Below are 72089 nucleotides of genomic sequence, written 5' to 3'. Positions count from 1 at the left end.
CGAGTACTGATACACAACCATGCACTGCTAGGCCCCATGCAAAACTGACTCAGACATCACTTCGTTAAAAGTTTAATAACTTCTTTTAACATAGCCGGATTTACTAGCAGTATGCGACAAAGTTGTAGATAATTAAAATATCTTTCTTATTTTCACTTACAGTGATAATACGTTGTATACAGTGCCACCTAGCGGCGAAAATACGAGCTAGTGAGTTTTCTCCATGTAAATTGTTGAAAAATCCAATATAAACTTCAGGCACGTTGGTCCGGTAGTTAGACTTGTCCGATTTGCTTCAAATTTGGTACAAGTACTCCTGGTGGGACTAGGAATCTACTCAGGGGTGGGCCGATTGAGTTTTCAAAAATTCATCATTTTTCTGGGCAGTCTAGTGTACACCGGAAGAATTGGGTCTTGATAGAAAAAGAAAATTATTGGTTTGTTAATATGTTAATGTTAATTTGATCAAAACCTTATTCTATCGTTACTGTAACAGCTATATTCCAATCCTATCAGCACTTTTCATTTGCGATAATAATAATAATAATCAATTTTAAAATTGACATGATGATTTTAAAATTAATTGGAATTCATCCGAATTCGTTGATATTTATCTATATTTTTTAATCAATTTATTTGTTGATATTAGTGATTAGATATTAGTTCGCTAGAAAAATTATAGCAGCACATATAACAGACGTTTAGGCTCATATTAAACACATTTGTGAGCACCTATAACTAGAAGTGTGCGTCGTAGGTCTCTTTTGTGCTGCGCCGCCGATCATATTTAAACTCGCCGCATAACCATCAAACAATAAATATTCTATCTTTTTTGAGGTTTATTTATTGACAAACAATTTTTTGCGGTTACTAAAAGAAGTATTGATCAGTTTGATTAAAGAGATTTTTTCATGTTTCTATGTTCATGGGATTATTTCAATTAATCGCAAATATGCAGATAAATTGTACTACATGAATAATGGTTCATACCGAAAGCTATATTAATATTAGGGGAGCCTGGGGCTAGTGAGCAGTAGGGGTATGATAGCGGTGTGCCTTTTCTCCGTTTGTATTGGACAAAAGCGCTGTCTCTCGTTTTTTACCCCAAGTAGTGTGAAACACATTCTCCAATGTTGAATTACTTTTTGTAAACTTACAAGCACTTTGTTGAAGTGGTAAACGATACTGTGTTTTCGAACGTAATTAATAATAATTTTGTATAATTTATAGTGACTGTAATCTATTACATGAATGGTTATATTTTTCGATAGTGCATGTGAGGGTTTGAAAGAGCTCTTATTTCTCAGTGTATATCGAACCGTACATTCAGCTGGTGACCCTGTAAACTGGCACTCAACGTGAGAGCTACGGCTGGCATCACTGCGACAAATAGATCAAAAACGAAAACATCGCCAACTAGCCCTGGGTTCTCCTACTGTTTTGGGTCAAATACGGTTGAATGTCCTCGTTGAAAATCGGATTCGGGTCGGGTACGGGTTTTAATTTGTATTTATGCGGGAATGGGTTCGAAAAAGTGAGTGCCGAATCGAGCATAACTCCACGCTCATGGCCTACCCGTTCTAATTTCTGATCCGAAATACTGTAATAGTTTCATTTCTTGATGAAACGAGATAATATTGCGCTTGATGTTACTTAGGGTTAGCATATGTTCAGAGCATAATACAGTGAAATCGTTCACCAAGCGTTGAAATCCAATGCTTTAATAAACTTTTATGTCATCAACGTAAAACACCCGACATCCTGTAGACAAAATGCGAGACAAATCATTGATGAACAGTGCGAGTAACAAGGGATCGAGTTTATTTTTGTGTGACAAACCTAAAGTATTTGTGAACGAATCCGAAAATTAAGATCCAATCTTTACGCAGAGTCTACCATCCTATAAATACCAAACTTCTCGAGTCTTTTCTGTAATATTATATGATCTACACTATCGAAAACAGATTTAAAATCTCACAGTGTCTGTCTGTTATACATCTACCATGTTACGTATACAGTGCAACATTCAAAGTGTACAAGGTTTGTGGCAACAATTCTTTTTGGATAGAAACTATATTATTCTGTTGAAATATAGTATTTACATGACGCTGCTAGTATATCGTAGACGACAATCTCAAATGACTAACTGGTATACAAAAATGTGATACCTCGATAATGTGTGATATTCCCATTATCGCCTTTTTGTGTACAGTATCGCACAAAACCATCGACCAAAGTGGACTTTCGAAAGCACATACCGCGATTCTATCGCAAAAGATAATTAGCCAACCAAAAAGATTTGGTCATTTTTTACCGAATCAGCATGTTAAAACCTGTCGATCTCAATATTGACACCATCCGGTGTAACCTGAGTTCGCAATTTTCGTGCACAAAAACTTTTTAGGAGAATTGATTCGCTTTCGGCGACGAATCGACGAACTCTGAAGTTCCCACTGTGACCTTCCACTACAGACGACGTGACACCCCTCGCTGAAACAACGCCGCACATACTTCATCTGGTCGGAACGATTGACCAACGGAACGGGTATCGTAACTATCAACGGAATCACTAGCTACAGAGCCACTTCCCGGCTGTTGAAACAACGCCCCCCTCGCAGTACATCAATGAGCTCCATCGTTCAATCTACAGTGCTGTCACGATAATCCGGAATCGGAAAAAAAACTACAAGGAGCAGCCCTATGGGGTTGCACGAGCGGTAGACGTAGGACTATACTACTTAATGTAAAATATTTATTTTCTTAGTACATTTATAGTAATAATCAAATATATTTCTTACGTATGGTTTAATCACAACCAATCAACATCGAATATTACATATTGAACCAAAACTTCTTGGTTACCAGGTCATTTCATTTGTAGTAGGTGATCGAATCCGATTAAACTTATTTAAGAAGATCTGAAGAAAGTACAGAAAACTGTGACCGGACTAATATCTGGAACTAAATCTTTATAGAATAAGATTAGCTTGTAAAGCCTTTTCGATTGTGTGTGGTAAAAAACCCGGACCAGTGAAGAAAAATCAAATTTTAGACAATATAATCACATTTCATGTATAGACCAAGCATTCTAGTTATATTGTGCCATTATTATAACTTTCCTAAAATACGCATACAAATATAGCGAATGCAGTGGTCTTAATCATATATCGAAACTATAAATATATAAGAATCGAAAACAATTTTATATATGCACAAGATGCGTTTTTGCAACGGTTTTTCAAGTGGCAGTGTATACATTCATAAATAGGCTTTGTAGTATGTACCTATTAGTAGAATCAAAGTTGTATAGGCAGAGTGGAAATGAATCACGTGATGGGGAAATGAATCAATGAATTGATCGAACGTAAATAATAAACTTTCGTTGTGCAATTTAGTAACAAATTAGATCTACCTACCGTTCCTCAAACAATAAACCCAAGCGCACAAAGCAAAATGAATCAACGCTGATAATGATGGGTAGAGCGAAAGAGACAACTAATACCACGACACTGTTAACCGAGTTTGCAAATGGAGCTCGCATGTACAAACTATTTTATGTACGAATAATTATACATAAAAGTGTGCTGGAAACGAGCACAACACAAAAGATAGCATAGTGTTTGAACGGCAAGCACAGTCGCATTCACTGCGTAGCGTACCTCCACAGGCAGTGTAACGGACTTCTAATTTAGCTACACTGGCTGTAAAAGCACACAGCGCAGTGATCTGCTTCGCCTGTCGCTCAACAGGCGACTGAGCTGCTTCGGCGAAATCCGTCCGTAGCGTAGCGCGCTAGGTACACAAATCTGTCGTGCTGGACTAGGGAAGCGCTATCTTCTGTGTGTAAATGCGCGATATTTTGACTAGGTTGTTCATTATTTAAATTTTTAATGCCATGATATCAAAAATCTTTGGGTTTATCTATTGGAATCTATTCTTAGAAGTATTTCGGGGCGACATGCGCAAAAAATTTGAAAATTCATCGTGAGATAGCTGAATTATATGCGTTTAAAATTGGACCACTTTTCGTTACATACCATTTTTGTAGAATTTGCAACGTGCACCCCTATATCGAAAACAAAGACGTAGTCCTACGTCAAAAACCTGTTTTGTAAAGTTTTTTTTCATTCACAGCCCGTGCTCTTTTCGTAGTTGCCTCTCAGTAAGACACGATATGTTACGGGTAGACTGAGTCCTCCCTCAGATAGATGCTGACTCTGAATGAAAATATTAAGCTGGTTAGGTTGAGTGTGTTGTGCAACACTTGCTTATTGGCTCAAGTGCATATCCAAAATAACTTTCAATTGCAACACCTGCTTTTCAATAAAAAAAGCACTCTTTCACGAAAAGTTTAAAAACCCACGTTGCTGGATCTACATGACAATTCAAATCTCCAAAACTATTGATTTTTAACTGTCCATAACTGCCAATTCTATGTCGAAAAGTTGAAAATGTTTACCGCTTTTACACATTGGAGGAGCCATTAAAAATCCAAAACTTTAACAAATTTGTTTATTATAAAAAAAATCTTTTGTGTGGCTTCTGCAAATAACACGGAATTTTTTAAGAGGTTCGTCAAAATAACACGGATTTTTTGCGTGAGACGTATCTGTGTGCAAAAAAAGAATTCGCTATAAACTGATAACAATTCCCGAATTAATATTTCTGAAAATAAGTAATTTCTTACTCAAGCACATATCATCTCGAGCTGTTGATAATGACGAAGGAGTGTAAAAACGTGAAAAAAAATAATTTCGCAATTATCATCCTGCCATTTGATCCAATGCGTTGAACAAAGATGGCAGACGTTGCTTTAACCAACGGATTCACATTAGTACGGTGATAATAGCAACAGGGTGAAAATAGTCTCATTAACCGAATTGGCATTCCTCTCGTGTGCGCTCATTCAAATTGTTCTTTTCCTATGCGCTCCTGGTGCGAAAAATTTAATTTTTGGACGCCAAGCAACGCTCAAGTTAAATCAAAAAATTGTTTTTAGTCGTTTCGTTGTCGCTACCGATCTACCCCTTTTAGAATCTGATTCTGTTGTATTATTTCATTCAAGTGTTTAAGAGTATGCAGCATAACCTTATGAAAACAGAATAGGACATTTTTATATTTAGCGTCACAGGGGAAGACTTTGGAATAAAACTTTTCTCCGTTGGAATGCCCTTGATTATATAGTCTACTTTGCCGAAGACTTTATTCCGTCAAGTGTTTCCACTCACGAGATAAGGACAGGTATGCCATACCCAGGGATGCCAACGGTACCGGGAAACTACATTTTTTTCGGTATATTTACATTTGCACAAGCCGTACAGCCCGCTACAGCGACGCATCACTACAGCTCTTGCCAGAACGGTAGCCAAACCGAGTACATTCTCCCGTACAGCGGTAGAATACATTTTTGTTTTGCTACTGTACTCCGACTGCTCGGTGAGAGTGTGGCGTAGTAAAGTTTGTTCTCTCGCTTTGTACACTTTTCTCTGCATAGTCAAAGGGAGAGGCCCGCATACGATAGCGTTAATGCCGGTCGTGGCGTAAACGAACCGCATTCATTGTCGTCGTTTGTGATTAAAAATATTGAATAGATTAAAAATATTAAAAAGTGTAAAATAAGGAAAGAGAAGCTGTACTGCTCACGTCTGGTGGCTGTACTGGGGGCAGTATTTTTTGTCATGTTACTGCTTTGCTTACAGACCGCCGTACAGCGCTGGGCGTCCTGCACTAGCGAACGACAGCAGCGCCGAAAGAGAAATGAGAATGTTGGCAGACAAATTACAGCTGCAGAAAAGGTAGGCATTTTGCATACCTCGTGGCGTCACAAGATGCCTTCCGAACTCTTGCTCCCTTCAAAGAAATAATACTGCACAATGGTAAAGAATATGTTCCGAGCTCTCGGGCTCGTAGTTACAGAATCGACAAATATCTTCTTGACTTTTGCCAATTTTTATCAGACGATACTTAGCAGGACAATGTCCCGTAAATAAACCTGTGGTTATATGTAAATCTTTTCGTTTTAGATCCATTAGCTTTTTGGTTTTCGTTGTATCTGGATGTATGAATTTCTTATGTAATCGAGCACCTTCTTCGTTACGCCAGTCGTTTAGTAGTTGGTCTGTTGCCCAGGCCGAAAGTTTTAGCTTGATTGCATAGGTAGATATACCTAGAAATATTTCTGGTCCAACAAACATGTTTGATGAACCACGCCTGGCTAATTTGTCGGCCACTTCGTTACCATCGATTCCTTGGTGGCCAGGTACCCAGAATATCATTACTTTATTCCGAGTTCACAGTTGTTGTAAAGATGTGATGCACACAGTGCGCTTGGCTGTCCGAGAAGATTGCGATTTTTGCATGCCTGTAGTTTCGTTTCCTATACACCTCCGAGCAGGTGTATATTGCATATACCTCTGCCTGGAAACAGTAGGCCGCTTTCTCATTGCTATCGCTTCTTTAATTCTTGGTCCGTAGACTCCCAAGCCAGTCAGCTCACCTATTTTAGAATAATCCGTATATAATGATATTGTACCTTTAGGAAGTATGGGATCCCTACATCCCATATCTGACGATCCACTATGTGAACCTCATATTAGATATCCAAGCCTCCATTTTATCGTGAACTGTAGTAAAGACAGGGTTTAGTTTAAATCCTCATAAAATAGTGATTTACCCTTTTTGCACTCTCAGAGAGCCAAGTCTCGCCTTCTTCATAGTTTGTGAAATAAAGGTAGATGCAGCATGGCGTCCATAGCTGCAGTGTGTGTAGATTTCATAGCGCCTGTGGTAGAGAGGCAGGCTAGCCTCTGAACTTTAGTTAGTTTAGCTTGGGCGGTCTTTTGCTTAACCCTCCGGAAGTCGCGCTTATGGCCCACTGAACGAGCAGCCGCTGATGCTCTAAGACGATTTCGCTAGATTTTCAGAGCAGCGTGCACTCAGTTCACTAGCGCGACTTCCGGAAGGTTAACTTTGGGCTACCATACAATGGAGGAATAAGTTAACCGTGGTCTGGCGACGGATCATGTAGGTAAGCCAACCTCGGTTTGAGACCCTAAGTTTTCCCGAAGAGTTTACTGCACGCCCACAGTGTTGTTGTTACTTTATTACGGGGTATGTCAGGTGCGAGTTCCAGTTTTTTGTCAAGGATAACACCTAGGTGTTTCGCTTCTTCTGCGTAGTTGATTGTAGTTCCACTGAGCGTTGGGGGAACCAACTTCAGTTTTCCCTATTGGAAAACGGTACAATGGCCGTTTTTGCAGGGTTTACGTTGAGTCCCTTTTTGAAACATCATGTCACGATGAAGTTCAGGGCTAATTGAATCCGATCGCTTAGCACAGATTAATGTTTTAACTAACTAAGATATTCAATATTATTGGTATCAAAACACGTAAATATAGTACCGTCATCGGGGGTTACTTTACGTCAAAAATAGAACGTTTTGTACATAACACTCAAGAACTACGATCACGAAGCACCTACAAAGTCAGTGAAAAGAACTTTTGGAAAATCAAGATTGAACATGGGATATAAAGAACTCAAAATTGGTGTAAAGTCGCCCCCACAGGGGGGCTACCTTACGCCAAAATTTTTTTTCCTCGAATTCATGTTAAATTCTTGATTTATTGTTATAGATTATGATCGTCATTTAGGTGTGAATTCAAATGAATGTCGTGCTCGTAGAAATAAAAAAAGGTATGTTCAAGAACTGCGTACCACGCATCCAATAATCTTGTTTTGGAGAGTCAATGAGTCCTACAATTAAAAACAACAAGCCGAGAAAAAACACTCTTCATAATATAACTACTTTTTCATTTAGCCTTATGAATTAGACAACCTTGTTTTAGTATTTTTCTAAAAATAGTTTTAATTGTATTCCGGAGTGCAAAGGCTTTTTTGGTACTGTTATATTTAATGGTCAAGTCAGTTCATCCATCTTTATAGAGATATTCATTTCCAATATATTGAGGACCTTTTTGTTTAGTAAGGTTTTAACCATAAGTTCATTCGCCTATATTGCAGAACTATTTCCTGCTGCTTTCTCTGTCATTCCACGACAAAATGCTTCAATACACATAGTTTAAATACTTCTAGAAACGATGGCGTTTTTTATGTTTGCCTCCATTGCAACTACACTACTCAACTTGCAAATTATCGATTGCTGTTATTTTTCAAAACAGTCACACTAGTACGCTAATAAAAATCTGCTTTCAATTAAAATCAAATCCCAAAATAAGAGTAAATTGTAGATCAAATATTCAGATTGTGCAATATAGACTTAAGTAAAGCTTGGCGTAAAGTAGCCCCAATTTTAGATAAAACGGACATTTGATCACCAATTACCAAACAAATCAAAAATACGGCCAAAAAGTACAAACAAGAATAATTGTTTTACATTGCCAGGTTAATTTCACGTAATCTATATCCTCTTATTTAATAATTTGACTAGTATACCACATTTTCCCAAGAGAATTTAAGTTACAATGCTTTTTGCGTATGTTTTATATTTCAGTTTCATCGCCTACTACGATCAGGCCCGACGAGAGGGGGGGTCAGGGGGGGCAACTACCCTGGGGCCCGGGTCTGGTTTGGGGGCCCGCATTTTTAACTGAATTTAATTTATTTTAATTTAATTGTTGAAGTTTATTGTTTCTGTTGGCACTGCAAATATACCATAATCAACTACGTTCCAATCGTTCCAGTGGTTTTTTGAAGTACGTGAACGTAACCGTATTAGATTCATTTAACAGTGCAATTGAACCATTCTTGTTTCATTTATCGCAAGTGTTTTTAAAAGTGTTCGTAAAAAAGGTTGAATACGCACAGTACAGTATGAAGTTGTATACAATTTAACATATTCGTAGCTAACTGTTACTGATTAAAGTTGGGTATTTTCGGAATGGGATTGACGAGTAGATGACGAAAATCAATGTATGAAGCCATTTTGAAAACTAATATGGCGAATTCTAGTTAAGATAGGGTAACCAACTAATTTTGGACCCCTAGAGAAAGTGAAATCACGTGAACGTCAAAAAATATTTGCTTGCCTATGTTTTTAAATGCAATACATGCACGAGTCTGCTCCAAAATTACTTCTTGAAAGAAAACTGTCAATGGATGTTTTATACATTGACATAAACTCGAAAATGACATTTCTTCACAGCATGAATTTTTCACATTTCGGACCCTTCCACACTAATTTGGACAGTGTTCCAAGCATACTTTGGACACACTGAATGTGACTGAATATATTTTGGAAACAGTTTTCTACTAAACTGACCTACTGACTCGTTCTCTTTGCAGTATATTTAATGCATGAAAGAAGAACATAAGCAAATCTGTGACTGCCAATCAAAAATGGTACATTAATCTTTATATGGAAGGCTGACTGCATGAAGTATTTTTTAGTTCTATCATTTTGAGAAATAGAAAAACTTTCGGTACAATTAGGTTACTGCAAACTTAACAAAGCAGCAATAAATGTTATACAATAGAGTTAACAATAATATATTTCGTGTAACAATTCATCTGTAGCAGTATTATGGAGTAACATCCTCAAGTGAATGATAAATCAAGGTTCAAAGTTCGTCTGGAATCTTCTTGTACAATATATTATTATTTTTAATTCGTTTGTTTACGAGGTGGTTTCTTGTTATTCTTTCTAAGCTCAGTTTTTCTTTGTTTCTCTTCCTTTACTTTCCCTTTTTCTTCAGTTTTCGCCTTGTGGTATTCAACTGTTCGGCGCAATGTTAAAACAGCAGGACTACGTCGCTTGAATCGTGATGTTCCTGTTCGTGTGAGTGTTTCAGGCGATTCTAGGAATTTAGCAAGCACACTCTTATTATCATTATTTAGCTGTAATATGTCTCTTAGATTTGTCAACCTATAGCTCGTCGAATTCAACAAATTCGAACTACAAATTTTCTTCAACATGGATTTCAGAAGTCCCCTCTTTGGTCATATTATAGTCTTCAATGAAATGTTCCTCAATCGTTTGATTTTCGACATCCTTTGGTTTGAACATTTCTAAATAATTTGACCAAAAAGAGCAGGCGACCTACCGTTACGAAATTTTTCACTTTGATTATTCTAACTCGATAAACAAATAGCTATCAAGAAAGAAAATCGAGAAGCGTCCAAAATAAGTTGATATAAATTTTTTAAGACATATTGTGGACACCATTTATTTAAGATGTTTTAGATAAAACATTGCGAAAAAACCTTTTCAAACACGTAACATGAATAATACCAAATCAGACAAACTAATTAAATCGATAAAAAATATTATAATTGTACATTTAAATCCAATTTGAAAATGAATCATTTCCACCGGTTCCTCTTGGTTATCGTTGAAACATGAAACGTTTTTGGTGATACTTTTGAAAACTGTGGATTCTGTTTAATTTTAAACAATTAGAGATGAACTAATGATATTGAAACTTAATAGACAACCCAAGGAATGTAATTGCTGCATCAAACCAAACAAATGCAGAGAAACTTGGCAGTGTAGGAGGCAAATACATTAACAGGGTCCAAAATATGTAGGGGTACAAATTAGGTTGGTTACCCTATCTGTATAACCTAAAATATTGACATTTTCGAAATAAAATAATCATAGCATAGACATAGATATAGTGATTTGGGATGCGGATGATATGATTATAGAAAACTTTTCTCAACCAGAAGGAACTATCTTGGCCTCCAAAAGGGCATCGCTCATTTATTCGTCAAACCCGCTTGAAAATACCTCATAGTTTATACAGAAATTGTTCGGAATAGCTCCAAGCTACCATTTCTATCATCTACTCGTCAAGCCCGTTTCAAAAATTCCCAAATTATTAGGGTTATCGAGATTATTGTTCAATCGGAAGTCTCCATCCTGGATTTCAAAAATGTACCAAATATCTATTTTCATCATATACTTGTCAAGCCCGTTTCGGAAATACCAATATTGTTGGGGCTATCGATAATGTCGCTCAACCAATGAATTTTAGTAAGAATGTAAAGCGAACTTTTTTTTGCGATCTAAATCCCAAAAAAACGAACACTTCCTTACGAACTAATTCAATTTACGAACCCTTGGCTTGGTTCGTAAATGGAGGTTCCAGTGCACACATTTGATGAAGAAAAATATGGAAATTTAACTAGATACTTATTCTACCCATTAGTATTCACCAAAAGTTGAAACTCTTTCTCTCACAACTCTCTGCCTCAGTCTTTTTAACAGCAGACTTCGCTGTTGGATCCCAGTCATCGCCTTCGTAATGTTTTTTCTCTGAATGTTAGTGCAAGTGTATCAACTGATTCCAAAACCGATTTTACCATGTTCAGAAACCGATAAAGAAAATTCGTTCAGGTCATAGTGACAACTGCAATAGCTGAATCCAGTACCTCAAAATCAACAGTATGTACCAATAACAAGAAACAAGGCAGCATCAGTGGTGCGAAATTTCACATTTAGTTGCTTATTTCTGATAAATTTGCCGAAACAATATTCAGTTTTAACGCTTCTCTCATTCATTCACTTCCAAACCAACTGAAATTTTATGAAGAATCGAATGGTTGAGTGCAGAGAAAATATAAATCCATTCACCAACCAAAGCATTTATTTTTTATTATATGGACAGTTTGAAGGCAGAAGTTTTTTTACATTTTCGAGCATAACTGAACTGCGAGCTAGCATAGAAACAAGATTCAGTTTGCTCCTGAAACCGAACATATGCAAACATGAATGCGTTGTACCGAAAAATCGAAGGACAAGGGAAACAAACCAAACATTCGATTCATTGCGGCGGGCATGAATTGAATTTTGTTTCTCTTTCAAGCTCACGCAGGGATGTCAATTTCTCTAAGCTCTGATTCTGGGCAGCATTAACGATGGTGGCATTAACGTGTGTCAAGGGAGCATGAACGATGGCGATATGGACTGTATGGCAACGCCGCAAAAAAGGATTCCAATTGCAATGGCAAGTTGGACGTAAGCCATTCTGATGGCCAGCCACAAATATTACTTTATTAATTTTTATTTTTTCCATTTATTACATGTTTATAATGTTAAGCCAACGTATTGAATCGTGTCAAATAAACAATTTTCATAATAAAAAAGTTTAATTGAAACGGTTGCATCCGTATAATTTCTTTAATCGATATTGAAATAAGAAGTCATATATGGTAGGGCCCGTCAGTACTTCAAACCCTGGGGCCCGGCGCGGCTGTCGACGGCCCTGACTACGATTATTTGCAAGCATTTTTTAAACCTATTTACATTTTTTATAATTGCGTATTTAATATGCAACTTTCCAGTTTTGTATAAATGATTTGACTGATCATTGGCACTGATTGTATAGCTCTCTTTATGACAACGGAAAAAACGATATTAGAAAATACATAATTTGCTTCAACTTTAAATCGAACCCCAAAACGTTACTTTTCACCCCGAATTGAACATATATATTAAGGAGAACCACAAACTATCCAAAACATCCGTTAGAAACAGTAAATTTTAATATTTTGTATTGTGATCATCCTTTCGGCGACATGTCCGTCTTACCCCCACCATATGTCCGTTTCACCCGCAGTCTGGAAAAAGTGCAGATATTTCTTTGTTTTCTATTTCTTTCAAAAAAGATACTTGTTGATTTTTGTAACATAATCCCTCTGGGCACTCGAAAGCCAACATATGGAGCTACAACATAGAGTATTTCATGTTGACAAAAACATACTTTTACAATGTTTTATTTGAGTATATCCTTAAAATGTCCGTCTTACCCCCAGTTCCCCTACTATGTTTTGTTTTTGTCAAAATATGACGTTAAATTTGAACTAGAAGCGCAAGTATCATTCTTTAATTTTGGCGTAAAATAGCCCCCATGGCGTGAAGTAACCCCTGATTACGGTACACACCGTCAGTAAAATTAACCATTTTCATAAATTCGAAATAAGCGCAATCCAGCTACACTCGAAGATTATTGATTTTTAAAGATGTAAGCAAAATGCGACGGTTTGAGCTGTTTGTTTATGCCAACAACACCATCTGCATAACAATAGGGGAACCCTGGCATATTCGGGCCTACCAAAGCAAATCGCCCTTTTAAGTGCATAGATGTGAAAAAAATTATCGATCAAAGGTCCTAATTGCTAGTTTAAAGCCTTAGCTACTGTTAAAACCGCTGTGAACAAACTATCCGTAACGTGAGTTCCGAACGCTCCCCATCGAGAACTGTCATCGAACCGATAAACGGAAGAACAGAAGAGAGAAAAGTGTAAACAAAAAAGCGCGGCAGCAAGCAGACCTGTTCGGAGCTACAGAAGTTTCCCGCTAAAATAAGAGACGATACAGCGATTCATGGCAGTAAGGTGAACGAGCTGTTCGAGTGCACCAGTTCTGAGGAAAAGCCTGATTACATTAGCTCCGGCAGGTGAATCGACTGTGTTCCGGATTAGCAGCGATAGCGAGAAACAACAGTAAAATAGCAGCTCGTGAAATCGTGAGTTGGGCACACTTTATTTGTAAATTTAAATCTAAAATTCTGATTTGCCTTCATGCTTCTAAATTTAAAAACCTTTTGTGAATTCCTAAAATTTAATATGCTATACTCTGAAATGGTAAAACCTAAATTATGTATCCTAAATTGTATAACCTGAATTAAGATATGAAATTGAATAACCTAAAATTGTAACCTAACCTAACTTCATGCAAATTAATGTAACCATGCCTATTGAAATAACTAGAATTACATGCTTGTTTTGTAATAGGATATGCTACCGAGTACAGTGCAGTTCAACTATTTTGTTCTATCGCGGAAATAGGAGATAGTACTAAATGTAAGTCGGTAAAATTATACATATATATAAATCTCCTCTAATCATGAAAATAAATTTCAGCTTTAAAGCTGTCCCTACTGAGACTGCTGTGAGGAAGTATTTTATTCTTCCGGGAACCCCGCGATCCGAACAAACTTTAAAGATTTAATGTGAATCTGTTCGATCTCTAAAGTGGAGAACCTGCGTAGTAAGCAGCACCGTTTATCTTCTGTGCAGTAAGCAGAAGAGGAATCCCAGAGAATCAGCAAGATGCAATCTGCTCGAACGTGTGGAAAATGTGAGTCCGGAGGGGCGACAGAACAGATGGTCGGATGCGATCTGTGTGATACGTGGTTCCATCCCGACTGCGTTGGAAAAACCCAGCACGATTTTAACCCTGATAAGAGCTGGAGGTGCAGTCGTTGTGTTGATGATGAAGCCACGGAATTAGCCAGTCAACACACTCATAAGTCAGTGAGAAGTGCAGCGAGCAGTAAAGCGCGAAAGGAGTTGCTGCTGAAACAGCTCGAAGAGCAGCGCGCATTGCAGCTGAAGCAGCGTGCTGAGGAGGATGAGATTCGACGAAAACGAGCTGAAGAGGACGATGCTTTTCTCCAGCAAAAGATGAATATCATCCTGGAGGACGACAACGAGAGTAGCAGAAGCAAATTGAGCAGTAGGGTGAGTCGAGAAAAGGTTGCGACGTGGCTTAACGGCGGACAAAGCGGTGAAACAGTACCAACAAAAAAATCGCCGCCTCTCGGAGCAATCCCACGACCGCAAGTGCTGGGAATTATTGCATCGGTCCCAGATGCAACACAAGATGCACCCGAACTGCAACCGAAAATTCCGACGTCGACATCTACGCCGAATTCAAGAATCGGTGCGACTCCCCTTCAAGCAACGGTCCTACAGTCAAATGCGCCAATTCAAGTTGGTGCTATTCCTTCGTTTTCAAACCAGGCAGGATCGGGTTATGTAACAAACGCCCGTCAGAAGTCTGCAATTCCAACGTTCTATGGGGGTGGTCAATCACTATTTGGCTCGTCACAAATACCACAAGTTAGCAGTTTTACTGGAAATTTTGGAATCCAACCTGGAATTGCTTCGTTCGGAAATGTACCAAACGGTCAAATGCAACCGGTTACTTTATCAAATTTGCAAATCCCGGTGGCATCAACACTAGGTAACCCGGCTATGGCGCCCGGACAGCAAAAATCTGTTACATTTTTGTCTTCGGAAACCACGGGTCAACAAGCACCAATGTTAGTAGCACCTGTGGAAACAAGTCCGCCAGATCCCCAGGGACTGGGAGTACCGCGCCCTAGCCAGTTGGGCCAACAAGTTCCTATCATTCTGCCACAACTAGGACCACAAGCAAGTGCCTGGGGCAATCCGCTGACGGCAAATGCGAGCGGATGGGTACCACAACACACATTAGATGCATCTCAGCCAATATTGCACGGTGTTGCGGTTTCGAACCAAATCGCCCCCACTGGGGCGCAACTAGCGGCACGACAAGTAATGCCGCGAGAATTACCCATCTTTTCCGGGGATCCACAGGACTGGCCGTTGTTTTCCAGTTCATTTTACAATACCACGGTGGCCTGCGGGTTTACAGATGCGGAGAACCTGGCAAGACTTCAGCGTTGTTTAAAAGGTCACGCATTGGGTTCGGTGAAGAGCCGTTTGCTTATGCCACAATCAGTGCCACACGTCATGGAAACCTTACGGAATCTGTACGGAAGGCCGGAAATATTAATCCACAGCTTGTTAAACGGACTGCGGAACGTGTCACCGCCGAGAACGGAGAATCTGCAGTCGATAATATCCTTCGGCATGGCGGTACGCAACTTGGTTGACCACATGTATGTGGCGCAACTCATGGATCACCTTCGAAACCCGATATTACTTCACGAACTGGTGGAGAAACTACCGTCACAGATGAAGATGCAGTGGTCATGGTACAAGCGGTCACAGATGGATGTCAACCTGGCGACATTCGGAGATTTCATGACCGAGCTAGTCAATACAGCGTCGGACGTGACTCTATTAGTGGACACTCCGAGCCAGCAGTCAAGACCAAGCAAATCGGGACGGGATAAACAGAAACTGTACGTGCATGCAGAAACAGAAGATAATCACGCAATGACGATAAGCAATGTTGAAAAGTCGAAGTCGTTAACAGCACTGGACATAGGCAAGAAATGCTGTTCGTACTGTACAAACGAGAAACACGAAATAGCAGGATGTGCACAGTTTAATGCATTGGATCTGGATGGAAGGTGGAAGGCAATTCGTTCCAAGGGTTTATGCAGGACGTGCTTGATCTTGCACCGAAAGTGGCCGTGCCGTTCCGGAAGGGAATGCGGAGTCGATGGCTGCCGCCTGCGCCATCATGCACTATTACATTCACGGGCTGCTTCGGCGGGCGCAACTGTACGGAACAGGTCAATAAACAAATCGACCGGTGAAAATGTCGCCCAACAGAATCACCACTCGACGCGAAATTTTTGTCTCTTTCGCTATTTGCCGGTGACACTCGAAAGAAACGGCAAGGAAATCGAGACGTTTGCTTTTCTAGACGACAGATGTCAAACTACTCTTATGGAGATCGGGCTGGCAGCGGATTTAGGCATCGAAGGTCCAGCTGAATCTCTCTGGCTTGGGTGGACAGGAAATATTACTCGGGAAGAGAAAGGATCACAACGTATATCGGTCGAAATATCAGGTAGTGGGCTTAGGAGCCAGTTCAAGTTGAACAATGTGCGGACGGTGCAGAAGCTCAACCTTCAAGGACAGTCGTTCCAGTACGACGAATTGCAGAAGTTGTATCCCCATTTGCGGGGACTTCCGCTGCGCAGCTATGTGAATGCAGTCCCCAGAATTATAATAGGAATCGAACATGCACAACTCTTAACGAGTTTGAAGGTACGGGAAGGCAGAACAAATGAACCAGTGGCCATGAAAACACGATTAGGTTGGTGCGTGTACGGGAAACAAGCTGGAGATTCCGCAGCGGTCGAACAACTACACGTTCACACGGAGGAGCAGATGGGGAACCGTGAGCTGCACGAGTTGATGAAGCAGTATTTCAAAATCGAAGAAGCCGTAGTATCAACTCCAATCGAGTCCGCAGATGACACTCGAGCACGCGCGATTCTAGAGCATACGACACGCAGAACAACTGACGGCTTCGAGACTGGTTTACTTTGGAAATATGATCAACAGTCCTTCCCGAACAGCTACCCGCTTGCTCTGCGTAGGTTACAGTCGCTGGAGAAACGACTTGACAAAGATCCGGATCTGCGAGGGCGAGTGATGCAGCTAATCAAGGAGTATGAGGTGAAAGGGTATATGCACCAGATCACACAGGAGGAGCTTGAGTCGTCCGATACTAACCGGGTATGGTACCTACCGCTGGGTGTAGTGCGGAATCCAAAGAAGCCGGAAAAAGTTCGTCTTATCTGGGACGCTGCGGCACGAGTGCATGGTATGTCCCTCAACGACATGCTTCTGAAAGGGCCAGATATGCTGACGTCATTGTTTGCTGTTCTGTTACGTTTCCGGCAAAGAACTGTCGCAGTATGTGGAGACATTCGCGAGATGTTTCACCAAATCCGCATCATCGCGAAGGACAAACAATCCCAAAGATTCCTGTTCCGCGAGCATCGAGACGCATCGCCACAGATCTACGTGATGGATGTGGCCACTTTCGGTGCCACATGCTCTCCATGTTCATCCCAGTTCATTAAGAACAAGAACGCACGAGAATTCGAGCAGCAGTATCCCAGAGCGGTCGCAGCCATCATCAACGCTCATTACGTGGACGATTTCCTCGACAGTGTGGATACTGTTAAAGAAGCGGTGGAGTTGGTGACGGAAGTCAAACACGTGCACGCACAGGCTGGTTTCGAGATCAGAAACTTCTTGTCGAATTCGCAGGAAGTCTTACAGCAACTTGGTGAAACTCAGAATATCCAGGACAAGTCTCTAAATCTGGACGTTTCCATATATGCCGAGCGCGTATTGGGAATGGTATGGAAACCCACCGTAGATCTGTTTACGTTCGACACGTCTCTAAAGGTGGATCTGGAGATGCTCTTAGCACAGAACAGCACGCCAACAAAACGGCAAGTACTACGGCTGGTGATGTCATTGTTCGACCCGTACGGATTTATCGCCCATTTCGTCGTTCACGGAAAAATCCTGATGCAGCATATTTGGAGAACTGGCACAGATTGGGACGATGAAATTACGACAGAATTACACGAAATGTGGAATAATTGGACTTGTCTACTAAATCGGCTGGGCGAGGTCGAAGTTCCTCGTTGTTTCTTCGGCGAAGCAAGCAGTAAGCTGCCCGCTAGCATTCAGTTACATCTCTTCGTCGACGCGAGTGAGCTTGCGTATGCGTGTGTGGCTTACCTTCGAATCGTTCAAGCTGGGTTAGTTCGCTGTGTTTTGGTAGCTGCAAAAACCAAGGTAGCGCCATTGAAGCCGCTCTCTATTCCGCGGCTCGAATTACAGGCTGGCGTGATAGGTTGTCGCTTGATCGAAGGAATATGTGCAGCGTTGAATCTCCCAATCGAAGGGCGATATATATGGACAGATTCTACAACTGTGCTAGCCTGGATCAGATCCGACAGCCGCCGTTATCATCCGTATGTGGCGTTCCGGGTCGGCGAAATCCTGAATAGCACCAACGTCGACGAATGGTATCACGTACCCTCCAAACAGAACGTGGCTGATGTAGCCACAAAGTGGGGAAATGGACCGGACTTCAATCCAAGTAGCATATGGTACACCTCGACAGCGTTTCTGTACCGGCCGATGGTGGAGTGGCCGAAGCAAGCCGAGAGACAGTGGACTACGAATGAAGAACTTCGAGCAGTATTTCACCACCACAGAGAACTACCATTGTCTCTGATTGATGTTAGCAGGTTTTCAAATTGGGATCGATTGCTGCGAGCGGCAGCATACGTACAACGAGCAGTGCAGAAGTTTCGTGGACAAGAGTTCTCGACGAAGTTGACCAGCGATGATCTGCTGCGGGCCGAGAACTTCCTTTGGCGACAAGTGCAGCGCCAATCCTATGCCGACGAATATTGTACGCTGCTATACAACAAGCAACACCCCGAAGTAACACCGAAGCAGCTCGATAAGTGTAGCGCTCTGTACAAGGAATCACCATTCTTGGACGATGCAGGGGTAATCAGGATGAACAGCCGAATTGGGGCTGCACCTACCACCCCATTTGAAGCTAAGTATCCAATCATCTTGCCGAAAGATCACCGTTTAACGCACCTCCTTGTTGACAGCTACCATCGACGTTTCATGCACATCAACAACGATACGGTATTCAACGAGATTCGACAGCGGTTCAGAATTCCGCAACTGCGCCCAGTCATCAAGCGTGTCGTCAAAAATTGCCGGCGTTGTATGGTTAAGAAGGCAATACCCCAGCCGCCGATGATGGCGCCACTTCCAGAAGTTCGACTTACACCACACATTCGTGCATTCAGCTACACCGGCGTAGACTACTTCGGTCCAATTATGGTTAAGCAGAATCGCAGCTTGGTGAAACGCTGGGTGGCACTTTTCACCTGCCTCACTATACGTGCGGTCCACCTGGAGGTTGTCCACAGTCTATCGACACAGTCATGCGTGATGGCGATTCGTCGATTCGTGAGCCGGAGGGGCGCCCCAGCAGCATTCTACTCCGACAATGGTACGTGCTTCAAGGGGTCCAGTAACCTCCTATCAGAACAGATACAGAGCATCCATGCAAACTGCGCAGAGACGTTCACAAACGCTAGAACCAGCTGGCACTTCAACCCACCATCAGCACCACATATGGGTGGATCCTGGGAGCGGATGGTGCGCTCCGTTAAAGCAGCCATGGCAGCCGTCGCAGAACATCATCGTCATCCTACCGATGAGGTGCTAGAAACTGTTGTGTTGGACGCGGAAGCGATGGTTAATTCGCGACCGCTAACTTACGTTCCGCTAGACAACGTCGATCAAGAGGACCTCACGCCCAACCACTTCTTGCTTTACGGTGCTCAAGGTGTCATCCAACCAAGAACAGTATTCGTAACTGAAGGCACAACACTTCGGGACAGCTGGAAGCTCACTCAGTACTTGGTGGACCAATGCTGGAGAAGATGGGTCCGAGAGTATCTACCGACATTGACCAGGCGCACCAAGTGGTTCCAACCGACTAAACCTCTGGAACCCGGAGATATTGTGTATGTAGTCGATGAGAATAAACGCAACGGATGGCTAAGAGGACGGATAATCGAGGTGCTAGCAGGAAAAGATGGACAAGTTCGGAGAGCGGTGGTGCAGACTAGCGACGGTGTCCTCACTCGGCCGACTGTGAAACTAGCACTGTTGGATGTTCGGTCAAACCAAGAGGAGAACGTGGAAGAGGGATCTCCGGAACTACACGGGCAGGGGGATGTTAAAACCGCTGTGAACAAACTATCCGTAACGTGAGTTCCGAACGCTCCCCATCGAGAACTGTCATCGAACCGATAAACGGAAGAACAGAAGAGAGAAAAGTGTAAACAAAAAAGCGCGACAGCAAGCAGACCTGTTCGGAGCTACAGAAGTTTCCCGCTAAAATAAGAGACGATACAGCGATTCATGGCAGTAAGGTGAACGAGCTGTTCGAGTGCACCAGTTCTGAGGAAAAGCCTGATTACATTAGCTCCGGCAGGTGAATCGACTGTGTTCCGGATTAGCAGCGATAGCGAGAAACAACAGTAAAATAGCAGCTCGTGAAATCGTGAGTTGGGCACACTTTATTTGTAAATTTAAATCTAAAATTCTGATTTGCCTTCATGCTTCTAAATTTAAAAACCTTTTGTGAATTCCTAAAATTTAATATGCTATACTCTGAAATGGTAAAACCTAAATTATGTATCCTAAATTGTATAACCTGAATTAAGATATGAAATTGAATAACCTAAAATTGTAACCTAACCTAACTTCATGCAAATTAATGTAACCATGCCTATTGAAATAACTAGAATTACATGCTTGTTTTGTAATAGGATATGCTACCGAGTACAGTGCAGTTCAACTATTTTGTTCTATCGCGGAAATAGGAGATAGTACTAAATGTAAGTCGGTAAAATTATACATATATATAAATCTCCTCTAATCATGAAAATAAATTTCAGCTTTAAAGCTGTCCCTACTGAGACTGCTGTGAGGAAGTATTTTATTCTTCCGGGAACCCCGCGATCCGAACAGCTACATTTTAATGTCATAAAAGCAAGTTTGCACCACTCCATGGCAGCGTTAGGCGACGATTTACAAAACTTTGCATTTTACAGCCTTTTATAATGTAGGGGTAATTCGGACCTCCCTATTGGGCAATTCAGCCCGTCATTTCTTTTTTTTTGTGTAATGGAATTATGTTTACCTATGAAATTTTTATTGGAGAAACTCCTTAAGAAGCAAAAAATAAATAAACTGTATATTGGAACACACAGTTCTACCATACAGTTTTCGTCTGTTGGCCAGGCTTGCTACGGAATTCTGCTTATGTAATCTGATAAAAATCCTGCTCAGAATTTTTAAGGAATCCTGCTCATCATAAGGAAGATGAATCATAAGGTGGATTTCCAGAATCTTGAACAAGATTTTGTAGTACGAAGAACAATTCCATCAGAATCCTGTAAAGGTTGCTTGAGAATTTGAGATAGCCATTCCAACGGCTATCTGGATAACCTTGAAATGTCTTCTAGCAAGATAATTCATGATGACAAATCTTGTTATGACCTTAACTATTACAAAATCCAAACGATTTTCGATTTAGAAAAAAACACCAAAATTGCGGGGTTCTCGTCAGGGGATCGGATGATCTCATTAGTTTCGTTCAGCCTATAAAAAAACTAGAACATAAATAACATGCGGTGACCCATCTATGTCGAACCGTACCTCTATCTAGACATTAAAATTAACTCGAAAACGTAAAAAGTTTTTTAATCACTATATTATTGAAACGGTTTTCCACCCACTAGCTGCTTGATTGTATAACCGATTTCACATCCATAAATGAGGTCACCATATCAGATTGCTACTTTATTAAAACGGGTAATTAATGAATGTCATGGAGTTTTTCATAAAGGATACCACCCATCGTGGGTTGCCCTAATGATGTCATAAAACCAAACTGTCAATACGGGACATGGACATTCAATGAAAGTATGTACATTACTCCAAAAAGCAGAGATAATATTACAAACCATGTATACAACAAGCTATACGTAAAGATATTTCGAGCGATTCGGTACGGGACAGTCCTCCGGTTTCCAGCCATCGCATCGTTTTACTGCTGTTAAGATCATGATAACGAGGATGTCTTTTGAAAATTAGAAATTCCACATAGAAATTACAACATCTAATAAAAACCCCATACACACAATACAACATCAACGGCAGCACCAGACAGCAAGACATCTACTGCCAACATAAGAGTACCCAACAGAAGCGATAAGAAAAGGAGGGAAGACGGCATCCACATCATCAAGGAGAACCGATGATGGGGAAGTAAGCGCAGACCTCACCATCAGCCATGGGTAGTCTGTGGACGGTAATGGTATTCATCGTAGTCTAGTATAAATAAGCGGATCCCACCCCCGTGCCCTTCAAAACGCTGATAATTACCAGGAATTTTAGACGAACGATAATACGACAGCGAGAGGAATGTGGCTGAATACAAATTAATCGACCGCATGTTTCGTGGCAAGGGGCTAGAATAAACGGCAAGCGAGAACCAGAAGATAAGGAGGAAAAAGGCAACGGAGCAACCGGAAGGTTGATATTGGCAAACCCACTGGTTTCAGCGTTAAATGCCACTGACTGCTGACTGTGAACATTATGATGACGGTGATGATGAAACACTGTGCCTCTCGTCGCAAAACAGTTATGCGATGTTGCAACGCTTATCGTCGTAGGCGAGCGGGGAACAGTCCGCGCATGTATGGTTTTTATATGGAAATTGAGCAGAGTTAGAGACCGTTTTTGTGTGAATGTTTTTAGTGCATCCTCGCTGTTTTTGTGTGGGCAAAAGGTCAGTCTGTCAGCTGCTGGAAATAAGATAGGAGAAGCTGAATGGAAAGCGTAAACAGGTAAATACACACGAAGAGCACAATCACACACATAGCTGTATTGGACTGAAAAGGCTTGCCCAAATTCAAAATTTCAAAAATCGTTATCAGGAACATTATACTATATCCTTATATTCTTTAGTTATTTTTGTATAAGATTGCAGTCAAATATATTTATTAATATTTGGCAACATTGCTAACTGTCGAAAATACAGGTTTGTTAATTCTACTTAGTTAATTAAAAATCGCGTGAGGTAACAACATCTGCCAAATATTAATGAAGATAATTCGCTTCATTAATATTTGGCAGATGTTGTTACCTGACTCAAATTTTCTATGTTTTTTTTTCTTAATCCATAATCAGGGTTGGTGTAGATAGGCTCCTCTACACTAAAAGTATCAACTCTATTCTATTTGGACCCAATGAAAAAAATAATCCGTGATTTCCTCACTTTTAAAAACTGAAAAGGTAATGCTCCCAACCCGTTCCAGTGCAACCTCAATAGCTCGATTCTGCAGCAAAGGAAATCGATTCATAACTGCATATAGAGAATGGATTCTAAGAACCATTCAATTCGCCAGGTGAACAATTACATCACACGCGCACCTATTAAAATTTTTGGAGACAGTGGCGTAGTAGCGGGGGGGGGGGGGTTTGGGGACGATACCTCCCCCCGTATTATTTTGGAGAAATTTGAAAAAAAAATATGTTAAACAAAAATATGCCTAATATTTTAAATGAAATTCTCGACACCTACCTGTCGGCACGTTGTGGAGGCTAGCTCAACCTCCGAGGAATATAACAAGTAGATCGCGGCGAAGCGAGGAGCTAGGAGCTTAATGGTTCACAAAACGGATATCGGTACCGAGAGAACTTTCGCCACATTCTGTAGTCCTTGACTGACGGCGAACATGGACTGGAGAGTGTGAGAGAAGTATCCCCATAGAGACCACCGGGCGATTCGCTACCGCATCGGCCAATGGAACCCTGCTGCAGCACGAAGAAGGACGGGCGGCAAGCTAAAGTGGAAGACGAAAGCCTTTAACGAAAACCTCTTTGTTGAGTTACTTCGGCGAACAACGGAATCAAGTACGTTGATACGGCTGATCTAACAAGAAGGATTGTGATGGCTTGTGATGTTACAATGTCACGAAAACTAGGGCCAAGCAGTAGACGGCGTGCAGCTTACTGGTTAAATGAGTAACTCAGTACGCTACACGCTGCTTGTCTTAGAGCCAGAAGGCGGGCTCAGAGCGCAAAATCGGAGAGTGAGAAAGGAGCGCAAGCGACGTATCTAGAAAGTAGAGATTCTTTAAAACGGGAGATCAAGCTTAGCAAGCCAATTGCCATAAGTAGCTGTGCTGCGAAATAAACGCCAATCCCTGGGGGACGCGTACTGAGTCGTCATGACGAAGACGAGGGTCCGTCGACACCAGCTAAAATATGGCCGGGTAAGCTAAAGATAATCGTTGAGGGTCTCTTCCCGAATCACAATTCAACTACCTGGTCACCGACACCGTACGGCCAAGAAGAAGCAGGTAACACTGTCGAGTGGCAAGTGACTAACGACGAGCTTAAAGACGCGTCGATGTGACTAAAATCAAAGTAAACCCCCGGCCCGGATGGAATACCAACCGTGGCGCTGAAAGCTGCGATCCTGGCATATCCGGACATGTTCAGGATGCTACTGCTGAAGTCTTTAGACGATGGTAATCCCCGAAATGAGGAAGGTGCAGAAACTGATGTTGCTGCCAAAGTCAGGGAAGTCACCGGGCCATCCAGCTCCGAATAGACCAATGCCGCAGCGTGGCATAAAAGAATGAGCCAGATCCTGAAGAGCTACTTCCAGAGTAGAGCACTGCTGTACCAGATGAACAAAAGGGCAGAAGGCAATGCGAGTCGCAGCGGGCGTTACTCAGGGCTCCATTATCTGTCTAACACTTTGGAATGGGATGTACGATGCACTGATAATATAAATTCGTAAATATAATGAAATCGATCATGCAATGCACGAATTCATTCGTCGTTTTCTGCAACGAAGTATTTTCGTGCATTGTAAATAGTAAGTTTCGTTCATTTCATGAACAAGAATGGCCGTATGGTGAACAAAAGCTTTCGTAAATTTCACACATTTAATGAACACTGCACGAATGTTATCGTTGATAACGACATTATTTTCCGTGAATGAAATGAAATGTTTTGTTTATTTTAATAAACGTTTGTGTATATTATGAACGATTTCGTTGGTCGCACGAAATCTTTTCGTTTATCTTAGAAAAGTTTTCGTATTTATTAGCCTCTTATTGTTTTCATTCGATCTTTTGGGATCGATGTTTGACAACATCATTTTTTTTATTTTAAAAAAAATGTGGCCAAATCGATTTTATTGTGGTACGAAGAAATAGCCGCTTGATGAACGAAAGTTTTCGTAAATTTTACTTATTTAGTTTACATTGCACGAAAGTTATCGACATTATTTTTCGTGAAAGAAACGAAATGTTTCGTTTATTTTAATAAACGTTTATGTATTACAAACGATTTCGTTGGTCGCATTCGATCTTTTAGGATCGATGTTTGACAGCACCGATATTGCTCCGGCAGAGAAAAACTCAAAATTATTCATACAAAATCAACGAGCAGTTCGCGACTGCTCAACTGATTCTATACTGCTCCAGATTCTGAATCAACTGGAAGCGAAAGAGGTTCAGGAAATCTTCCTGCAACCGGCGGACACGGATACGACTACTAAATAGTCAGACAATAACAATTATCTGACGTATAGCAACAATTGCTTCATATTGCTCTTTTGACGTGGACGGTTGGACGAATGGTGCTCGTAAATATTATAAAGATATTCGTATATAACAGCGAACGAATCGTTTGCTGAATGAAGCTGTAATAAGCCAACGAAAGTCATTTCGTGGTTTTCACGAAAAACTCGCAATAAAAAATAAAAGTGTTTCGATAGAACTACGAACGATTCATCATATGTACGAAAAAATTCGTATATTTTATGAAAGTTGTTTGTACGAAATTAATTCCTAGCGATTTACGAATATATTCTATCAGTGTGGGGTCTTAACACTGTGGCTGCCCAGGAAAGTGAAAATCGTTGGTTTCGTGGACGATGTGTCACTAACGGTGAGACACTTGAAGAATTGGAGGTGTCGGTGACGGAGACAATCGATGCGATCGAGAGCTGGATGAACGGGTCAAGCTGCAAATAGCTCACTACAAGACGGATTTGTTGTTGGACAGCAAATGCAAAGCGGTTCAGCGGATACAGATCACCATCGAAGGGCATGTGAATGCGTCGAAGCGTGCACTGAAGTAATTGGGAGTGATAATCGACGACTGATTGAGCTTAAACAACCACGTTGATTACACATGCGAAATGTAGGGTCTTTCGTCATCAATACTGCGATATGGGGCTCCTGCTTGGGGTACGGCGCTGAAAACCAAGTAAAACAGCGAAAAGCTGAAAAGGACGCTGCGACTGCTGGTCGTACGAGTTGCGATTGTGTACTGGAGGCAGTATGCCTTGACGCCGAGATGATCCCCTCTGCATTACCCTGACGGAAGATATCAAGTGCTACAATCAATGAAATGTCAGAAACGTGAGGAAGATAATGAGAATCGATTCGATGGTGACGTAGCAGCAGGAATGGGATAATACGGAGAAAGGAAAGTGGACCTACCGGCTCATCCAAACCTGTCGACGTGGGTCAATAGAAAGCACGGAGAGATGACCTTCCACCTGAAACAGCTCCTACGGAACCACGGCTGCTTAAGGAGTATCTTCGTCGGTGTAGGTACGCAACGTCAACACTGTGCCTGGAGTGTGAGAACGTCGAGGAGACACCGGAGCGTCTTTGAATATCTGAGGTTTGAAGTCTTTGAATGTCCGAGTAGAGTTTTTGAATGTCCGAGGGAACTAAGCTAGATCCACCGCCGAGGAATATTCGAGTAGACTGCAACAGAGAAGCGAGTATGAGTCGTCGAAACGCCAGCGAACCGGACGTCACGCTCCATGCAAATTCGTCAGACCGACCACGGCACCCCACCTGTTGTTCCGATAGAAAAATAGCGAAAACCAAAGAAGAATCGATATTGGGAAAACTTTTTTGCCAGGGAACTCTCCGTTAGCTTAAGCTAGATTAACCGCTAGGGACTAGATTGAGTAGACAGCGACGAAACACCACTAGTCGCGGGTCATCGGCGCACCAGTGCACCAGATACCCTGCTTCACCAGAATCGCCGAACTGACCTCGGCACCTATCTGATTAGCTCGACCTCGGGAGAACTTCTCTCGCGAACAAGTCGAGGACTGAATGGACCATCAAGGAAGTAGTGATAAATGGCCCAAGAAGAGAACTAAATGGCTTAAAGGAGTTGCGGTGCTAAATGGCACCGGTTACGGAGCCAAAGGGCTCAAGAAGTTGTAGTACTGAAACCAAATAAGAATCGGTATCGGGAGAACTTCTTTCGTCTGTGACCTGTTCATCAGCTTACAGTCAGATTCACCGCCGGGAACGAGACCGCGTAGACCGCGACGATACACCATCAGTCGCGCCGGGTCTGCAGCAAACCGGATGCCCTACTCTACCGGAATCGCCCAACTGACAGCACCTGGCTGGTTGGCTCGAACTTCTCTCGCCGGGGAACTTTTCGTCGGAGTAGGCTAGATCTATCGTCGGCGACTAGACCGAGCAGTTCGCGAACCAGTCGGAAGCTCAACGAGGAAGTGGTACTGAATGGCACAAGGGAACTGAAGGGCTCAGTAAATTAGACAGTCTAAAGTTTGCCGCCCAGATTGTCCTCGTAGGGGAAGAGCATTAATTCTACACCAACAGCCAGCTTTCCTACCTTGACTATCCAAACCCGTTCCCTGAGTTGGTTTTTGAACATTTTTTTCCTGCTCAGAATATTTTTGAACATTTTTTCATATCTATACAAAAAAAATTCACATCCCTCCCGGAAAAATTTTCTTACTACGCCACTGTTTGGAGATGCGGTAAAGCGTCGATTAGTACATTGTATTTACGTCCCTGGTGTGCTCAAAATCTTATTGATATTCGGGCCATAATTAACTCGCTCATAGAGAAAAAAACTGCGCTCTGCCAGCCATAAGAGAAGGCAAGCATGAGACACTTGTGGACTTGTACGACGGTGTACGCCTGCGGTCTGGAAGATTATCTGTACGACGTTCAGCTACTGCTTCAGCTTGTCCACAAACTGCTGCCCACAATGAAGCTGAACTAGGTGCGGCATTCTCTTGCGGCCGTCAACTTGGCGGCTTTTAGCAGTTGGATCTACACCCTATCAGAAGCGGCAAGTACTTGGCCCGATCAGAATGAAATAACAAGATTATAACAGAACACAATTTTTGTAACATATTGTGCTATAAATTAGGTCTCGTTAATAGTTAAAATAACAGAAATTTATAACAAGTAACAATCCGAGATATAGTTTTGAAATATTTCTGTTATGTGTTTCTGATCGGGGGTGTTCCCAGGAATCATTTCCTACAAGCAAATCCAGCAACACTACGAAAACAGGGGATAGCTTCTTGAACGTACATTCTGAGAACAGCTCTCCCGAACCGCGTACGGTAAACTCCAACGCAAATGAATCGGACGATGCGTGCTCGGTTTGTAAAGTTGGTTTTACGACCGTCAATAAGTATAATCGTTTCCTGGGGCTTTCTCGGGATTCTGGGTGGCATTATACGGGAGCTTTTGCTCTGTCGACGGTGCCTTTGTCGCCATGACGGTATGTTACAAGCAAAAGTCTGTGGAAAAGTCGGATGTCAATAGAAGCACAATGCATTGCTTCATAACGACTAGACGTGACATTCATTGGCTACAGGAACAACGTCCAAGAGCACGACCTCAACATCTACTGAAAACCCCATCGAATTTCCAGACACGAATTTGGCGGTGATGCATGGATGCGAAACGCACCTGAAAAAAAATCCAGCAACACCCTTTTCCACTACCTATCTCTACTACTGTATGGGGAACGTAGAACTGTGCGAACTTATGCGTTCCTCGACGATGGATCAGCCAATATAGTGTTAGATAAAGAACTGGAAGACAAACTTGAGCTGAAAGGAGACATAAAGCCGCTGTATCTGCACTAGACCGGTAGAACAGGGCCAAGAAACGAAGTCATGCAACGTTGGACTATAGATTCCTGATATTCATGCTCATATTTCAGTCAATAGCTATTGCGGAACTCTCACGAATCTACTCTTCCCTGAAAGGAGTACCAATCGCATCACTCGTCTAGGCTGGACGATGTGCAGAGCTGAGGGCTCAGATATAGCAGCAAGTGCTGTACACTCTGTCTACCACATTGGTAATTGCGATTCGTATAAGACAGATGAAGATCTACACAAAAACATGAAAAGTGGGATACTCTTATCCGTGGAAGATAAGCAAGCCTAGTCTCTTCAACGTTCTATGGCCAGATTTACGGGACAACGCTATTAAATTGGCTTTCTATACCACCTTAAGAAACACATGTAGAAAGGCAAACGCTGAAATCCTGATGCAGAAGATAGCTGATTACTTAAGAAAAAGCTACATTCGAAAACTATCAGAGGACAACTTACGGCATTAACGCCAGCGTATATGGTATCTTCCAGGTTTCCCAGGAAAAATGAGAATGGCACACCAATAGAGCTTCCATCCCGGGAATTTATTTCCCGGGAATCCCGGGATTTTTGGATTTCCCGGGATTCCCAATTCCCGGGAAATTGTGTTTTCTCATTCCCGGGATTCGGGAATACCGGGAAAAAAGATTTTTAATTTATTTCAAAAGGCTTAGGTTCTGCGAAAGAACTTCTGTAGGAAATATCTTTATCGGCAAACATTTGGAGTGAGCAGTGAATGCAGATGCTTTTCCAACTGATTTGCAGATCTTTGGACTATATATTTTAGGCTCGTTGATATGTTCTCATGATTTTTTAGGTATATAGTCCAAGCCTTTCTCAAAATACTACAAAAAATGTTGATATTTTCATGCAAAAATGGATTAATTTGCCGGCCGTTGTACCGAAGCATTTCCTTACAGTAGCGTTAGTGATGCGCACGATATCTCTACAACCGATGAGCCGATTGATCAGATTTTTTAACAGTTCTTTTAATAGTTAGATCTTGAATGAATGCAATCAAATTAGTAATTGAAATGGCCGCAATTTCTTAAAAAATCGATGAGAGTTTGTTTCAAAACTTGGGATGGTTTGTAGTGATATCATGCCTAACGCAAACACTATTTAAAATAAAGAATGTTTCTAGAACGTCCGCAGAAATATTTGATCGGTTCACCGAATGCATATTTCGTCAAATCGCTATACCGTAACTGTAATATCTGTAAATTTTTGGATGTATGAAAAGAAAGACATAACGCTGTAGCTGTCCAATAGCATGCGCATCTAACCTATTTGAATGTCGCTTTCAAGGATGCAGGCAGGATTTTTGAAGGGATAAGATCAAGCAATCCAGATACTCGCCCGTAACAGGAAATTGATGGTAGGCTTCATCCATCGCTGCACAGTTCGTCCATTATCTGCTTGATTTTGATTCACACTTAATTCGGAATGATGCTGATCCTACAGCGACAGAAATGGATTCCATATACCACATTTTCTCATTTGATCGGAAATAACTGCACAATACGAACAACGAATTCCAATTTTGGGCAGTAACTCCAGCAGCTGCGTTTAGTGTATCGTCCCAATCGTATCCGTGATTACCAAAATTTAGGTTATACATATAGTCAAGAAAAATCAAAAGAAGTTGATGTTGCGTAAACATATTGACGGGTTAGGGACCATCCATAAATGACGTAGCATTATATGGGGGAGGGGGGAGTTTTGTATTTTGTGATGATGTGTGACGACAGGGGTAGGGGGTCCTGTCATGCTACGTAACTTTTTTAAAGGGGAATAACTATCATCGTTTTTTATTTTTTTTAAAGATTTTACGGGGACAAGGGGGGTAGAGTTACCGTCACGTTGAGGTGCGATATAGAACAAGTTTTGTTGTCAATATATTCTCATGCAGTCACAATATACTCGATTAAACACTTGCCCAGGATGTTTGACAAGCAGTATTGTTTACAATCCAAAAATTGCGGAATAGAACATGTTAACACGGCAATGGCAGAAAGTTTACTACAAAAACAAATTGAACACGATTTCATAGAAACATGTTCTAGCTAAGTTTATTTTCAAATGATAGTCGAATTTAAAAAAAAAAGATTAATCCGGCCATCGAATCCATATTGAATATAACTCAAGAAAATATATTTCATATTAGGGACCATTCATATATTACGTAACACTTTTAGGGGGGGAGGGGGTACAACAAGTTGTGACAAGTTGTGACATAGGGGGAAGGGGGAGTTAGCTAGATCGTTACGTAACATGTTTTCACCGAAGAAAAAAAAAAATCTGGGAATTTGTTACGTAACAGGGGAGGGGGGGGGGTTTGAAGAAATTTGTGACAATTTGTTACATGGGGGGAGGGAGGAGTCAATTTTGGGCAATTTTTGCGTTACGTAATTTATGAATGGTCCCTTATGCAATCAACATGGTTTCAGTAGAGGGAAAATACTAAACGAAGTTTATATTTACTGTGAAACATGGAAATTTACTTCCAATATTTAAACGCGCCTCTGAAAATAGCAGTTTTTGTAGAATTATAAAATTTATTCCAATAATTTTATTTTTACTACGCACCCGTGAATGCACCATAATGTAAAAAACATAATTAAATTTCATAAGTAAGATGGGATGTTTTCGACTGGTGATTAAATAATCTAAGGTGAGTTTCGGCAGTTCAGTCAAATATCTTTGTGTCGATTATTCCATTATCTTTGCCAACGTTTCGACCCGCGGTTTGGGCCATCTTCAGGGCCTGTTTATTAAAGGAACCATTTAAACCTCAAACATAAATAACAAAATTGTAAATAAAATTGTATCCCTAGTCTGTGAAATTTGTCATAAAAATTTGTTCTTCCTTTTGTGTACTAAACTATATTGTTAGTTTTAAGATAACTGTAAAATATTACATTCGTTATCGAGCACTCAGTCGAGATAGAAGTCTTTTGTCATAGGTCCGTACACTCTATAGCGACAAATAGTGTTAATCCGCGTTCAAGGTTATTTGCACACTCTACGCCTAGTTGAGGTTTCAGTATTTTTTCCCTTCTTTTGTGTTTCTGTTTCTGAGTACCGTTAGCCGGTCAGTGAAGTGAAGCAGTGTTCTTCTAGTAAGCCGTCTGGATACCGTTACCTACACAAGCTAAGTATTAGTTTTCGTTTCCCCTTTTTCGTTGTCTTAATAACGTGCACTGGGCAATAGGCCCGTGCAAAAATGACTTCCCATGACGGCGGTTCATCTCAAGGTGAGATGGACGTCGAAATAAAATCGGCTCCCCGGCTCAAGGTATATCCGAGCTCGGCCACCGGGCCATTTGTGATCTTCTTTCGGATCAAAGAAAAAAAGTGTTTGAATCTGTTGCAGATTTCTCGAGTTCTGACGGATCGGTATTCGGCCGTGACAGAAATATCGAAAATTCACCCTGATAAGCTTCGGGTGGTTGTTAACAGTTCAACTCAGGCAAACGATATTGCTGGCTACGAGCCCTTTACGAGGGAGTACAGGGTGTATATTCCAGCTAGCAGGGTTGAAGTCAGTGGGGTCGGTTCCGATTCGAGTCTGAATTGCGAGGACCTACTAAAATATGGGACTGGCTGTTTCAAAGACCCCATGCTTAAGCCAGTGAAGATACTGGAATGCAAACGTTTGCATTCAGCATCAGTCGCAGCTGACGGGAAGAAAACATACGTCAACTCAGACTCTTATCGGGTGACCTTCGCCGGCTCTGCCCTGCCCAATTACCTCCTCTTTGACAAGGTTCGTCTACCTGTTCGTCTCTTTGTGCCGCGGGTCATGAACTGTACTAATTGCAAACAATTGGGACACACAGCCTCTCATTGTAGGAATAAAGCCCGCTGTGGGAAATGCGGTGGGAATCATGCGGATGATTCCTGTGGTAGAGATGTCGAAAAGTGTCTCTACTGTGGGGGAAACCCACATGATCTCCCTTCATGTCCCGCGTACAAACGGCGCGAGGAAAATCTTAAGCGTTCCCTTCAGGGACGCTCTAAGCGATCTTTTGCAGAAATGCTTAAGATAGCTACGCCACCTGTCTCTACAAACATCTTTACCAACTTGTCTACTGCCGAAGGCGACTGTGATGAACCCCAGGAGGGAACATCTTCTGCTGTGCCTAGAAGTAGTAGAAAAAGGAAGAACATTTCCTCTTCCAAGCTTCGTCGTAAAGGCCAGAAGGTGTCTCTTCATGGTCCCCCTAAAATTACTCAAGGAAGTACTGTTGTAAAACCGAAGCAAGTCGCTCCCGGTCTCAGTAACCTGAGCTCAGAAAAGGAGTTCCCAGCACTTCCAGGAACATCAAAAACCCCAAGTGTTTCCATATCTCAGCCAGAGAAAGAAAACAGTGCTGGCTTAATAAATTTCTCTGACATTGTGGACCGTATTCTTACAGCGTTGAACATTTCTGACCCCCTTAAAAGTATCTTGATAAGCTTTCTCCCCGCAGTAAAAACATTCTTGATGCAGCTCACTGCGAAATGGCCCCTCCTTTCAGCGATTGTATCCTTCGATGGCTAATTCATCGAACGAGGTCAAGGATTTAATCACTGTTCTACAGTGGAATTACAGAAGTATTATCCCGAAAATCGATTCGTTTAAAATCTTACTAAATAATTTGAAATGCGATGCATTTGCCCTATGCGAGACATGGCTCACTTCAGAAATAACCCTACACTTTCACGATTTTAATATTATTCGCTTGGATCGAGAAGACTCTTACGGAGGAGTACTTTTGGGGCTCAAAAAGTGCTATTCTTTCAATCGGATCGACCTCCCCTCGACACCTGGCATTGAAGTTGTCGCTTGCCAAACCAGAATTAAAGGCAAAGACCTTTGCATTGCTTCCACCTACATCCCCCCTAGAGCCTCAGTTAGCCACCGACGGCTTTGTGATATTGCGGAACTCCTCCCCGCACCGAGGCTAGTTTTAGGTGACTTTAACTCCCACGGCACGGCATGGGGTTGCCTTCATGACGATAATCGATCTACCCTACTCCATGAGCTTTGCGACAACTTCAATATGACCATTTTGAATACGGGTGAAATGACACGGATTTCTGCCCCTCCAGCGCGTCCGAGCGCCTTAGACGTGTCCCTCTGCTCGACATCGCTGCGGTTAGATTGCATGTGGAAGGTAGTCTCTGATCCCCACGGCAGCGACCATCTGCCAATCGTAATTAATATTGCTAACGGTTCAGGGCCACCGAATACAATCAATGTTTCGTATGACCTCACTCGAAATATTGATTGGAAGAGCTACGCGTCCGCGATATCCGACAAAATCGAGTGCACTCAAGAGCTTCCTCCGGAGGAAGAGTACGGGTTCCTGGCTGGCTTGATTCTCGATACCGCGATTCAAGCTCAGACTAAACGCGTACCAGACGCGAATTCACGCGGGCGTCCTCCCAATCCTAAGAGTGCTCAGACGTGTACGCGGAGAAGGCCGCTGCGTATAAGACCTTCCCGGACGACGGGCTGCCAGCTAGCTACCGACAGTACGCGATGGCGGAAACGCGCATGAAGAGTTTGATAAAAGCCAAAAAACGTAGCTACTGGCGCCGGTTCGTGGACGGACTAACGAGAGAAACATCGATGAGCACTCTTTGGAGTACGGCCCGGCTCTTATGAAACCGAAACAGTACTAATGAGAGCGTGGAATATTCAAACCGTTGGATATTCGATTTTGCCAAGAAGGTTTGTCCGGATTCCGGCCCGGCACAGAAGATCTACCGCGCCGCGTCCCCTCACAATAACGCGAACGAAACACCGTTTTCGATGGTGGAGTTCTCACTTGCTCTCTTATCATGTAACAATAAAGCCCCAGGGCCAGACAGAATCAAATTTAACTTGTTAAAGAATCTGCCAGACTCTGCCAAGAGACGCTTGTTGAATTTATTTAATAAGTTTCTTGAGAGTAATATTGTCCCTCATGACTGGAGGCAAGTGAAGGTCATCGCCATTCAAAAACCAGGAAAACCAGCCTCCGACCACAACTCGTATCGACCGATTGCGATGCTGTCCTGTATCCGAAAGTTGTTCGAGAAAATGATCTTGTTTCGCCTCGATAATTGGGTTGAAGCAAATGGCTTACTGTCAGATACACAATTTGGTTTCCGCAAAGGCAAAGGGACGAACGATTGTCTTGCGTTGCTCTCAACAGAAATTCAAATGGCTTATGCTAGCAAAGAGCAGATGGCATCAGTTTTCCTAGATATAAAGGGGGCTTATGATTCAGTTTCTATCAAAATTCTTTCTGAGAAGCTGCACCAGCATGGTCTTTCACCGACTCTAAACAACTTTTTGCTAAGCTTGCTGTCTGAAAAACATGCATTTTTCGCATGGTGATTTATCGACATCACGAATTAGCTACATGGGTCTTCCCCAGGGCTCATGTCTAAGCCCCCTTCTCTATAACTTTTACGTGAATGACATTGACGAATGTCTTGTTAATTCCTGCACGCTAAGGCAGCTTGCGGATGACGGTGTGGTCTCTATTACAGGTCCCAAAGCAGTCGATCTGCAAGGACCATTGAAAGATACCTTGGACAATTTGTCTGCTTGGGCCCTCCAGCTAGGTTTCGAGTTCTTCACGGAGAAAACTTAGCTAGTCGTATTTTCAAGGAAGCGTGAACCAGCGCAACTACAGCTTCAATTAATGGGTCAAACTATTGCTCAGGTTTCAACTTTCAAATATCTCGGGGTCTGGTTCGACTCTAAAGGAACCTGGGGATGTCACATTAGGTATCTGAAACAGAAGTGCCAGCAAAGGATCAACTTTCTCCGTACAATAACCGGAACATGGTGGGGTGCCCACCCAGGAGACCCGATCAGGCTGTACCAAACAACAATATTGTCGGTGATGGAGTACGGGAGTTTCTGTTTCCGCTCCGCTGCGAACATACATTTCATCAAACTAGAGCGAATCCAATATTGTTGTTTGCGTATTGCTTTGGGTTGCATGCACTCGACACATACGATGAGTTTAGAAGTGCTGGCTGGCGTCCTTCCGCTGAAAAATCGATTTTGGGAACTCTCATATCGATTGCTCATCCGATGCGATATCTTGAACCCGATAGTAATTGCAAATTTCGAAAGGCTTGTCGAGCTCAATTCTCAAACCCGATTTATGTCCTTGTACTTCGATTACATGGCACAAAATATCAATCCTTCTTCATACTATCCCAACCGTGTCAATCTCTTTCATGCTTCTGATTCAACTGTATTCTTCGACACATCCATGAAAGACGAGATTCGTGGAATCCCGGATCACATACGTCCGCAAGTGATCCCAAGCATCTTTCATAGTAAATTTCGAGAAGTCGACTGCAACAAGATGTTTTTCACCGACGGGTCAAGCCTCGACGGCTCCACTGGCTTCGGTATATTCAATCAAAACCTCACCGCCTCATTCAAACTCAATGATCCTGCTTCAGTTTACGTCGCAGAACTTGCTGCTATTCAGTATACCCTTGGGATCATTGATACTTTGCCCACCGATCATTACTTTATTGTCTCGGATAGCCTCAGCTCAATCGAGGCTCTCCGTTCAATGAAACCTAGAAAGCACATTCCATATTTTCTGGGGAAAATCTGGGAGCGCCTGAGTGCTTTGTCTGTAAGATCGTACAAGATTACCTTAGTTTGGGTTCCCTCGCATTGCTCCATTCCAGGTAATGAAGAAGCGGACTCTTTAGCTAAGGCGGGCGCTTTACAAGGTGACATATATGAAAGACCAATTAGCTTCAGGGAATTTTTCAGTATTACTCATCAGAGAACCCTCGAAAGTTGGCAAACTTCATGGAGCAATGGTGAACTGGGAAGGTGGCTACATTCGATAATCCCTAAGGTATCGACGAAACCTTGGTTCAGGGGGATGGATGTGGGTCGGGATTTCATTCGCGTGATGTCTCGGCTCATGTCCAATCACTACACGCTGGACGCACATCTCCGGCATATTGGGCTCGTGGATAGCGGTATCTGCGCTTGTGGCAACGGATATCACGAAATCGAACATGTTGTCTGGGCATACGTCGAGTACTGTTCTGCCAGATCTCAACTATTCGATTCCCTTCGGGCCCGAGGAAGATCACCCAATGTCCCGGTTCGAGATGTACTAGCAAGCCGCGATATTCTCTACATGTCTCTTATATACACGTTCCTCAAAACCATCAATATCCAAATTTAAATGCCCCTATTTTTTCTCTTATCATTCCCAGAAGTGCCCTCTTCCGCCTACCGTACCCCAACGATGGTTTGATACGACTCCAAGACGAGACAAAACATCTGTCGAATGACCCAACAACACGAGATCTACAGTACAACATCACACACGCATTGTCATGTGTCATTTTTCATAAAAACAAAAATTTATGATAAAAATTTAAATTGCGAAAAAACCCATTTTTTAAATTTTTTATATTTTGTTACCAAAAACCTAAAGAGAAAAGAAACATTTTGAATGTGATTGCATGATGGAGAAAAAATCGGTAAAAAAGTTTTCCTAACAATAACGTCGTACATGTTTTTAAATTTCATACTAATAGACATACAAAATTGTAATTCTATTACAGAATATAATTCTAAGCACCATTTAAAATCAAAATGCATTTAAAAAAAATCTTCCAAAATGTGATAGTTTTCGAGATATTTGAAATTTTGCTCCTTCAAAAACAATTAATTCGTGTAATTATGCTCTTTATAAAAGTTATTCGCGTTACCCCATCAAAATATGTCAAAAATTTTATGTTTATCGTTTTAAAGACGTAAAAGCAACTTTTTTAGTGCATTTGGATCCTGGAGAAGCTTTCAATAAAAAAGTTTTCCTAACAACAACTTTTGACATTTTTTTATAATTCTTACTATTTGCAGTCCAAAATACAATTTTCTTTTTGAATATGATTCTAAACGCCATTTTAAATCGAAATGCTCTTAACAAAAATTTACTAAAATGTAGTAGTTCTCGAGATATTTTAACTTTTGTTTTAACAACACAATTATTTTGTTTTATTACGACCTTTTCATAAGTTAGTCGCGTTTCTCCATCAACAATAATAGGTTTTTCAAAAGGCCCGGAAGCTTTCCTGCAACTTTTTCTTTGACATCAAGGCGATATTGTGAAAAATTTTAAAGTTACATGAAAGCAACCAAAATATATTTCAACCATAGGGTCTGTTGATTAAACTATATAGCTGAATCATATGTTGTTTTTTTTGAAAAATGACACAACATTTTTTTCAGTGTATATTTTTTTCGGATAGAAGTATTCATTCCCTGTAACTTGTTCTCAGATAGTTTTGCTGTATAAAAAACAGTAATCGAACAAAAAAATTTTGAAATTCATACACGTAGAAACGTTTACACCCTTTTGAAAAATTGCTCTTGTATCAAAATATTCCAATTGCCAGAGAATATCATGGAGATTCATACAGCGAACACACCTGCAAAGTTTCGTTCGAATCGACGATGGTCATATTTTGCGGTCGGTCGGTTTCTCATGGAATCCCTCAGGTATAGTCACTCGATAAATTTCCTGGGAATGCGCACTAGGTCAGATCACTAAAATGGTTTCTAGCTATTTGTTATGGATGTATGGGTGGTGTCAGGTTTTGGAGAGCGATGGAAGTTAAGTCTTTTCTCACTCTCAAAAATTTGATAAATGCAGGAATGTTGGAGTTTAAATTGTCGGTGTCCGCCGGGGTTTACCGTGTGAGAAGTAGTGGCGATGTGGCACATCTCTAAGATGGGGAGAGCGCTGGGTTTGTAGCTGTTGTCAACGATCTGTGGAGCTTTTAGAGTGAATCGGTGTTGATGTGTGATACAACGTGCGATTAGAGCTGTCTTCTCTTTGAGATCTTGTATCACATTATCATCATAGTCATGGCCCTCTGCTAGTCTCTGATCCAGTTTGTTAACAATAGATTGATGTCCATACATGTGGGTTTTAGCTGTGTAGTAGTCATTCCTATATAGCAATAGTCACAACTCAAACAAGCTTCCTTGTAGATGACGTTGTGTTTCTGCATATTGTGTAGGAGGTCTTTGGTTGTATGTAGCAGAATTGTGTTTATCTGTCAAAATCGGCTGGAAAATGGCGGAGTTGCTCAATGTTGAAATAGGATACATCCAGATGGCGCACCCTGTATTCTTCCGGTGTTGTTGCTACTCCTGCAGCGACCCTTAACTGTTCACTATGGAGGTGTGTTTTGCCGCTTTGTTTGTACCTCTGGTGATGAATAACCGACATCACATAGTGTTTCCTATGTGATGCTATCGCCCTCCCTCTTTTGCTCTCCTTTTTTGTTAGTTGTGGAGGAGAGCAATGCTTGTTCGATTTATCCACCACAGCGAGAGTAGCTGTTGCTTTTGTATTCTTGGCACTTAGCTAGGGTAGTGAAATACTACACCTAGTTAAATCTAAGAAACCGTTCTCAAATGTATAAAAATAAAGCTTTCTTTTAACGCAATGGAAGAGTGGTGCACACTAAGCTTGACAAAATCATAACTCTCTACAGTTATTGTGACATAATTTTGGTAATTTTCTAATCAACCAGTGTTAAAATTCATGACGACTTACAGAAGGAATAAAAAATGTCTCTTTTTCGCTTAATTGGTAATAAAAAGCGTTTAAAGTGCTCTAAAATATCGATCAATCGTTTCGATTTCAATTTCTGTGTAGTTTCGCTCAAAATCCACCCCCCCCCCCAGGTCAGCGAAAAATAAAAATAAAGTAAAATCAGTAAAAGTATCAGTAAAATTGATCAATAATAACTAAGAGCCAGATGCCTACAATCGAAAAATAAAAGAAATTCGAAAAATACAAACGTTTAGTAGTTATACATTCGTTCAAAGTTTTTGTTTGCAGTTATTGCCACTGTTTCACCGTTATTTTTTTCACTTGGCGTTATCGCCTAGTTGAGAAGTTACAAGATTGACTTTCGTTGTCGCCGGCGTTGTCTCACGAGTAGACAGCTTCATTCCGTCGTTGCTGATTTTGTCACTGGTAATGTTCTGTCCGCATCCTGCAACGGCACACCAGACCGAGCTAAAATGGTTGTGTTGTGAGTTTTAATGGCGCTGACAGCTGGCGAATATTTGGCAATTTCATTCGAAACAGAAATGGTCAAGTAACCGTTCTTATCTCGAAGAAAGCCGGAAAATATAGGTTTTCATTGAAATGAAAATTTTGATAGCAGTTTGGCTTGGGAAAAGTATTATATAAGTTCTCTGCTTCCTTTGACCCGTTGGAATGGCGGATGTGAATGGGTGGGAAAAACTTTTGAATTCGAGCCTCAAAAACTACATGCGCAATGTGCATGAATCATTTAAGTGGACAGAAAATTACTGTGACATATCCGGTTTCTTTATATTTCTTAGCACTTTAATTTTCCGCTTCTGCTACTTTGCAACGATTAAAAAGATTTATTGCAATAATTTAGGCTCACTTCGTTGCATTACATGCCCACCGGTGGCGCACCGACCGGCGGATGTACCAACGGACGCACTAGTCGTGGTCCAAATCTAGAAGCAAAGGATACCTCAGCCTTTTCGCAGAGACATGAAAATGCTTAAATGGTGTTCAAGAAATGGGTCGGAGTGGAAAGGGTAGTATGAATTTTACCGTAACATAATGAGAATTTGAGATCGTAATCAATTATTAGGCGTATTGATTATGCATACTTTTCTGCCGGACTAATCATATCGGTAGGCTAAATTATTGTTAATCTATTATTTATGGTATGAAAAATTATTTTCAGGTATCGAAAATGAAATGATTTGCAGTGAACTATTCCATCGTAGCATGACAATCCAACAGTAATTAGATAAACTGCACCCCATTCGACGGTTCCGGATTATAGAATAATTTACCTTTTTTTCGACCGTACGAAAGGCAAATAAGGAAATATGGTACAAACATTATGGCGCGTTTTGTGAATGTACACACTTGTATAGGGAGCTGTAAGGAGTAGGGGTTGAAGCTATTTTTTACATTCCACCTTTAAATTAGCAACAGAAGTGAACCGGACATTTTTCTTGGAGATAATTTATGAATGCAGGAAGATTTACTCGCTTAGATTAAAAGTAAGACGTACACAGTGGAGAAGGTCCACGTCACATGCACAACGGTATAGCAGAGTAGAGAGAGTTCATAAATTTTAATTTATGCAGTTGGCTAATGAACTGATGAGATAAAACGGTGAGTGAAAGGTTCCTTGGATGTGCACAAAGTATACTAGCTCGGCGGCGATTTGTTGCTTATGGTTTGATAAAAGATAGGAGTTAGCGAATCAGGAGATATGATAGGGATCGCAACAACCATCCAGGAAAGGAAGCTGTTGGCAAGACATCTTTCTGGTGCACAGTCGACTTATATTCTGCTCGTATGTCACTAGGCTTTCCTGTGAAATTAGGCTCACAATCATAGTTAAAAGTTTTAATGTTAAAATTTTTTCGAGTTACAGATTTTCAAAAAATAGATTGACGTTTCATAAAAAATCGTAGCTTTGCTGTCGATAGTATTCCATTCATATTGTTCTTTCTGGGTGTGTTCGCTTTTTATTTTTTTTGTTGGACATTTTCCAAAAAAAAAAAACTAAAAAAAAGGACACATATTGATGGATTCCATGAGAAACCGGCCGACCGCAAAATATGACCATCGTCGATTCGAACAAAACTTTGCAGGTGTATTCGCTGTATGAATCTCCATGATATTCTCTGGCAATTGGAATATTTTGATACAAGAGTAATTTTTCAAAAGGGCGTAAACGTTTCTACGTGTATGAATTTCAAATTTTTTTTGTTCGATTACTGTATTTTATACAGCAAAACTATCTGAGTACAAGTTACAGGGAATGAATATTTCTATCCGAAAAAAATATACACTGAAAAAAATGTTGTGTCATTTTTCAAAAAAACAAAAATTTATGATAAAAATTTAAACTGCGAAAAAACCCATTTTTTAAATTTTTTATATTTTATTACCAAAAACCTAAAGAGAAAAGAAACATTTTGATTGTGATTGCATGATGGAGAAAAAATCGGTAAAAAAGTTTTTCTAACAATAACTTCGTACATGTTTTTAAATTTCATACTAATTGACATACAAAATTGTAATTTTATTACAGAATATAATTCTAAGCACCATTTAAAATCAAAATGCATTTAACAAAAATCTTCCAAAATGCGATAGTTTTCGAGATATTTGAAATTTTGCTCCTTCAAAAACAATTAATTCGTGCAATTATGCTCTTTTTAAAAGTTATTCGCGTTACCCTATCATAAAATGTCAAAAATTTAATGTTTATCGTTTTAAAGACGTAAAAGCAACCTTTTTAGTGTATTTGGATCATGGAGAAGCTTTCAAATAAAAAGTTTTCCTAACAACAACTTTTGACATTTTTTTTATAATTCTTACTATTTACAGTCAAAAATACAATTTTCTTATTGAATATGATTCTAAACGCCATTTTAAATCGAAATGCTCTTAACAAAATTTTTCTAAAATGTAGTAGTTCTCGAGATATTTTAACTTTTGTTTTTACAACACAATTATTTTGTTTTATTACGACCTTTTCATAAGTTAGTCGCATTTCTCTATCAGCAATAATAGGTTTTTCAAAAGGCCCGTAAACTTTTATGTAACTTTCTCTTTGACATCAAGGCGATATTGTAAACCATTTGAAAGTTACATGAAAGCAACCAAAATATATTTCAACCATAGGGTCTGTTGATTAAACTATATAGCTGAATCATATGTTGGTTGTTTACATGTAACTTTAAAATGTTTCACAATATCGCCTTGATGTCAAAGAGAAAGTTGCAGGAAAGTTTACGGGCCTTTTGAAAAACCTATTATTGTTGATGGAGAAACGCGACTAAATTTTGAAAAGGTCGTAATAAAACAAAATAATTGTGTTGTTAAAACAAAAGTTAAAATATCTCGAGAACTACTACATTTTAGAAAATTTTTGTTAAGAGCATTTCGATTTAAAATGGCGTTTAGAATCACATTCAAAAAGAAAATTGTATTTTTGACTGCAAATAGTAAGAATTATAAAAAAATGTCAAAAGTTGTTGTTTGGAAAACTTTTTTATTGAAAGCTTCTCCAGGATCCAAATGCACTAAAAAAGTTGCTTTTACGTCTTTAAAACGATAAACATAAAATTTTTGACATTTTTTGATGGGGTAACGCGAATAACTTTTATAAAGAGCATAATTACACGAATTAATTGTTTTTGAAGGAGCAAAATTTCAAATATCTCGAAAACTATCGCATTTTGGAAGATTTTTTTTAAATGCATTTTGATTTTAAATGGTGCTTAGAATTATATTCTGTAATAAAATTACAATTTTGTATGTCTATTAGTATGAAATTTAAAAACATGTACGAAGTTATTGTTAGGAAAACTTTCTTACCGATTTTTTCTCCATCATGCAATCACATTCAAAATGTTTCTTTTCTCTTTAGGTTTTTGGTAACAAAATATAAAAAATTTAAAAAATGGGTTTTTTCGCAATTTAAATTTTTATCATAAATTTTTATTTTTTTGAAAAATGACACAACATTTTTTTCAGTGTATATTTTTTTCAGACAGAAGTATTCATTCCCTGTAACTCGTTCTCAGATAGTTTTGCTGTATAAAATACAGTAATCGAACAAAAAAAAATTTGAAATTCATACACGTAGAAACGTTTACGCCCTTTTGAAAAGTTGCTCTTGAGTCAAAATAATCTTATTACCTGTGGAAAATATTTAGTCTTGCATGACGGTGAAACGTGTGAAGTTTCACTGGAATCTAAAATGGTCGGTCACGATTTTAAAGATTTTCGGACGGATCTTAGTGGAATTCCTCGAATCACGTCACAATAATTAAATTCAAGTGTTTGGTTGAATTATTGTGGTTGCTCTCCAAAAATTTTGGTTTTGTAGCGATTCTTGTGCATAATGCTTGTCAATAATACACAGTCGACAGTTAAATGATTATCACAATATCGGGAGTTTAGTCGCGATTTTCGCAGTTACTCGTCACGTTACCTTGAAACTTTATTCATGGATTTACTATAGGTTTTTTTGTAGCGTGGTGTGATTTATGTTCAGAAGTTCAAGATCTTAGTCGAGATTTTCGTAATTTCTATTCACGATATCTTGATGTTTTATTCACGAGTTTCGCATTGGATTTCTCTGCCAAGGTAGTGTCATTTATGTTCATTATTTCTGGATCGAAGTCACGATTTTCGTAATTTATATACATTATCGTGATATTTTATTCTTGAGCCTACTATCGAATTATACACTCGTAATTTCTCTTCGCCGTATCGTCGTATGTTATTTTTTAGTTACTATCGGCTTTTTTACTGATATGACAATATGAACTGGATCATAAAAGCGTGATTGATCGCGGTATCTTATTTTGTGAACTATATCACGAATACGATTCACTGCTCCACAATGTATTTTTAATGCTTTGCGCAGTTTTTGTGTTTTCCGGAGATCACATTGAACCTTATTAAATGAATAAAGTTCGAGGTTCTAATAGTAGTATTGATTGCTAGTAGTTGGTCAAAACAATATCATGTTTAATGAAAAAGTTTATGTAAAGTGGATGATTCCACGAGTTATAATTCAAAATTTGTGAAATAGTTCACATGAAAACTTCATGACCATGTGTAAAGTAGCATGCAATTGAAAATGAATAAGGATATCTTCTAAATTTTTTAAACATGCAAGATAGATCCTTAATCATCTAATATGAATCCAACACCAGTTCGCGAATCCATGAATAATTGCTTATGATTTTTTTTAATCTAAAGTTTTAGTTGAAACGGCTCAATGCGTTACCACAACTGAGCCGTGGGTCCTTTATTTTTTTTTTTTACAATAAGTAAAAATAAAAAAAAACTGTTTTAATCCACCTAGTGGTGCAATTGTGCCTTTCTCATTTATCCAAACTATGATTTAATGGCTGGTTATGTTCAATATAACATTGTGGAAATGTCTATTACATTCTTATTACACTTGATGAGTATATATAACTGCACGACTGCCACGAACCTGATAAGCAACATATCGATACTGACACACTTGAAACAAACAAAAATATAATATTTATACATCTTAATCAACATGTGTTCAATATTGTCTTCATGCTAACTTCAGGGTGGAGAAAAGAAGGGATATAATTAGTAGGAGAGGTAGGATGCGTTGGAAATCATCTAACTTATTGTAGTATACGGGATGGATGAAGGGAATGCATGTGATAGGTTGGTATGAAAGGGTGGGGAGTGAGAGAGGGCTGGGGGTTGAGAAGTAGGAGGTGGAGGGGTAGATGGAGGGTTCAACACCGAACTTTATATTATACCTTCCATATGAGACTAGGTTAGCAAAATTTGGTTGTCATCACCGAAGTGGCTTTAGATCTGGAATTTGCCTGAAACCCCGGGACTTCCGGAATTATCGATAGTGGACAATACATTCCAATAATTTTTGATTCGCCATCAGTGATCTAGGTCTGCGAATCGAAGTAAATTGATGTTTATTTCAATAGATTTTAAACCTATGATGTATTACAATTGTACCGGTTTATATGAGAAATTCTTATGTGACCACAATTACCAACATGTAACTCCGGAACCAAAAGTCAGAACTGAATGAAATTCAATAGCAGTCAATGGGAGTATTATATCGTTCATTTGAAATCAAGTTTGAAAACATCGGCTAAGAGTTTGCTGGCAAATAGGTGTGACATTAGCTCGGGAACTTGGCGAGCTTCCAGGGGCCATCAAGATCCATCATAGGTGACCAATGTGGTCAAAACTACTTGAAGTGGTCTTAAGTGATCCAATCCAATCCAATCTTTAGTGAAATCCAAGTAATAATGAACGTATTTGAATATGTATTACATTATTCGGACGTCATAGGGTTACCAGTTTATATGGGAATTTGCTGTGTGACCACACTCTTCAACCCGTAACTCCGGAACCCGGAAGGCCGACCAACTAAAAATTCAATAGCGTCTTATGCGAGCGTTATACCGTTCATGTGAAACTGATTTTGTGCAAATCGGTTCAGCCATCTATGAGAAAATTGAGTGACATTATTTGACACACACATACATACACACACAGACATTTTGCGATCTCGACGAACTGAATCTAATTGGATATGACACTCGGCCCTCCGACCCTCGGTTTGAAAATTGATTTTTGGAGTGATTGCATAGCCTTTCTTTATATGAAAAAGGCAAAACAAAATTCTAAGAATGTCGGTTTGCCAGATCTTCTTGGCGTAGTTTGCTGCTGCGTGTTGAGATCTTTTTCCTTGGCGGTGAAGCCGCTTGGGGGTCGTTCAGTCTGCCTTCTCTCGCGTTCTCGTTCCCGTCCATGTCGTCATCGGTACTGCTTTCTTGCTGTTCACGATCAGAGGTTCTTAATTGTTTCTTGTTCTTACGGGTCGCTGTTGTATATCTGTCTTAATCGGTATTTGCTTCTTTATTGGCGATGCTAGTTGTTGGTTTGGAAGCGGTTGTCGTGGTTGTTGTAGGTACCTGTATTGGTTAATTGGATCGTTGTTTTTGGTTTATTTGAAGGTGTCGGTGGCTGCTTGTTAGGCTTGTTGGCTGTAGTAGATGAGTTTTGACTAGTTGCTTCGGCGCATGTTTTTCCGTAGTGGGCTGTATGGTTACAGAATTGGCATGTTGGGGTCCGCCCGGGATATGTGATTAGCGTTGTTTGCTTATAGATCACGACATTCTTCGATGATTTGCATTCGATAGTCATGTAAGAAGGTATTGGTTTAGTCACTCGCATCCTCACAATACGAACGCCGTTGAGAATGCCGGTGAAAAAATTTCTCCAGGTGTCATTCGTAATAGATTCTACTTCTCCATATTGCGACATGAGTCGTTTGATGAAATCTTCCTTCGGGGCCAAATCATGGATACGCTCGTCCACCATGTCGTTTTCCATATGCACGGGGATCTTGATTCTGGTGTTATTAAATTCGACCTCGTGTTGCATGTTGTTCTTTGCAATGAAGTTTTCGGCCTGTGCTAAGCTTCTAAACGTGATCAAAACACAGTTTTTACGTGATGTAGCTGAATGTACGTAACTTCAGCGAGATTAAGCTCCATTTTCACTTTAACTAATTGTTCCACTTCCTGAACTGTGGGTCTAACACGAGTTTTATTAAAGTTGATCGAAATCGTGTTGTCCCGTAGCACAGGCACTTTTGTTTCATTTGGCAAACTCATTTCACTCCGCAGCCGGGGGCAACGATACAATTTGTATGTGCACTGATATAGAACAATAGCTAGCTTGATTCGCTGGTGCCTATAGCCTGCTATAGCGTAGCGATTTTTTTGCTTCTGCATTGTGCAACGTCAGAAGATAGACTGATAGCTTATGATATTGTGCACTACTGTTTTACGAGCACAAATTGTGAGTCGTGATTAATGTGCTAGGAATCATGAACCAGTTCACGAATATATGAATGATTTTACAAACTATAATTCAAATGAAAGGCATAATATTCCCATCGGCTGCTATTGAATTTCGTTTTGATCCGACATCTGGTTCTGGAGTTACAAGTTGAAGAGTATGGTTACATATAAAATCTTGTTATAATTTGTCCACATCGGTTTCTCAGAATTTTCTCAACCGATTTTTACAAACTTAGTCTTAAATAATGCTCCCATCGGCTGCTATTAAATTATGTGTGGATGCGCCATCTATTTTTATTTTTTTAATGCAATTCGTTTATTTGATAAGGCACGTTTGCGTTAGCTTAAAGGTGCAAATTTTGTTTTGTTTTACATTTTAAATTACTTAGAACTAGGGGATTACATATTGATTTTTTTAATGAAACTAAGGAGATTTTATAGCTAACTTATACATATACACAAGTGGGTAATTTAATTTTCGTAAGAGTGGATCCGCCATCTAGTTCCTGAATTATAGGGTGATGAGAACGATCACGTAGAAAATCCCGAATTGAAGGGATACTGCGATTAATGTATAAAGGTGAAGATTTTTCCAAAATATGACCACAACTGCTTGGATTTGTAGTATTAGGTCACCAACAGTCTCTTTGGCCACATTGGTCACCATCGACGGTTACGGGGGTCCAGTCAGAGGTATCTAAATTTAAATAACAATTACATCGGTTTCTCGGAGATGGCTAGACCAATTGAAATAACGTTCTCAAATGAAAATTTTTACAACCCCGTAAACCGCCATTAAATTTCATTCCAATCCGACTTAGGGTTCCGGAGATACGGATTGTGGCGTGCGTAAATGTAAAAATGTAAAAATTTCGCTAAAATGTGTGCCAAACAATTGCATTTGCAGTTCTAGGTCACTGACGGCCAACCGAAGTCTCATTGACCTTATTGAGCAACATAGACAGTTCCGGAAGTGTGTCGGAAAAGTTACCACCTATCAACATTAACACATCAGTTTATCGAGGATAGTTTGTTAGATTTTCACAAATTTAGTCCCAAATGAAAGGTATATTATCCCCATAGACGTCTATAAAATTGCAAACGGATCGGCTATATGGTTTCGGGAAAATAGACTGAACCGTCCGCTCGCATATGAAATTCCCATATAAGCCGGAACTAATTTTTTTTCAAGTAGGGGATGCCATGAAATTTTAGAAATCGAATTCGTATTATTGATGCCAAACATCTTTGAAACTCATGAAACGTTGTGATTAATTGTAATCTCGGAAAAAAAATTGGCGAAAATCGACTTTTTCGAACTTTATATTTATATTTAAATTAAAATGAAAAATTCAGTATGAACATTCGGTTTGAGATGTTACTAGATTCGTTTGCTTGTGAGATAAAGAAAACCGCAATCTTTACTGACAACATGGTCGATACCGAAATTTGCAAGTATCCCAAATAATTTAATTGAAATGATGAGTGAGCAGACGATGTTATAATAAAATTTTATCTCTCTGCTGGATAGATTCAATCTAGTTTTTAACATAGTACACTCAGGTTTTTTTTACGCGGGGTATACAGGCCGCGTAAATGAAAACCGCGTAAATTTCAAAATCCGCGTAAATGAAAACCGCGTAAATTTCAAAATCCGCGTAAAAAAACGCGTACAAAAATACCGCGCAAAAAAAACCGCGTAAAAAAAACTTGAGTGTATACTTTAATATGAAACTCGCCATTATTTTAATAGCTATTATTAAAACAGTAATCAACGAATTTACCCAAACATTGCGAAATATTCTCACGATTTCCCTAGAGGGTAGTGGGTTACTTTTTCCATGAGCAAGTGGAGAAGTGAACACAGCTGCCAACGGGGACTGATTGCAAGGCGCTCATCGTAAATAGATTGTCGAGACCGTTTGGGAATTCGAGCAATCAATGTGGTCATGGTGGTTGCCTAGTACAAATAATCTTGCAAAGAAAATGATGATTGATTGCTGGCATTTATTTGGTGCAATCCGTTTGTGGACGATTATTAGTAGAATCATATACCAGGAATTTAATATATTTTTTACTCATGAACGGTACAATGGCAATTGCAGCCGGAAATTTAACTAACGGGTTTGTCCTGCCGGAAAACGACAGAGACATAAATATAATAAAACCATGGCAATTTATTGCAACATACATTTTTGAACGCACTATTTGAACCTATTTATTTCGATTCCAATATTTGGAAAAAAAAGTGTACATAAAACGTTGAATCTCTATCTTGATTTTAAAAGCTAAAGCTTGTTGTTTGTGGTTGACCTTTCAACGAACATTCTTCAAAAATAACTTATTAAATATTATTGCTTCAAGATTAGCATGCTTCGAAATATTTTAAAAATAAATTGATTTCGTTTTGCAATTATTGTCGTAAAAATCATTAAACTAATAAAATTTGTCCTAATATAATTCCTATCATACTACGTTTTCCTAACTTCTCAATTCCGTTGGTATCCCAACTTCTCATCGACTACCAGATGGAGGTTTTAATTCCAATCGGATCGCGAAGGGCCCCAACGTAGGCGCCTAAAACTCCGTTCAAAAATAAATTGTAAAATTGGGAACCATTACTTTTTGTTTCTACGAGAGGCTTTTTCTTTGTTGGATGGTTTCTATATTGATTCGCTTGAATTGAAAAATTGTTTAAAAACGGTAAGTACAGTGAGTCCTCCCGAGAACGGTAGCCGACCCTGAGATCAAAAAAAGGTGAGCTAGCCGCGTTGTGTTCTTCAAGAATACTTTCAGTTCTTGAACGAAAAAAGCAACCGCACTCATTCTAATTTGGATTGCTCGTCGTTCTAGGACGTTTGTTTGTTTGTTCAACAACCAATACTGCCAACGCTTTAAGTAGGCTTTGTCAACTTTCTTTCAATAATAAAAAAAATGCAAAATGACGAGAACGTGTTGATTTCAATAATATAATTTAACGAAAACTCATACTGTGTAAACATGAAAAATCTAATTAAAAAGAGGCATGCATCGTTATCTATGAGGGAGATAATCGAAACAGAAAATTCATATAATCGGAAAAACTTTGAATTCAACCTACAAAAAAATCGCATTGATTCGATCATCGATGAGCTGTTCAAAAACTTGAAACTATTTTTTTCAGTAAACAATGGCATTCAAAGTTTAACAAACAGAAATCTACAACATGAGTTCAACAAGGAAATTACAAATTTGTTAAATTCCGAGGTCGAGCAAGTTATCAGTTATTTGCTGAATTTGAAAGATACTCACCATTTCGAGCACGATGAGGTAGTTTAATTTACGGTTATTGTCATTTCATCATTTTAAAATTTACTTCTTTTTCAGACCGATGAGAAATACCTCTCAATATTGGAAGCAGTTGAGAATCTTCGGCAGTTGGTCCCATCCAATGAAGAAGTCTTACTACCTTTTTACCGTCAACGATCTGAAAGCGAGAAACTTCAGTGGATAACGGGAATTTTGGTAAACAAAGCCAAAATTCGTAGTCTTAGTGGGTTGATTCGTTCCACACAGAATGCGATTGATGAAACCAAGCTTGAGCTTTTTGTGCTGAATGAGAGAAGTCCCCGCGAAATCCAAGATATTGTAGAAGAGTCAGAGCTAGCATTGATCGAGCTTAAGGTGGCAGGAGATCGTGAATTCACTCAGTTGCAAGAAGAAACCGCCAAGACTGTTCTTGGTTTGGATCAGCACAAAGAATATCAAGACTTGATTGACAGTCACAGTCAAAAGCGAAGAAAAATAACAAAACTTATTGCTCAGTTGCAATTGTGGATAAAAAAATATGGCAAATTTGTCGGTGAACCCATGAAGGAGTTACTCACATTGGAGACTGAGCTAGAAGCGTTTCCTGGATGGTTGGATACCGTTTTTAATCCACAGGAAGAACGATACAATCAACTAAATTTCAACGTAGATATTTTAAAGGCCGAGCTGATTGAAGAGCTGGTTGAACAGTTCAGAATAGAACATGCAGCTAGGATTATACAGAGAGGATGGCGAAGAGTGCTGGCGGCGAAAAAACGCGCTAAGAAGAAACGCAAAAAGGGAAAGGGTTCAAAAAAAGGGAAAAAGAAAAATAAATGATACGATTTTCCGCTTTCTTCAAATTGAGAATTTACAAAAATGTATTTGTTTGACAAATTGTTTAGAAAATAATAGAAATAGTTAACATTTGTTAAATTCTTGACCAAACATTTGTTAAACCACCAGTGAAGTTTGGTGCAGTTCGAAATTAAACTTACGCTGTATAAAATATTACAATAAAAGGGTGTATAAATTTTCAATTAACAAAAACTATTATAAATATTTCGAATAACGACAAAATATTTCACGAAGATGTTCACGGGTACCTAAACAATAAAATTAAAACATGTTTTGCAAAATTCATAACTTTGTGGAAAATGGGAGGGCCACTTTAGAAATTATTACTCATATAGTTAGGTTTCCGCTCTCTGTACATAGGTTCATCTATGTATGGAATACCAAAAATCCGGATACTCAATTTCATTACTGCATGGCAGCTACATATCAATGAAGTTCCATAATCGGATTCACAAAGATCACAAGAATAATACTCCACACGCTGAATAGTAGACATGTGATAATTGAGTTTGCAATGTCCAGTCCATGCCCTGACTAGAGTACTGCAATTGTGCATGGAAAAAAGCATTCTTTGACAGAAAAATATTTGTTTGCATGGAAGTCTACAAGCTACGCCAATGGTTGGCATGTTCGGATGCAGACCAAGAGCGAATCTTGTGCTTTATCCTACTTATCGAAAGTGGTAGAACTGGTGCTGGACCAAAGAAGTCAGTCACAACGCCAGTTCTAGTCAATTGGTCTGCCCATTCATTTCCAGTAATACCGGAATAAATGAAGGTAGATAGCATTTGAAATGCTAAGTTCTTCGATTTGAGTTCGACGTGCGATTACTAATTTCAATCTCAAATGTACATTCAGGGCAGCCTGACTGTCCGAGCAAACATAAATTCTTTCCACGAATTTCCTGTTGAAGTGTCAATTGCACGCCAAACAGAATCGCGAAGATTTCTGCTTGGAATACGGTATAGTATCTACCAAGCGAATTGCATTGATTTAATCTCATTTCATGATAATAGACACCAGCATCGGCTCGGCCCTCCAACAAGGAACCGTCAGTATAACAAGCTACGTATTCTTCAACTTGTTACTCTATCCACCCAGACAATCATTCCTTGCGAGGAGGAATTCTCGCATTGAATGTTTTAAACGGAAAACTACGTGTGAGTGTAAGGTCACAGGGAGCAAGTGTATACTCACTAAAGTAACCATTTGGGCTTGACTTGCGTGGCTAGTTGTAGGAAAGACTGAGGAGACTTGATCCCCTTTTTTATTTTTCAGTCCAATTCCGTGGAATGATAAAAAACTATGTATTTTTTGTAGTTTTATATTGTTTCTAGGGATGACTAATAATCATAAAAAAATTAAATGGAAATATTATACTGGACATGAGCTATGAGCATTTCTGGAAAAAAACAAAAAAATGGAAAATTCTTCGATTAGTGGAGACTCGATCTAATTTGGGGACACTTAATTCCTTTATGAAAACGTGTTTAAAAGAGCATGTAGGGTAATAAGCCTATTTTTGCCCTGTTTCTACTACCATCCTACCGATCTGAAGCCTTTGGTTAGAGCAGCGTCTGCCATCTTTGCTCAACGCATTGACTCAAATGGTATTGAGATAATGGGGGTACTCGATTAGAGATTTTGCTGCGCTCAAACAGAAGATTTTCACCATTCTCAAGACAATTTTATTATTATATTGGCTCTTAATAAGAGGCGAATGACCTTAACGTTAAAACCTCTATAATCGAAATAAAAAAATGGACCTAAATAACAAATCAAAGAAGCTGAAATAATAAAATTATTGTAGTAATAATGTGGTACCCTTCTTAATAGGGCAAAAACGGGCAAATTCCCCATTCAATTTTATAAATGGATTGTAGTATTAATTAAATTGTTATGATTAGATATTGTTGTTTTTGTTACTACATATTACGCATCTCTCACCTGATTTTTTTACGAATTCCCCAAATCTCCGTGCAATTATTTGAAAGCTGTCTTTATTATGGTTGAGGAACGTCAAATGCGGGACGAATGGTTGCTACGTATACTGTAATAAACAATTACAGTTATGTTTCTTTACGATGAAGCGTTCATTTTTGACATTTTTTTATGACAACAATGACTTCAATTGTTCTAGTGTGAATTTGGTTATTTTCAGTGGTGTGTATGAAGTATGGCGAAGGGGATCAAATCTCCACGAATTTGAAGGGATCAAGTGAACCCATAGCATCTATTTCAGCAAACTTTAGTAAAAATATAGTTGAACAAAAGAATCAGCTCAATCATAACGTATTCATATAATTGACATTCTCCTGTAATTCTGTATCCGAAAGTAGAGTAGTAGTGGGTGATTTTATCAATTTTATAAAAGTTTGAAAATTTGAAAAATAAATCTTCTTCAGTTCTTCTGAGACTTTTTTTTTAAATCGGTAAAAATTCGGTTACACAAAAGTCCAATTTCTTTTTTCTGTGTTAATGAAATTTATGTTTAGATAAAACTACGCAACTTTATAGTATATTCGATTAATGTATTCTGATCCGGCTTTGAGTTACAATGATGGGATCAAGTCTCCCCGGGGATCAAGTCTCCTCAGTCTCCCCTACGATATATTTGGTTACTGTTCCAGAGCCCAGTAACTTTTACACAGTATAGAGAAGAAAGTGCTTCTTGTTTCAGAAACACATATAGTTGTTCTATATTCAAGAGTACTTCTAGAGCAGCAGTAGGTGTTGTCGAGAACGCACCAGTCATCGCCACCAAGACCTCCTCTGAAGAGGGTTTAACATTGATTGAATTGTCGTGACGTCTCCATTCTGCTATCCAGCAAGACACCCGTATGCCAGTTTTGGTCTAGCAATTGTTGTGTAGATCCACTAAATGTACTTGAGTTTGAATCCCCAAGATTTGCCGAAAGGCCGTCTACATTGACCGAAGGTCAAGCAATCCTTCTTGATTGTGAAATCGATGTCAGCAGCCTAATTAAGTTTTGGGTCAAGAATCACTCCAACGCACTTAACTTGACCTGCGACACTAATTTCAGGCAATGAACTGCAACGGACGAGCTTCGGTTGTAATCATTCGTTGCGTGTAAAGCAAAAAAAGTGTCAAGCTTTCTCCGGTTCGAGTGGTTGAAATTGGAAAAGTAAGATATTTCTTTAATTGGCTATAGCACTATATGAACTTTTTGGAAAAAATAAATATTTCACAAAATTTTAAATGTATTAAAACAATTGGCCCATTTTTTACTATTAAAATGCGGTAAAAATGAAAAAAATAAATTTCCCAAAATGCTCGTATCAGGCAATAGCGACACTTCTGCTGAATAAATGAAAACTCATAAATATTCTAATTAGTTTAGACAGAAGCTTACCAAGTGTGACTAATGAAACTTACAATTTAATCGGCTATGCCAGGGCCATAGATATTTCACAGGTATAAGTTCCAATACGTAAAACAAAAGAAATCAATTTTTTGAGACCGCAAACTACAAGACTCCCCTAAATTAAGGTTGGACAGAGAAAGGGTAAAATTCGCAAACGAAAAAAGCAATTTTTTCCACACCGTATGTGAGATCTTCATAAAAATCAATCAGCAGTACTGTAACAACATTCTACATACGCTGATTGATTTTTATGAAGATCTGACATACAGTGTGGAAAAAAACTGCTTTTTTCGTTTGCGAATTTTGCGCATTCTCTGTCCAACCTTAATGACATTTGAAGTAAAATAGCGAAGAGAGTGGAAACAGTCCCCCGGTCAGCGTGGCAAGCAGAAAAGGCAACGAATTCGCTCAAATGCAACAACCGATTCTGACAGAAGCGGTTAAACCAACCGATGCTGCTCACTTTGGTCCAGAATCGAACCAGAAATGTACGACCAAGATCTCTGCACGCTTCCTGCCACATCTTTGTCAGATGTTTTGCTCGATTCGTGCTAAATTATACCAGGTAGGAATTGCCAGGAACTTTGCACAGTTTATGTCCGAGTTATTCCAGGGTTTAGCTCGGTTTCTGTCAAAATTTGCCAGAAAACGCGAGCGAAACCGAGTTCGCCCTAGCTCAACTAACCCGAGAGGATACGCGCAGAAATCCGACAAGGCTGCAAAACCAAGACTTACAGAAATCTAGCAGAGCGGTCTCTGCCAGAAAATTTGCTCACTGGGCCCCATTGCCATCGAAACTATACCTTCAGCTTAGTTAGCTGTTATTGGCCAATCTTCCTTATTTTAAAGGACATGTCTTTAATTTTGACGATTTTAAAAAGCGTCCTCCTTAAATCGTCGGTTTTGAAGACATGTACTTTAAATAAGAACGGTTGATACTCCAGTATATCCTCTAGCGGTATAGTTTCGCTATCAATGGACACTGTTTACAATCTCCTGTTTCAACTCACCTTAGTTTTACCTACTTTGAATTACATATTTCATTATTCGACCAATATATAATATACCATAGTAATTTTTTTTTTAAATTTCATCAAACTACAGTTTATTAATCTAGTTCTTCAAAACACTAAGATTTTACCTTCAATCGAGAAGAGTGGGCTAGGTAAAAGAAAACTATCAATATCCGATTTGGCCTGGATTCAATTATTCAGGAGTTTATTTAGATAGAGATAGTGTGAAGTAGAGTTCCCATTTAAAGCCATTTTAACGTTCGGGATAATAAACGAGACCATGATTATTGATGGTATTGCCACGATCATAAAAACTTACATTAAATCTGTATACACGGTGGATGCAGAAGGTATCTTCTACATTCAATTTGTGCGACCAAGTCGCGATGCTAGTGAAATGGAAACACGAAAATCCTTTTGCACGCTTCTCAGATTTTTTTTCAAACACTTCCAAAGTACCGGCAACAGTAACAGAGAAAACAGCTGAGAACGGCGAGCAAATCGACAAGCGAAAAACCAAACGTTAAAACCATTTTCGGATTTATTCGATCGTGAAAAAGGATTTGGAGCATTCACTTCCTTTCCGGTTTTTATATTCCGAGTATGTTTGCTCAACAGTCAGCACTGAATGTGGTACGGATGTACCGTGGTGTGGCAAATAACAAAAGCATTGTTTTGTCTGAACTTGCAGGGCAAGCTTCATACTGCTTTTGGTTAAATTTGTTTACCTTTCATGACTTTCGTTTTATTCCGGATGCGATAGAACTCGTAGCAATGGTAGCTTGTAAAATCATCTAAAAACACATTTATTGCCTGGTTGGTCGAGCATTGTGGAAAAATGTTTAAAAGCTTAAAGATTCTTTCCGAACAATTGAGCTTTATGGTCAGAATGACGATTTTTGTTACACAACCTATAGTATGAACTTTTTCGAATGTTTCTTACCCTTCTCATATACTAGCTAGAAAGCTTATGCTGTATGTCTAAAATTTTAGTTTCTAAACGAGGCCCGAAGAACCTTTCGACTTAGTTTGACCGGATAAAATAATGTATGTACATATAGAGAATATATTCGTAATCCGCTACGAAAACCTTTCGTATAACTAGCTTTAGAGGAATACGCGAATCTTTTCTACAAAATATGTGCTTCAATGCACTCACACCCAATATTAGCAACATTTCATAATTTAACATTCAAGAACATTTAAGGATTGAAAAGTTATCTTAATTTGAATGTATCGGATCTGAAAATAAAATGAAGTAAAAATTACTTGTTTGCCATCATTTTAAATGCACTAGAACGTGTCTACGCATAGTTTAGATTTGCTTGGAAATGAAGTTTATAAGAGCTGGAAAGTTAGTAATCAATAATATTCTTAAATTGGAAGAGTGTAATACCCTACTGAATCGATGAATATTTCAACGTTTCATCAGTATCATACCATATGGTACAATGCTAAGCCATGACCCTCATAACTCTTCGAGCTTTCGATCGAAGCAGTTCGTTTTCTTTTTTTTTTAAAGTGACTAAGAATATATATTGTCAGTGAAGGTCAACCATTGTTTGAGGCAGTCTTTGTTCGCCGGTGCCCAGGCTGGTGAAGTGAATACGAGAATAGCCGGAGACGCCGCTATATAAGCTAAGTATTTTTTTTCTTTCATTTCCTTTTCCCCCATCGGTCTCTACTTCTTCCCTTTCCCCTGAATATAAGTTTCATCTCTCGTTTACACCACGTGTTATCCTCGTGCCTAAATGGCCGAGGGCGAAGTAACATTGGATGGGAATGATATTCCCATGGATTTACCGGATAAACCAGAAATTACTCCCTCCCTAGATTCCCCAGTCCTCCCCGTATTAAAACATATCCAGCCAGTTCAAATGGACCCTGGGTGGTGTAACCATTCCAAAAATACCCATATTGATTGGGTTACAGCGAATTTCGCTAAACCGGAAGTCGCCATCTTCGATTGTAAATGGCGTCAAAAATCAATTTCTGGCACCAACTCTTCAAGACCATTCCAAAAATATCCATATTGATTGAGTTATAGCGAATTTCGCTAAACCGGAAGTCGCCATCTTTAATTTCAAAATGGCGTCAAAGATCAATTTATGGCTCCAACTCTTCAAGACCATTCCAAAAATATCCACATTGATTGAGTTATAGCGAATTTCGCTAAACCGAAAGTCGTCATCTTTGATTTCAAAATGGCGTCAAAGATTAATTTCTGACACCTACTCTTCAAGACCATTCCGAAAATATCCATATTGATTGGGTTATAGCGAATTTCCCTAAACCGGAAGTCGCCATCTTTGATTTCAAAATGACGTCAAAAATCAATTTCTGGCACCTACTCTTCAAAACCATTCCAAAAATATCCATATTGATTGAGTTATAGCGAATTTCGCTAAAGCGAAAGTCGCTATCTTTGATTTCAAAATGGCGTCAAAGATCAATTTCTGGCGCCAACTCTTCAAGACCATTCCAAAAATATCCATACTGATTAAGTTATAGCGAATTTCGCTAAACCGGAAGTCGCCTTTTTTGATTTCAAAATGGCGTCGAAGATCAATTTCTGGCACCTACTCTTCAAGACCATTCCGAAAATATCCATATTGATTGAGTTATAGCGAATTTCGCTAAATCGAAAGTCGCCATCTTTGATTTCAAAATGACATCAAAAATCAATTTCTGGCACCTACTCCTCAAGACCATTCCGAAAATACCCATATTGATTGGGTTATAGCGAATTTCGCTAAACCGGAAGTCGCCATCTTTGATTTCAAAATTACGTCAAAAATCAATTACTGGCACCTACTCTTCAAGACCATTCCGAAAATACCCATATTGTTTGGTTTATAGCGAATTTCGCTAAAACCGGAAGTCGCCATCTTTGTTTTCAAAATGGCGTCAAAAATCAATTTCTGGAACCTACTCTTCAAGACCATTCCGAAAATGCCCATATTGTTGGGGTGCGGGCCATAAGGAATCTTCCAGACCCGTCTCTTCCATCTTTCCGAAAATCTTCTAAGTCTTTTGCATTCAAAAGGACTTAGAATATTTTTTGCAAAAACCGTGTTAATTGCGAAATCCGCGCAAAAAAAAAACTTCCAAAAATATTCTAAGTCTTTTGCTGAGACTTTTTTTTACGCGGATTTTCCAATTAACGCGGTTTTTTTACGCGGATTTCCCAATTATCGCGGTTTTTACGCGGTTTTTACGCGGTTTTTTATGCAGTACGTATCCCCCCGTGAAAAAACCTGGGTGTATTACGAACAATCTCGATGGTCGCACGATTTCATTTCGTTCATCTAAAAGAAGTTTTCGTATTAAGTAGCATATTATTTTGGCTTTGCTCCGACAGAGAAAGCTGAAACTAATTCATACAAAACAAACGACCGGTTCGCGATGGCTCAACTGAATCCGTACTGCTCCGGATTCTGGAACAACTGGAAGCGAAAGAGGTTCAGGCAATCTTCCTGAAACCGACGAACACGGATACGGCTACTAAATAGTCAGACCGAAACCGTCGTTATGATCAACAATTATCTGACGTATATCAACAATAACTCCATATTGAAGCTTTTTGACGTTGACGGTTTGACGAATAATGCTCGTAAATATTATAAAGATATTCGTATGCAACAGCGAACAATTCGTTTGCCGAACGAAGCTGTTTCATAATAAGCCAACGAAAGTTGTTTCGTGGTTTTCACGAAAAATTAGTAACAAAAAATAAATGTGTTTCAATAGAACTACGAACGATTCATGATATGTACGAAAAATTCGTATATTTTATCTAAATATTTTGTACGAAACTAATGCCTAGCGATTTACGAATATATTTTATCAGTGTAATTGCATTGTTATCTTAACATGCAAAATCACCTTGCGCAGCCGACGGACCTTGATAATTTTTTAGATAAATACGCGCTTCATTTCGCTTGATGCGTTTTTGATTCGGGACATGTAATTTTATGGCATCTTACACTGAATATTTAAAAGAGTATTATGAGTGAGTCGATTATGACATAAAAATAGATCACATTGGAAGTTGCGTCATATGCAATTGCGTAAGATTTCTCAATTGAGTCATCATTAATATTCAGATTTTTTTATTGTGTAGTACAGGTTGTAGGTCTACTCAAATGCACCTCAAAACCACGTTTGGCTAGTTTAATATACCTCCAAAATCTTGATTCATAGCAAAAAATGTTTTTTTTGACTAATTGCACTAAAAAATTAGCCGCGCTGCTATTTTTCAGCCGATTTTCATGTTTTTAAAATTTCTGAAAGAAGAAAACCCTTTTCAACGGTATGTTATATGATGCTGCTTTGTTAGAAATAATGTACGATTTTTGGACAACAATGTAAAAATTACTATTTTTTCATAAAAACCTGCAGATGGTTCAATATTTTTCCAAAGGCACGTCCTAATTCTAATCACAATTCGAAAGAACATTTAGTTCCGCTTCAAACGTTATTTTGATCATCAAAATCTTTCATGGTATTGCAGAGTTATTCGATTTTACCTAAATTAGGAATTGTCACCCATGAGTCATGACTGTTAAGGGTTTTATGAAGCATTGCTACTGTGATCAGCATTGCACTACAACGCTTATCGCGAAATTGTATTTTCGCATTAAGAGTCCATGCGCGACGATTCCTAATTTGGTAATAATTGAAGTACTTTGTCATTTCCTGACCGATTTTTATGATCAAAATGTCGTTGGACGCGGAATTAAATTTTCTTTCAAAGTATCATTAGAACCAGGGGAAAAAATATTGAACCGCTCGCATGATTTTCATGGCAAAGTCTCGAAAAATTGGGGTTTTTCATATTATTGTCCAAAGTTGCACATTATTTTTACAAAACAGCATCATATAGCATACCGCTGGAAAGGTCTATTTTTCTTCCTCCCAAAATGATAAAAATCGCTAATAGGCTGGAAAAGGATAGCGCAGCTACTTTTTTTAGTACCGAAAGTCCCAAAAAGTGGATTTTTTGCTATAAATCAAGAGTTAGGGGGTATTCAAGATTTCTCAAACAATTTTTTGTACTGCATTTAAGGCTCAAGTTACCTCAAGGCTTGGTAGTGTGCGTAAGGAAAATTGTGTTCAGTTTTGTCACCAGATTATCCATTTAAACCTTTTCAAAACTCTAAAAGAAGAATATCAGTCGATTTATTAGATGACCACGATTCCTTTCATGCAAAATACTTGCTGGAAAAACCATCGGCTTAGCTGAATGGCGCTTTTCTAAAAAGTGGCTGTGGTTTTTTCATTGCGCAGTTGTGTTGCGTACCCCAACACGTTGTGGTAGTGTGACAAAAAATCACAGCCACTTTTTCAAAAGCACCATTTAGCGAAACCGATAGTTTTCCAGCAGCTATTTTGTATGATTTGAATCGTTGTGATCTAATAAATCGGCTGATATTCTTCTTTTAGAGTTTTGAAAAGGTTTAAATAGATAATCCGGTGGCAAAGCTGAACACAATTTTTCCTACCAATACTACCCAGCGTTCAAATCTAACACATGTTCAAAAACCTGTTTTAATCCACCTAGAGGTGCAATTGTGCCTTTCTCATTTCTCCAAACTATGATTTAATAGCTGGTTCGTACAATATAACATTATGGAAATGTCTTTCATTCTTATTACACTTGGTAAGTATATATAAGAGCACCTTTTTGCATTCATCGCGGTATCGGTTTGAATCGGAGTTTTCTATGTGATCGCACTCCACAACCCGTAACTCCGGAGCCGGAAGTCGGATGGAGATGGAATTTAATATCAGTTTCCGGGGACGCCTTTCATTTGAGACTAAGTTGATCAAATCGGTCAAGCCATTTTCGAGAAACCAATATAACCGTATTCTGAATTTGGATGTACACACATACATACATACATACATACATACATACATACATACATACACACATACATACACACAGATATTTTGCGATCTCGGCGAACTGAGTCGAATGTTATATGAGACTCGGCCCTCTGGGCCTCGGTTAGAAAGTCGGTTTTTGGAGCAATTGCATAACCTTTCTGTATGAGCAAGGCAAAAGAATAATATTTAATTAGCTTAATCAGCATGAGTTCAATGTTATCTTCATGTGATTATATTTTGAAATGTTGATGGAATGGGTTTGAAAGTGGAGGGAATGGGGGGTTAGTAGAGTGGGAGTGGAGGATGCGTCAGAAATCCTTCATCTTATTTCGGTATACGGGGTAGACGAAGGAAATGCGGGCGTGAGGGTGGTCCAAGGGGAGGGGAGTGATGAAGGAGGGTGGTGTAAGGGCAAGGCGGGGGGGGGGGCGACGCAATACTCAACTGCATATTTTGCCTTCCATTTGAGACTTGGGTTGAGAAAATCGGTTCAGTCATCACCGGAGAACCGATGTGACTTTAATTGTGGAAATTCCGGACTTCCGGAATCGTCGATAGTGTACAATATATTCAAAGAATGTTTGATTGGCAATCAGTGATCTAGATCTGCGATTAGAAGTAATTTGGTGACCATTTCAATAGTTTTTAGCCTCTGAGGTATTACGATTGTACCGATTTATATGGGAAATTCCAGTGTATCCTTACTAACACCCCTGTAACTCCGGAAGCAAAAGTCAGAACCGAATGAAATTCAGCAGCAGTCAATGGCATTACTGTATCTTTCATTTGAAATTAAGCTTGTAAAAATCGGTAGAGAATTCGTTGGGGAATGGGTGTGATATTAGCTTAGGAACTTGGCGGGTTCCCCGGGGACGTCATGAACCGTCATAGGTGACCAAAGCTGTGGTCAAAGCTGCTTTAATTGATAATTAGTGATTACATCAATTTTAATATGTTTTACGTCATTTTAACATCATGGTAGTACCAGTTCATATGGGAATTTGCTGTGTGACCGCACTCTTCAACCCGTAACTCCGGAACCGGAAGTCGTATCAACTAAAAATTCAATAGCAGCTTATGGGAGCGTTATACCTTTCAGATGAAACTAAGTTTGCGGAAATCGGTTCAGCCATCTCAGAGAAAATTGTGTGAGTTTAAATGACACACATACACACACATACATACACACACAGACATTTCCCGATCTCGACGAACTGAATCGAATGGTATATGACACTCGGCCCTCCGGCCCTCGGTTAAAAAGTTGATTTTTACAGTGATTGCATAGCCTTTCTTTATATGAGAAAGGCAAAAAGGTAACTTGAACCTTAATGTGTCCTACAACCTATACTAGGTCTCTTGAAAAGTTCAAAATCACTGCAGCACCGTGTTATTTACTTTATTAAAATTATATGATGAAAGTGGAAAAAATTGAAAGGAATTTTAATTTAATAACTTCTAAATTCGAGCATGTATGTGTGTGTATGTATGTGCGTCTCTGTGTGTATGTGACCAAAAATGTCACTCATTTTTCTGAGAGATGGCGGAACCGATTTTGACAAACTTAGTCTCATATTGAATTTCTAATGGATCCGACCTCCAGTTCCGGAATTACAGCGTGATGAGTACGATCACGCAGAAAATGTCGATTTTAATAAATTCTGCAATGAATGTATAATGGTGAAAAATTTTCCAAAATGTAACCACAACTACTTCGATTTGTAGTATTAGGTCACTAACAGCCATTCAAAGTCTCCTTGGCCACATTGGCCACCATCATTGGTTCCGGAAGCCCCGGCGGAAGCATCAAAATTCAGAATAACAGGTTTCTCGGAGATGGCTAGACCGATTCAACCAAACTTTGTCTTAAATAAAAGGTGTTGCGCCCCCGTAAATGGCTATTAAATTTCATCCCGATTCGACTTCCGGTTCTGGAGTTACGGGTTGTGGCTAGAGCTTCCATCCCGGGAATTTATTTCCCGGGAATCCCGGGATTTTTGGATTTCCCGGGATTCCCGATTCCCGGGAAATTGTGTTTTCTCATTCCCGGGATTCGGGAATCCCGGGAAAAAAGATTTTTAATTTATTCCAAAAGACTTAGGTTCTGCGAATGAAATTCTGTAGGAAATATCTTTACCGGCAAACATTTGGAGTGAGTAGTAAATGCAGATTGTGCTTTTCCAACTGATTTGCAGATCAATAGACTATATATCTTTAGGCTCACTGATATGTTTTCGCGATTTTTTTAGGTATATAGTCCAAGCCATAATCAAAACACTATTAAAGAACGTTGATTTTTTCATTCAAAAATGGATTAATTTGCCGGCCGTTGTACCGAAACCTTTCCTTACAGTAGCGTTAGTGATGCGCACGATATCTCTGCAACCGATGAGCCGATTGATCAGATTTTTTAACAGTTCTTTTTATAGTTGTTTCAAAACTTGGGATGGTTTGTATTGATATGCTTAACGCAAACGCTATTTAAAATAAGAAATGTTTTTAGAACGTCTGCAGAAATATTTGGTCGGTTCATTGAATGCATATTTCGTCTTATTTGTTATACCGTAACTGTAGTATCTGTAAATTTTTGGATTTATGAAAAGAAATACATAACGCTGTATCTGTCCAGTATCATGCGCATCCAAACTCTGAATGTCTAGGACTGGTGGTATCCAACGGGGAAAAACGATCGGAAATGGTGAGTGAAGCTAAGCAATCATGTGAAAAAAATTCACCACCCAGAGGCGAGACTCGAACCCGCAACCTTTGAGACTCCGGCCCAATGCACTAACCCTTATGCTATCCCTGGGTATGGTGACATCCCAGAAAGAACATATGATTATCCCACCGGCGACGGTGATCGTACCCTGCCTGCAAAGCGAGGAATCACACACAACGGCAGCTGATCACCCCAACACATTTGATCTATTTAATTTCCCCGCTAGATACCAAGGCCCGGGTTTTTATAATCGTCTGATGTCTAATTTTTAGTTCATTACCCATCGTACTTCGGTGGGTGACAGAGCTAATGAAGACTGTCGATTTCTGGTCCCTTGCCCAGTGAACAGAGGTATGACGGGAGCGAACCCGCCCGTTCGAATTAAACTAATAATTCAATTTTTTTGGTCTTTTGGCTTAAGTGCCAATACCTTATTTAGGACTGGTTGTATCCAACGGGGAAAAACGATCGGAAATGGTGAGTGAAGCTAAGCAATCATGTGAAAAAAATTCACCACCCAGAGGCGAGACTCGAACCCGCAACCTTTGAGACTCCGGCCCAATGCACTAACCCTTATGCTATCCCTGGGTATGGTGACATCCCAGAAAGAACATATGATTATCCCACCGGCGACGGTGATCGTACCCTGCCTGCAAAGCGAGGAATCACACACAACGGCAGCTGATCACCCCAACACATTTGATCTATTTAATTTCCCCGCTAGATACCAAGGCCCGGGTTTTTATAATCGTCTGATGTCTAATTTTTAGTTCATTACCCATCGTACTTCGGTGGGTGACAGAGCTAATGAAGACTGTCGATTTCTGGTCCCTTGCCCAGTGAACAGAGGTATGACGGGAGCGAACCCGCCCGTTCGAATTCCGATCGTTTTTCCCCGTTGGATACCACCAGTCCTAAATAAGGTATTGGCACTTAAGCCAAAAGACCAAAAAATTGAATTATTAGTTTAATTCGAACGGGCGGGTTCGCTCCCGTCATACCTCTGTTCACTGGGCAAGGGACCAGAAATCGACAGTCTTCATTAGCTCTGTCACCCACCGAAGTACGATGGGTAATGAACTAAAAATTAGACATCAGACGATTATAAAAACCCGGGCCTTGGTATCTAGCGGGGAAATTAAATAGATCAAATGTGTTGGGGTGATCAGCTGCCGTTGTGTGTGATTCCTCGCTTTGCAGGCAGGGTACGATCACCGTCGCCGGTGGGATAATCATATGTTCTTTCTGGGATGTCACCATACCCAGGGATAGCATAAGGGTTAGTGCATTGGGCCGGAGTCTCAAAGGTTGCGGGTTCGAGTCTCGCCTCTGGGTGGTGAATTTTTTTTCACATGATTGCTTAGCTTCACTCACCATTTCCGATCGTTTTTCCCCGTTGGATACCACCAGTCCTAAATAAGGTATTGGCACTTAAGCCAAAAGACCAAAAAAATTGAATTATTAGTTTAATTCGAACGGGCGGGTTCGCTCCCGTCATACCTCTGTTCACTGGGCAAGGGACCAGAAATCGACAGTCTTCATTAGCTCTGTCACCCACCGAAGTACGATGGGTAATGAACTAAAAATTAGACATCAGACGATTATAAAAACCCGGGCCTTGGTATCTAGCGGGGAAATTAAATAGATCAAATGTGTTGGGGTGATCAGCTGCCGTTGTGTGTGATTCCTCGCTTTGCAGGCAGGGTACGATCACCGTCGCCGGTGGGATAATCATATGTTCTTTCTGGGATGTCACCATACCCAGGGATAGCATAAGGGTTAGTGCATTGGGCCGGAGTCTCAAAGGTTGCGGGTTCGAGTCTCGCCTCTGGGTGGTGAATTTTTTTCACATGATTGCTTAGCTTCACTCACCATTTCCGATCGTTTTTCCCCGTTGGATACCACCAGTCCTAAATAAGGTATTGGCACTTAAGCCAAAAGACCAAAAAAAAAAAAAAATTGAATTATTAGTCTTTGAATGTCGCTTTCAAGGATGCAGGCAGGATTTTTGAAGGGATACGTTCAAGTAATCCATGTACTTGCCCCTAACAGGAAATCGATGGTAGGCTTCATCCAACGCTGCACAGTTTGTCCATTATCTGATTGATTTTGATTCACACTTAATTCGAAATGATGCTGATCCTACTGTGACGGAAATGGATTCCATATATAACATTTTCTCATTTGATCGGAAGTAACTGCACACTACCCTGAAGCAGCTCAATCTTTTCATTAAAAATTACCAAAGAAGGTGCTTTGCATTAAATTGATCACATTCAATCGTATCAGAACAACGAATTCCAATTGGACAGTAACTCCAGCAACTGCGTTTAGTATATCGTCCCAATCGTAATCGTAATTACCAAAATTTAGGTTACACATATAGCCAAGAAAAAGTTGATGTTGCGTAAACTTATTGACGAGTTATTAAATGATTGAATGATGTGTAGGCCTTCAAAACGCCATCTTCTGACAACTGCTTTAGGACAGATACACATGCAGTAAAACTCGTTTGGAAACTTTTCAACTTATTCTTTTGTTTTGAAGAAAATCATTCACCTTTTGATTTTTCTTCTGTATTCCCGGGATCCCGGGATTTCCCGGGAAATTTATTATTTATTTCCCGAATCCCGGGAAGCTGAAAACTGTCGGGAAATGGAAGCTCTAGTTGTGGCGTGCGATCACATAGCAAATTGCGATTCAAACCGATACTCCGATGAAAGCAAAAAAGGTAAAAATTTCGCTAAAATGTCTCTCAAACAACTTAAATTTGCTGTTCTAGGTCACCGACGACCAACCAAACTTTCGTTGACTATATTGACCACCATAGACGGTTCCGGAAGTGCCTGCGAAAAGCGGCCATCTTTCAAAATTAACGAACTCACATCAGTTTCACGGAAATGGTTGGGCCGATTTTCACAAACTTAGTCCCAAATGATAGCTATAATATCCCCACAGATGTCTTTAAAATTTCGTACGGATCGCTTATATGGCTCCGGAGCTCCGGAAATATAGACTAAACTGGCCGGTTACATATGAAATTCCCATATAAGCCAGAGCTCAAAATTTTTTTTCGAAGGAGGAACCTCATGAAATTTCAGAAATCGAATTCGTATTTTTGATGTCAAACATCTTTAAAATGCATGAAACGTCGAGATTTTATGTTATCTCGAATTTATTATTTATGTTATTTTCGACTTTTTTCAATTCAATATTACCGTGGCTGTTTTTTCTTTTGAAAAATTTTAGAACTCGAATAATGATTTCTTTTCTTGTATATAGTTGTCAAGTCATGTATAATAAAATTGTAATGTATACATTTGAAAGCTTTTAATAAATATAAAAATAAGGGAATTATTTGCTGTAAAAAATAATCTCAGCGATTACACTATTCTGACAAAGACTCAAGCTTTCGTTCTAACATGTCCCGTATTTGAACTTGCATTGGAGTACCATACTACAATAAATTAATTATTTGTGGATAAACTAATTTTCCTTTAGTATGCCTATTAATTTGGGGCACCAATTCTTCACACACACTACCCTAAAAAACGATAGAATTGGTGTACCTCTTGAAACTTTTGTAGAATTCGTTAACTCAATCCGCGAGTCCACTTAAAAATTGTATTTGTATTTCGATATCATAGAAAAAAGTCATTCTTGAAAATGTCGGGTGTGTACAATGGTGTAAATGTAGATAAGCTCAAAAGACCTTGACACTGCTGCACGCGCCGAAATATAGCAGCCGCTTTTTAAACACATGCCAACAGGCAATTTTCCAATACTTACATGCTATCAAACGCCATAGCTTTCTTCAAGCCATACTCTCTGTTGATCGGAGAGTCCGTTCTGTCTCTCCTCTTTCCGCCATTTCTGTTGATTGGGGTAGTGTTCCTGCGAGTGATGCCGCGGGGCAACAACACGACATATCCTGATCCTAGGAACGGAATTCCCATCCTCGCAGTTGTTGCGTCTCGGCATAATTGCATTTATTCCATCGTTGGTTTTATCCGCACCGCCTTCCCTTCGTTTATCCGGCGAATTGGCCTCGAGTGATGTTCTGCGGTTCAAATTTTTCAGGGGTTGAATTCGATTAATTCTCCTCTTATTATGTTATCATTATTTACTGCTGTGCCTCCCTTCAGGCTATTTTCTGGCTTTTCAATGGGATTTTCCTTATTTTCAGCTTCATTTACTAGCAGGTTTTTTTCGTTGTATCCAAGCTATACGTGAAATGATTTACTTGCTTATCGCTTATTTATGCCCACGAACAAATTGCCCGACTTGAAATTCCAAGCACGACGATAGGTATGATTTAATTGATTTATTTAATTTATTGGACAGTCGCCGTACAGGATTCCTAAGATAATGTATTACAAAATGTTGCAAATATTTTTACAACAATATATACTTAAAAAAATCTTTGAAACGATTCGTCATGAAACATGTTTAATAGAATTTATTACATATCCAGTATTCGGGACGGAACTCGCGGATAAGTGTTTTTTTCTTTTTCTCTCTTCATTTAATCTTTCGTCTCGCATAGCTTCTAATTCTGTCCCACATATTTTAATTGGGCTGGTTTGGCCGTACTGGAGCAATGAGAAAGGACCCAAACCAAGGTAATGTGGAAAAAATTCGGTTGATGCATCATTTAAAGCACTCAGTAGCTCTCCTATTTTTCCAACTAATGAGAGAAGCGCTTTCGATGTTTCAGCGTTGTTGTTGTTGTTCGTTGGAACTGAGGTCATCCGAAACGAAAATGTAATGGTCATCGGATAAAGTGTCATACACTCCAAAGGTATACGAAGTAGCAGCTAGATCTGAGTTATAAACTGAAGCAGGATCACTTAATTTGTGGAAAACGGTGAACTTTTGATTGAAAATACTGAAGCCCGTGTACCCGTCGCTGTTTGATCCATATGTACAAAACATCTTACAGCGGTAGACCTCTCGGAATTTATCATAAAAATACAAAAAATATGAAAATTTAAAAACGCCCGCGCATGTGGTCTGGTAAGCCGCGAATCTTATTCTTCATGGATGTGTCGAAGAAAACAGTAGATTCAGAAGCAGTGCTGTGAAGTCGCACGATGGTCTTTGAATTGTGGCGGTAAATATGAAGTGACCGTATCATCACAAAAATGACTGTTATTTCATTTCCATTTCCCTCGCATAGTGTTTCAGTTATCTATCTCTCACAGAAGCCACGCTAGAGAAAGAGAGAGAGAGCGCATTGAACTCATAGACAGATTGAGTACCATTTATTTTGGCAAACAAAATATTATAAGTGTATTGTATTCAGGCAGCATGTTGATTTTTTCTCCACCTTTCTGTGTCTTCTTTGCAAAGCAATTTGTGTGAAACTGCCTGTTTGTTAATACTAGCTCGTTGTTTGTAATAAGATGACCGTCATAACTGTATTTATATTGTAAATAAAATGGTGGTCAGTTTCAATTCCTCTCAATAATTATTCCAAACAGAAGAGAGCCGGCTTACCGCTGTCATTCATTGTAGTGAGAACCGTAACTCAATAAGCATCGCTTACTGCTTTGACTGCTAACCGTTTCATTCTTTTTTGTCTAGCAGGTTTCAGTGCCGTAATGGAGCTCAGCACTGTTCAGAAGTACTCAGAAGCTTTATTTGGATCGTAGAAAGGTTTTATATTCTAATGAAGGCACAAAGATATAAAACGTATCTGAGAATTGATGATTTTTATACTAAACTGAACGCCTAAAAACGGATTTTGAAGTTTTTGACACAGTATGATAAAAAATCTTTGTTTTCGCCTGATTTGGCATCATCCTACTATTCGAAAACCCCTGAGAAGCGGCGTGCAGTTAATTCGGTGGATTTTGTAATGAATAACATAAACTCACCAATCTGTCATGAACTTCAGAAAACCAAAGGAGTGGTGAAGGACGAAGGTAAGATTTTACTGAGTTTCTGATGAAAGGAGTACCCAATTTGTGACAGCGAAAATTTAACCAAAAACTGGGTACTTGTCGTACCCATTAATGGGTATTTCATTTAAAGCGTAGATTATATAAAGTTACGATTCTGGATGATTCAAGTTAGTAGCCGGCTCTAGTGACTCAACCGATTCTAATAAGAATTGGTTTTGACACTGGAACCAGAGTACTAACTAGAGCCAGCCAGAATTCCGGATGGGGTTACATGCGAGAGAAATGCGAAGACGCCATATTGAGCCAACAAAACTGTCAAATTATTGAGTCAACAAAATAACATTTCTTAGGGAATACTGCTCACAGTGGAATAAAAGGTTCCCAGTTTAACTGTTTTTCCTCCGCATATCTCTTTTTATGAGAATAACTCGTTCCAATGGGCGTAATCTAACATGCGATTGTCCATGCCATTACTCAAGAGCATTTTACCTAGAAACAAGTGGTTTGCAAAAAGTTCAAGGGTGTAGAAACAAATAACTAACAAAATTGTCTCCTCCACACAAGTCATTAACCCATTCATGCCCATGTTGTTTGTGGACAACAACGTTTTTAAACAGCTATAACTTTTGGTTGTGGCGAGATTTACGCACAAAAACAAGTAAGGTTCATTAATGTGATTATTGCCTTTAATTTGAGTATTAACAGTTTCAAGTTAGAACAGTTAAAACTGATGTTATTGCAATTAGTCTGATTGGGTTCCGATGAACCAGTGCTGCCAGAGTCAGTTTACGACGGAAAATGATTTTTTCATATATCTTCGTTAGGGACCATCCATAAACGACGTAGCCATTATATGGGGGAGGGGGAGTTTTGTATTTTGTGATGATGTGTGACGATAGGGGGGTAGGGGGTCCTGTCATGCTACGTAGCTTTTTTAAAGGGGAATAACTATCATCGTTTTTTATTTTTTTAAAGAATTTGCGGGGACACGGGGGGGGGGGGTAGAGTTACCGTCAAGCTACGTAATTACCAGGGTGGCATTTAGAAGTTTGTGACGAAATGCTACGATGGGGGAGGGGGTGTTAAAAATCGCTCAAAAATGCTACGTCATTTATGGATGGTCCCTTAGGGTGCAATATTATTGAATACTGGTAAAACTTATCAATTTAGACTGTCGTTGGCTACGTTTTCCACGTAATAGGACTATTGTAGTTATTCTAGGGGAATTGTATTGAGCATTAAAAGGTAAAAATTGACCAGCTTCTAGCACTGCCATGGAAGCACCTATCTTTATGAAAATAGGCTTTTTGGTTTCTTGATCAAACCATTTTCAAGGAAAAATAGTTTTGAAACCCTACATGCACAAGAAAAAAGTTGGGCGTGAAAGGGTTAACACAGGTTCTGCCTAAGCGAAGGTGAGACTATTCACAACCCTTTCTCTTTCAGATAAGAACTTGTTACCGTTTACACAATGCACGAAA

The 72089-nt window shown here is 39.6% G+C and overlaps 2 protein-coding genes across 2 annotated transcripts; both read left to right on the top strand.

Annotated features, from left to right (window-relative positions):
• The first annotated feature begins 14070 nt into the window (after nt 1–14070).
• On the top strand, nt 14071–20301 carry LOC131675994 (uncharacterized). Its single transcript, XM_058955116.1, has one exon. It carries the CDS (start codon nt 14071–14073, stop codon nt 20299–20301), a length of 6231 nt encoding a protein of 2076 aa, XP_058811099.1.
• Nucleotides 20302–50427: 30126 nt separating this feature from the next.
• Nucleotides 50428–51784, top strand: LOC131676259 (uncharacterized). Its single transcript, XM_058955385.1, has 2 exons — nt 50428–50855; nt 50913–51784. The coding sequence occupies exons 1-2, from the start codon at nt 50547–50549 to the stop codon at nt 51672–51674; spliced, it is 1071 nt and encodes a 356-aa protein (XP_058811368.1). The 5' UTR covers nt 50428–50546; the 3' UTR covers nt 51675–51784.
• Nucleotides 51785–72089: the final 20305 nt, after the last annotated feature.

Source organism: Topomyia yanbarensis, chromosome 1, assembly GCF_030247195.1.
Source record: "Topomyia yanbarensis strain Yona2022 chromosome 1, ASM3024719v1, whole genome shotgun sequence".
Taxonomy (NCBI): domain Eukaryota; kingdom Metazoa; phylum Arthropoda; class Insecta; order Diptera; family Culicidae; genus Topomyia; species Topomyia yanbarensis.
Note: the sequence above shows the minus strand (reverse complement) of the source record. Positions and strands in the feature narration are given on the sequence as shown.

Coding starts and splice junctions, on each gene's coding strand:
- LOC131676259 (XM_058955385.1), top strand. CDS start 50,547: ATGAAAAATCTAATTAAAAAGAGGCATGCATCGTTATCTATGAGGGAG. Junction 50,856..50,912: donor ACCATTTCGAGCACGATGAG/GTAGTTTAATTT, acceptor CTTCTTTTTCAG/ACCGATGAGAAATACCTCTC.
- LOC131675994 (XM_058955116.1), top strand. CDS start 14,071: ATGCAATCTGCTCGAACGTGTGGAAAATGTGAGTCCGGAGGGGCGACA.